Source organism: Mus musculus, chromosome 12, assembly GCF_000001635.26.
Source record: "Mus musculus strain C57BL/6J chromosome 12, GRCm38.p6 C57BL/6J".
Taxonomy (NCBI): Eukaryota; Metazoa; Chordata; class Mammalia; order Rodentia; family Muridae; genus Mus; species Mus musculus.
In genome coordinates, this window is record NC_000078.6 from 69,437,071 (window position 1) to 69,509,159 (window position 72,089).

The window sequence follows — 72,089 nt, forward strand, 5'->3', positions numbered from 1 at the left end:
GGCAATCTTTGTTTCCTAGGGATACATTGTTTCTGTCCATAGGACTGAAAACCTCCTTTCTGTCTTCCATCTTAAAGCAGGATTGAACCTTTTTTTTTTTTTTTTTTTTTTTTTTTTTAATCACATTAACAGCAGGGGAGTGTTTTCCTTGCCTGACTGGTTCATACTACTCTATTCAGGTTTCTGTCAAAAGTTTCTACACCCTGCTGGGCGTGGGAGGCTGTGACTCACAGGGAGCCATGGCTCCCGGTTTTGCAGGATGGCTGGGGACTTCTCAGTTCAGCTCGGCTAGGCTGATTTTGTTCTTCCTTTGTTCTCGCTTGGATACTGGCATGGCTGCTTGCTCCTAAGGAGAACCAGTCCGATGAGTATTCAAATATTAAATGAACTCCTCTCTAAGTGGACCAGCAAGTTTTTACTAGAAACTTAAACAGGAGAAAGAGAGAAGCAGGGACAAGAGAGGCTGAGCTGAAAGGGCAAAGGAAATTGAAAACTTTTCTGTATTTTCAATGTTTCCTTTGTCCCCGGATCTTGGTGCCTTTGCGCAAAAGTAGATCAAGAAAATATCTGGAGCCGGGTGTGGTGGCACACGCCTTTAATCTCAGCACTCGGGAGGCAGAGGCAGGCGGATTTCTGAGTTCGAGGCCAGCCTGGTCTACAAAGTGAGTTCCAGGACAGCCAGGGCTATACAGAGAAACCCTGTCTTGAAAAAAACAAAACAAAACAACAATAAAAAATATCTGAATGAAAAATAACCACAAATTAAACTATTTGTGCCATTAAGTCTTGTCTTCCCTGACTCTGTGACCTGTTCGGCTTATCACTGCTCAGAGTGGTCATCTAACTCAGAGAATTACCTACCGTAAGTTCCTGTTACCACCTGTCCCCTCTCTCCTCCAGACCAAGGACTTACTCAGAAGCCTACTGGCTGCAGACTGGGCATTAAATTGGAGGTAGGGTGCCAGTGTGGGTAGGAGTCGGGGTGTGTGTGTGTGTGTGTGTGTGTGTGTGTGTGTGTGTGTCTGTCTGTCTGTCTGTCTGTCTGTCTGTCTGTTTAATGGAACAGTGAGAGGTAGAAGCCCCACACTGGTGAATTCCTGCTGTCTGAGGCTTCTTTTGGTTTCCAGGCTCAGTAACTGAGTTCTATTACCCTGGGCAGGAATCCACTTAGGAATAGGAATTCACTGTGTGGCACATGCTGGTCTCCTGGTCTTCCTTCTGCCTCAGCCTCCCACTTGTTTGGATTACAAAGTGCTAGAATTACAGGTGTGAGCCAGCACACCCAGCTCTCCCACGGTTCTAGATGGTAGCGGGTTATAGTTCTTACTTAAAGTCTTCTTCCTTCCTCTCTGCTCGTTCCCTATTTCTTCTTATCTGCTATGAGTCTAATCAGGAGTTACTCCTGAAAGTGTTTAAATCAGGCTTTTTTTTTTTTTTTTTTTTTTTTTTTTTTGTTCTTGGCTCCAAGCAGAACTCGACCTACAGGCCTAGCCAGGGAATTATCTAAAAAAAAAAAAAAAAAAAAACTTTTCAGAACCAGATGGCTTCACAGGTACATCCTAACCAACATTACAAAAGATTTAACACCAATACGCCTTCAGGTTTTTCAAAAAATTGAAAAGAAAAAAAAAAGATATTTCCTAATTCATTCTATGAGCCTGGCTTTAACTTGGGTCAGAAGCCAGAAAAAGATGCAAGAAAATCAAGCTACCAACCAGTCTCTGTTGGGAATAAAGATTGTAGAAGTCCTCAGCACAATTTTAATGACTGAAATTAAGCCACATGTTAGAAGGGTTTATACCATAACCAAGTGGGTGGGACTTATTCCCAAAAGTCAAAGTTGGCTCTACGTATGCAAACCAATCACTGTGAACTACCAGTAATAAAATGGAAGAAATGATCAGATGACCATCTTAATAGATTCAGGAAATGCACTTTGACCTAATTCATACCCTTTCATGTTATAAAGCATTCAGTGAACTAGGAACGGGAGGATGATGAAGACAGGATGGAAAACTCTAGCAACATTACTTATCGGTGAAAGCTGAAAGTGTTCCTTCTTCCATCAGGAATAAGAGATGCAGCCTCGCCAGGCAGTGGTGGCACACGACTTTAATCCTAGCACTTGGGAGGCAGAGGCAGGTGGATTTCTGAGTTTGAGGCCAGCCTGGTCTACAGAGTGAGTTCCAGGACAGCCAGGGCTACACAGAGAAACCCTGTCTCAAAAACAAACAAACAAACAAACAAACAAAGAGAGAGAGAGAGAGAGATGCAGCCTCATGGTGAATCCTGAAATTTTCACACGGTAACAATTCAACATAAGATCTGGAGTAGCTTAAGCCGGCAATTACAGGACATAAAAGATGTACATATTGGGAAAATAAGGAATAAAGTTATCTCTTTGCAGATGGCATGTTCTAACTTGCAGAAAACTTTAACAAGGCAGTGGTGGTGCACACCTTTAATCCCAGCACTTGGGAGGCAGGGTTCCCGACCAGAGTGGCCTACATAGTGAGTGCTGGGACAGCCAGGTGTAGACAGGGAAACCCTGTCTCTAAGAGCAAAAACAAAAACAATCCCCCAAAACAACCAAAAACCAAAAAAAAAAAAAAACAAAACAAAACAAAACAAAAAAACCCCAAAACATTCCACATACTAAAAAATAAAATCAAAGCAAGAGTCTGGGGATGTTACTTGCCTAGTATGCATGAAACCCTGGTTTTATTTTCAGTACCACAGAAAACTTGGTGATGGTGTACATCTATAACTAGCACATGGGAGGTGGAGGCAGGAGGATCAGAAGTTCAAAGCCATTCTTGATTACATAGTTAGTAAGCCTCTCTCTCTCTCTCTCTCTCTCTCTCTCTCTCTCTCTCTCTCTCTCACACACACACACACACACACACACACATGCACATGTACACAAACGCACCATGTACAAGAATGCACCACTCCACCACTCCCACCAACACCATTACCACCAACAAAAGACAGCAACTGGAACAGGAATAAAACATACTTGCGAGAAAATTAAGAAAGCAATTCCACTTACAATCGTATCATAAGTGGAATATACCCTAGTCATTTTAATCAATGTGATCTAAAACTCCTACACAATAGAACATTGCTGGAAGATATTAAAGCCAAGAGAAGCACAGAGAAAGATACTCTCTGCTTGTGGATTGGAAAATTCAATATCGTTAAGATGAAAATGGTACCCAAATTCATATGCGTACTTTATACAATCCCTATTAAAGTCTCAGTGGCATTATTTCACACAGAGACAGAAAAACCTACTTTAGAATTCATACAGAATCTCAAAAAAATCCCAAATAGCTAAAATAATCTTGAAAAACAACAAAATCCAAGAACTTACTATGTATCCATGAGAACAGCATCAGGACCAAAGCCAGAAAGCAAGTACTACTGGTGTGGACAGAGGGGAGTGTTTGCAGCTTGTCAATAGCAATGCAGAAAGGTGCAGCTGTTTTAGAAATCAGCCGTCGTCTTACATGTAGAGAGCAGTTCGGCGGTTTCTCCAAAAGGTAAAACAAAACACCATATAATCCAACAGGTTTTCTCCTAGGTGTGTGTGTGTGTGTGTGTGTGTGTGTGTGTGTGTGTGTGTGCGCGCGCGCTAAAAATGCAAGTAGGAACTCAAATGATGCAGGGCAACGTTGCCCACAGCAGCATCATGGAGAATAGCCAGAAGCCAAAGCAGCCTGCCCAGCAGTGGGTATGTTGACTTAAAAGAATAGCACATGTGTACACAACAATACGTACGTGCTATGGTAAAGTTGACAGCACTGTACTGAGTGAAACCAAGATACCAAAGGATGTATGTGGTAAGATGCCGTGTCTATAGGCTCCTGTCCTGGCTAGTCTTTTGTTACTTGATAAAAGCTGGGATTCTAAGAGGACAGATCTCAGATGATTGGCCCCTAGGCAAGTTTGTGGGGCATTTTCTTTTTTTTTTCTTTTTTTGGTTTTTCAAGACAGGGTTTCTCTGTATCCCTGGCTGTCCTGGAACTCACTTTGTAGACCAGGCTGGCCTTGAACTCAGAAATCCACCTGCCTCTGCCTCCCCAGTGCTGAGATTAAAGGTGTGCGCCACCATGCCCAGCGTGGGGCATTTTCTTGACTAATGATTGATTTAGGAGGGCAAAGCCGACTGTGGGCAGTGCCACCCTGGGCACATAGTCCTGGGCTGTATCAATATATCTACATGTAGATACAGATACAGATACATACAGATAGATACAGATACAGATAGATACAGATACAGTTACAGATACAGATAGATAGAGATAGAGATAGAGATAGAGATAGAGATAGAGATAGAGATAGAGATACAGATACAGATACAGATACAGATACAGATACAGATACAGATACAGATACAGATACAGATACAGATAGATGATACAGATACAGATACAGATACAGATACAGATACAGATACAGATACAGATACAGATACAGATACAGATACAGATAGATGATACAGATACAGATACAGATACAGATAGATGATACAGATACAGATACAGATACAGATACAGATACAGATACAGATACAGATAGATGATACAGATACAGATACAGATACAGATAGATGATACAGATACAGATACAGATACAGATACAGATACAGATACAGATACAGATACAGATAGATGATACAGATACAGATACAGATACAGATAGATGATACAGATACAGATACAGATACAGATACAGATACAGAAAAGCAAGCCAAGTAAATTATGGAGAGTCCTTCAGTAAACAGCTTCCATTTCTGCCTCCAGGTCCCTGCCCTGATTTCCCTCCACGATGGACTCTGAACTATGAGTAAACCAAACACACCCATTCTCCTCAAGGTGCTTTTGGTCCTGGTGTTTTATTTCAGGAATAGAAAGTAAGCTAGAACAAGTACCCAGGACCAGATAGAAAGTCCAAGAGAGGTCCCAAGGGCTGGGGGATGGGAACTCGGGCGTTCCTAGTTTGTGGTCCGATGTTTCTGTTTGAGGTGATCAAAAAGTTCTGAACATGGATAGCTGTAATCACCATACAGCATTATGAATATGCTCAATGCTGTTGAAATGTATTCTTAAAATTATTATAGTCAAGAAAAATCACAGCAGAAAATTTCATCCTGTATCTTTTACCACAGTAAATATGTTTTTAAAATGCACAGTCCAGAGCCCTATCCTAGGAATAGGTGAGAGGCTGATGCGGCTGTGAGGTGGGAGCCTGAGGGAGGAAGATGAGGAAGGAAACAGGCAAAAGTAGGTTAAGTGCAGAAACTAGTCTAAGTTCCTGCAGAGCATCCAGTGAGAGGACCTCGTCCTCTCTCTCTCTCCAGGGAGTTTGGCCCAAGGGAGGATAACTCTGTGTGGGGAAGTCTTTACATTCCAAACGTGGGCATCTGGAGGGAGTGCTACATCTGTGGGAGCGCTGGCCTGCCCCGCCCTTGGGCAGATTAGTTAATGATTGGAAAGTGCTTTAGAAACACACCCAGGAGCTTATTCACAGACTTCGTAGGAGCTGGCATTTCACAGGAGTGGGAGAGTGGGGGTGGGGTAGGTTAGGGTGGGGGAGGACACAGAACTCCTCGCAGAAGCTGCAGGACAAATTGTCTTCCATTGGGTCAGGCTTGTTGCACTGGATCCAGACTCTTGCAGTATTTCTGTATTGTGCATCGTGAGAGAGAAGTTAAATATATTTTGTGGTCCAGTCTGAGAGGTCTTTTTATTTATTTAATAAGTTAAAAAGTTAAAAAGAGAAAAAGTCCCATGTAGCCCAGGTTGGCCACAAAGTACTTGTGTAGTAAAGGATGGCATTGAACTCCTGATCCTCCTTCTTCTGTGTCTCAAACTGCTAGGATCACAGGCAAACACTACAGTCCATTGCATGCTAGGATCACAGGCAAACACTACAGTCCATTGCATGCTAGGATTGCAGGCACACACTACAGTCCATTGCATGCTAGGATCACAGGCACACACTACAGTCCATTGCATGCTAGGATTGCAGGCACACACTACAGTCCATTGCATGCTAGGATCGCATCACACACTACAGTCCATTGCGTTCTAGGATCACAGGCACACACTACAGTCCATTGCGTGCTAGGATTGCAGGCACACACTACAGTGCATTGCGTGCTAGGATTACAGGCACACATTACAGTCCATTGCATGCTAGGATTACAGGCACACACTACAGTCCATTGCATGCTAGGATTACAGGCACACACTACAGTCCTTGCATGCTAGGATTGCAGGCACACACTACAGTCCATTGCATGCTAGGATTACAGGCACACAGTATAGTCCATTGCATGCTAGGATCACAGGCACACACTACAGTCCATTGCATGCTAGGATCGCATCACACACTACAGTCCATTGCGTTCTAGGATCACAGGCACACACTACAGTCCATTGCATGCTAGGATTGCAGGCAACACTACAGTCCATTGCGTGCTAGGATTGCAGGCACACACTACAGTGCATTGCGTGCTAGGATTACAGGCACACATTACAGTCCATTGCATGCTAGGATTACAGGCACACACTACAGTCCATTGCATGCTAGGATTACAGGCACACACTACAGTCCTTGCATGCTAGGATTGCAGGCACACACTACAGTCCATTGCATGCTAGGATTACAGGCACACAGTATAGTCCATTGCATGCTAGGATTACAGGCACACACTACAGTCCTTGCATGCTAGGATTACAGGCACACACTACAGTCCATTGCATGCTAGGATTACAGGCACACACTACAGTCCATTGCATGCTAGGATTACAGGCACACAGTATAGTCCATTGCATGCTAGGATTACAGGCACACACTACAGTCCATTGCGTGCTAGGATTACAGGCACACACTACAGTCCATTGCATGCTAGGATTGCAGGCACACACTACAGTCCATTGCATTGATTTGTGCGTATGTGCTTAGGTGCTACAGTGCTCTTGTGAAGGCCAGAGAACAACTTGTTGGAACTGTTTCTCATCTCCACCATGTAGGTCCTGGGAATTAAACACTGCTGTTTGGACTTGGAGGAAAGCTTGTTTAACTGCTGAGCCATCTTGTTGACCCACTGTGTGCCAATATCTGTGGTGTTAGGGATCGAACCTAGCGCTTCATCTTAGGCAAGCACATGACAACTTGTATGCTTATAACTCAAGCATGGGAAGTCTTAGATAAATGAACTGTAAGGTCTTTGATAAATAAGCCACAGCAAATTTCACTTTTAATTTTCTTGTGTTAATTTAAAAATCATTTTTAATATTTACAGTCATATAATTTATACATAAACAAGATCATAGAATATGTTCTGTTCTTGGATGGATTTTTTTTTTAACTTAATGTTCCCTGGAGTTCTTTCTGCATTACTAGATAGGGTTTCCCCTTACTTCCTACAATAGACACATTCCTTCTAGGTAGAATGGCTGTAGTACAGTTTTATTATTCCCTATTCTGCACATGTGGTTTTCCATTTCTCACCATTACAAATAGTGATGCAATGAACACTCTTGTCACAAATTTATGTGCACAAGGGTTAGTATTTCTGAGGGCTGTATTCTTAGAGGTGGACTTTTGGCTTAGGGCATGTACATTTAAGAAGGGTTGCAGCTTTTTGTTTGTTTGGTTTGCTATGGTTTTTGAGACAGAGTTTCTCTGTGTAATCCTGGTTGTCCTGGAACTCACTCTGTAGACCAGGGAAGCCTCGAACTCACAGAGAGTTCTGCCTTCTGAGTGCTGGGATTAAATTTGGGAGCTTGCCACTGCTACCCAGTCATTTCTTAGGAGTGTACTTTTTGGCTCATAGGGCATACATTTACATTTTTCATCAATAACACCAATTTTCTTCCTGAAAACACTGTTCAGCCCTAAATACTATCATTCTGTGTAGAGATTATTTACTTTTATTGCATGTACAGTGTTTGTCTGCATGTGTGTATGTGTATCCTGTGTGTGCCTGGTGCCCAAGCCAGAAGAGGGCACCAGGTTTCCTAGAACTGAGCTTATAAATGACAGTGAGCCGCCATGTGAGAGCTAGGAGCCAAGCCCAGGTTCTCGGGAAGAGCAGCCGCTACTGTTAACTGCTGAGCTGATGCTCTGGTTTTAAAGATTGTATAATGCCGACATCATGCGCAGAAATAAGCAGTGTGTTTTAGATGTCATTGCTCTATGTGCCAGTTGGGCTTTTCATCCTAGTGTATTAGTATTGACGATTTGTACTTTTTGGGTCATATTTTTCTTTGAGTTTTAAAAATGTATAGAAAATGCAGTGCATTGCTCAAGTCATGAAGCAGGTTAAGGAACAGAGTATTATCAGAAGTTCCACTGTGTAGAAAATGACCAGTGTCCTGACATCTAACCCCGATAGATGGGTCATGTCCGCCTCCCCCTTTATATAATTGGAAGCATTTTCTTCATTCAACAGCACATTTGAGATATTCACATACTTGTGTATAGCAGCCAATCCATCCGTGAACTCCCTATGATTATATGTTCATTTGCTGTGGGGTGACTTGTGCCTCAGTATCGATTTACGTGCACTCCGTTTGTTCCGCTATTACATCCCATGCTATTTCTGTGGAAATTTCTCCTAGTCTTTGTTTATAGTGTGCCTTTTATTTCACCCAGTTTAACACCTTCATATAATCACATCTGTGATTGTTTTTCTTTATGTTTTCTGCATTTTATAGCTTGCTTAGAAAGCTCTTTTTTGTCTCAAATTCTAATACTTCTCTTTTGTTTCCTTCAAAGACTCCCTGTGTTTTGATTTTCACATTAGGCTTTCTAATCAGTCCAGATTTTATTTTTGAGGGTGAGAAGCAGAGACTAATTAATTATCTAGCACTCAGGGGATGAATAAAATTAAACCATTTACTGCTTAGACCTCTTAATATCTATTTTTAACATCTCAAAACAGAGGAGAACATCAAAGAGATAAGAACTATAAAAACATTTAAAGCTCATTTTTTCCACCCCGGAGTCTCTCTCAAGTGACGCTTGCTACGGTCTCATTGAGGCTAATGTTAGCTGGCGTGGCTGTGCCTGCTGTGTTCGGAAGCGCTCAGCCTCTGCCCACTCGCTCGCGCTTAGAGAACAGAATGTGGCCCCACGAATTTGTGTGTCTAGCAGAAGAAAGGCTCCATCCTGGAAGCTCCAAGTAGCCTGAGGTCACAGGGGTTAGAAAGCCCACTCCTTCCCCAGTCTCCAGTCCCCCTTAATCTAAGCATAAATCTCAGATTACATATGTACTCTGGTTCTCTGTTTCCATCCTCAGGAGAGAAAGCCAGCTTGAATTTACAACCCCAAGCCTGGCTTCCTGTAATGACCTCCTCAGGCAAAGCTGACCAGAGGAAACCATTTTTTTTGTCTGGCTGAGGGATTGGTGCTAGTATCATAAGAGTTCAAAGTATGTTTGAAGCTGCTCCGTTCTTCCCCTAATCTGAAATGGGTCACGCATGGCAGGGCAGGCTTGTGCTCAGTACATAGTCGCATGGCTGTGTGCAGATTCTCCGGACCTCTGCTGCTCAGGGCGTGGTGCTCGCACCCGGCTCGCCCCTCCTTCCCCGCCCTGCGCTCACACCCTCCTCTCCCCTATATGCTTGTGGTGAATGAAGACTGATGTCTTGTAACCTTGGTTAACAGGTTGTGGGACTAGAGTCTGGGTAGGGTGGGGCGTGGCAAGGTTCCCCCTTCTCTTGACAAAGAGCTTGGTTGAGGCTGCAGATCTGACTATTGCAACCGGCTGGGCTGCTTTTCTGGAAGATTGTTTTGTTGGCTGAGCTCCAGCAGTGTAATCCAAGGGGCCTGAAATGGCAAGTCTTGCTGCTTGCCTTTGTAGTTTCACATTTTAAGGATTTGCTGGCGCTTGTTCTGGAAGCAATGGGATCCTCTGCTTTTGCTCCTCATGGCAGCTGTGTGTGTGTGTGTGTGTGTGTGTGTGTGTGTGTGTGTGTGTGTGTGTGATTACAAGGTTTTCTTCATGGGCATGGTTTATGGGTGAATTGTTTACAGCAGCAGAAAGGCTGAGATTAGAGATTTTCCTTTGATTTTAAGGGTTGCAATCCCAGATTTGTGCTTTTGTGCAGAAAGATGATGCAGAATGTTGTAGTGAAATGCGACCTCTCCCTAAGGGCCGATCATCGGGGCTTTCTTCAGGACCCTGCTTCAGCAGTATCAGAGGGAAAGTGATGCGGGAGCAGCCAGTGCTCCAAGTTTCAAAGGACCGGGTGTATTTTCCCATACATTTTGGGAGGGAAGTGAAGTCTTGGGGTTTTGAGGAAGTCGAGGGTGAGGTCAGCAGAGACAGTTATTTATATCTGGATGATGTATAGCGAAAGCACACACTTTCATTCTGTCATCACGGAACCAGTTCATACAAGAGGAAGGGCGTATCTTGCCTTGTTGAAGATCTACTGCTCTAAGATTTCTAGTGTGGTTTAAATTTGGGGTGATGTGTATGGGGCTCTGTGGTATTAGAAGGGTGACTGACCACATATGTTCGTCCTTCAGCCCGTTTTGTGGATAACATGGCTCACTTTCATTGCTTCCAGATCGATTGAGACTGAGGGGTTTTGTTTTTTTTTTTTTTTTTTTTTTTGCTAACTTTCCCAAGATGATCTACAGTGTGAGCAGGTGCGTGTGTGTGTGTGTGTGTGTGTGTGTGTGTGTGTTTTGGGGGGTTTAACATAGGATTAAGAGTCCCTGGGTCTCTGTCATATTTAAGGACGTCTTCTAGCTTTGCCATCTTTACAGCGCTTGAGTTCTGATGTTTTTTCCTCCCCCGGGCTCTTTTCATTATGGGAAATGAAAATGTTTGAGGACAAACATGTCAGAATTGTGAGGGAGAAACTTGGCAGTGGGACGAACTGTGTGATATGCTTGACAAGAATTGAGAAACAACACACCTCAGAAGCTCAGACAGTTCTCATCTTCTGGTTCAGAAAAATGACTCAGAAACCACACAAGGGGAAGCACCCCTGCAGCTCCGGGAAGGCTCTCTCTCAGCCAGTCTTCTCTAAGGAGTCAGCAGCGGCCATTTCCGCACAGCAAGATGTGGCATCTGAGGGAAAGGCAGTGGAGCTCTGCTCCACCAGGGAGGCAGGAAGTGAAAGAGAGAATGGTTGTCCTGCAGAAGGAGAAGAGTTGGGCAAACACTCTGAAAGGCAAATATCTGTAATGATGGGGCAAGGAGAAACTCCGAGTGGCGGGAAACAGACGTGCCTTGGCATAAACACTGAGATTTTTTTTTCTGGGGTTTGCTTAACCCCTGTCTTTGAATGTTTGCCTTTTACGAGAATAAACATGGTTTAATAGTGAGCAAATATTAGTTCACATAATTAGAACCTGTTGAGTTGAACAGGAAACACTGAAGGGAAGCCTGCAGGTGCTTGCAAGCAAGGCTGAAAAGAGGTTCTCGGTATGTAGATTCCCTCTCTGTCCCCCAACAACGGGAGTGCCCTTGAATGGAGCCAGGGTGGGTGGAAGAGGAAATAGACAACTTGTAAAAAGCATGAACAACGCAGGAAGGCTCTGGACATGTTAGTGAGGCTCGTCCAGCACAGGGGAGGTGTCAAAGGTATCTCGGATTTTCAGTTTTGTTCATCGAAGGGGTGTGGGCATCTCACATCCTACCCCTGTCCCTTTCAGAATATGAAATTTGTAAGCTTTCTCCACCTTAGGGTTTGAGTCTATTATCAACTTCATTTCAGGTTTCACAAACTAAAGAAAGGGTTCACTCAGACTGAAGGGGGAGGAAGAGAAAGAGGAGGGAGAGATGGAAGAGAAAGAAGAGTCATTTGCTTTCTCAAATCCAAGTTTCTCTCTGCAAGTGGTTTTCTTTTTTTTTTTTAATTAAATTTATTTATTTATTCCCTATACAACCCAATACCAGCCCTTCCTCTCCTCCCAGTCCTCACACAAGTCTTCCCCCAATTCTCCCTCCCCCTTCTCTTCAGTTTGTGAAACCAGACACACTTAATCTAATAGAACAGAAAGTGAGGAATAACCTTGAACTCACCAGTACAGGACACAACTTCCTGAGGAGAGAACATCAATGGCTCAGGTGCTAAGGTCGAAAAGTAATAAATGGGACCGCATAAAACTGAAAAGCTTCTGTAAGTCAAAAGATACCATCATCAGGACAAAATGACAGCCTATAGATTGGGAAAAGATCTTCACTAACCCTACATCCCACAGAGAGCTAACATCCAAAATATATAAAGAACTCAAGAAGCTAGACACCAACAATCCAAATAACCCAATTTAAAAAACGGGGTGCAGAGCTAAACAAAATTCTCAACAGAAGAATCCTGAATGACCGAGACGCACCTAAAGAAATGTACAACATCCTTAGTCATCAGGGAAATGCAAATCAAAACGACCCTGAGGTTCCACCTCACACCAGTCAGAATGGCTAAGATCAAAACCTCAAAGGACTGCACATGCTGGTGAGGTTGTGTAGCAAGGGGATCACTCCTCCATTGCTGTGGGATCGCCAACTGGTACAACCACTCTGGAAGTCAATTTGGTGGTTTCTCAGAAGGTTAGGAATCGTTCTACTTCAAGACTCAACTATACCATTCTGAGGCATATCCCCAAAAGATGCTTCTGGGGGAAGTTGTGTGAGTTCTTCCCTTCTGTCTTGCAATTCTTACATTCCCAGGTCTGGTTACATTAGGGCAGAGCCAGCAGCCAGCAGCCCTCATCCTCAGGCTGCTGGTGTTGAATGTGAGGTTGCCCAGCTCTGACTGCGGGGAGTCCTTTCCAAAGCTGAGTGAGGACAAATCAATAACTGGCTGCACGGCTCTCCATAACACACAGGAAGATGTGACATACATCGTGGGAGAAAAACAAAAAAATCATTGATGGAAAAATTGATCTTACTAGGGAGATTCATCTGTGCTGACATTTGAAATGGACCTGAAACATGGGCTGAATATTGACATTGAAAAAAGGGTGTCAGGCTGGAGAGATGGCTCAGTAGTTAAGAGCACTGGTTGCTCTTCCAGAAGTCCTGAGTTCATTTCCCAGCAACCACATGGCGGCTCATTAATGTCTGCAACTCCAGTTCCAGGGAATGTGACGCCCTCAAACACTAATGCACCTAAAATAAAAATAAATAATTTAAAAAAGGGTGTCACTGGTATTTTTATGGTATGGTGTGTGTGTACACATGTGCACATACATGCGGAGAAGTCAGGCTCCTCTTCAGTCACTCTAGACCTTATTTTCGAAACAGTTTCTCTCACCGAGCCTGGCTCACACTGATTTGGCTAGACTGGCTGGCTTTCTGTCTCCCAAGAAGTGCCATCTCTGCCCTTTCCGAGCTGGCGTGACATTGAAATGAATGTTGGAGATCGGAATGCAGGTCCTTCTGTTTGTACAACAAATCTTTAACAATTGAACCATCTCCCCAGCCTCTGTGTTACGGTGGTATTTCTAGTTCCGGTTGCGTCTATATCTAACCAGTCCTGGCACTTTTGCAGGGCTGGTCTTAGCTGGCTCTCCCGCTCACTGGAACGTCCTGACTATATTTCAGCAGGCGAGCTTTCACCTACTTACAGCTTATGTAGCCTACCTGGGCTATAAGGTAGGCAGTGGCCCTGTCTGGCCAATAAGAAAAACATAATTGCACAGTGATTGGTAATTGATTCTTGGGTAAGCTTGTGCTTCAGTTTGGACTAGTTTGGGAGGCCTTTTTTTTTTTTTCTTTTTTATTCTTTTTTAATTAATGAATTTACTTTAAAAAGAAGAAGAAGAAGAAGTATATGGGGCAGGGCCTCTTCTTTCTGCTGGGCTCTCATCCTGAGGCTTCCTGGGACCTGTCCACAGAGCAACATGTCTAGGAGTACAGCTATCCTTCTATCCTTCATTTGAGCAATCGGAGCCATCAGAAGTGAAACTCTACTTTGAACACTTTAGGAGTGTGAGCCAGTGAGCTCACTTTTAAAGTCATCTTGCACTCTTCCCTAGCAAGGAAAAAAAATCGTACAGAAGTCTTCACTCATTTCCTTTAAGAAGCAGCTGTGGTAGGGGAAGCTGCAGCTATAAAGGGCGTTCCTAAGCTTTTCCACTAGCTGCCTTCCAGGCGAGCTTTTTAGCCCATGGCAACAAAGACCTTCGGACTTGACTCTTAAACTCTCCGGTCTGAGATTTTTTAAAACCATGGCTGACGTCTATGTACTGTGTACTTTTCCATGAATCAGAGAAGAAATATGCAGCCCTGGAGCCACAGAGCATCCAAACTGCCAATCTGTCCTTTGTGCCTCTCCAAGTCTTGTTTTCCATGTGTCACATGACAGCTGGATTTATTAACGGTTGGGTCAATAGATTATCAAGAAAAGATCTATTAACCAAGAAGTAAATTCATTTGTGAAAGAATTACACAGAGGCAGAAGTGTGTCTCTACAGTGTGTCTTCTGCTCCTCTAGGAAAACTCCTGGCTAAAGGCTGCTTCCGAAACTGTAAGAACATCATATCTTTCCCTGTGTGCTGCTATGTATGCCTCTGTTACTAAGAAGGTTTGCCCACGGTCTCTCTGAAGTTCAAACAGCTAGTCAAGGGAGTTTCTGACCCTATTTTAGAGGTGGACAATGAGGTAGACACTGATAGTCAGTATTCATCTATTTTCTCCTTGGTCCCCACAGTCAGACAGACAGATGCAGGTACGGAGTGTTTCCAGGTCAAACTTGAGGCTCTCCTAGGTGTTTGCTCTGGACTCTGCTTAGCTGTGGATGTCCTTGTAATATGGTTCTGGCTATTGTAAAGTGTGGAAATCTTCTGAGGAGTCCTGGAAAGCGGTGCTTTCTAGATATGAAACCTGGCATTTGTGGCTTCTTCCTATCTGGGACATGCGTGTGAGGCTAGCGACAAAGACACCATGTTGTAGCCTTGAGGTAACCACAAAGAAGAAAGACACATGTGAAGGATAGTGGGGCAGGAAAAAACAAAACAAAACCCAAAACAGAAACGATTGAGCAGCTAGCTAATTAATCCAGTAGGGGCAGGGTTCTGTTAGACAACCAAATGTGACCCCCAACTGATTCTGAGAACCTGGGCTGGAAGTTGAGGGTCTTGCTCACACTTCCACCAGAAGTGAGTCTTGGTGTTGCAGAAGATGCAGAATACACCCAGAGAGCACATCCCAGTTTGGTGTTGGGGAGACAGCTGCATGAAGAAACGTTCACAGCATCCTTGAGGTTGTCGTGGGAAGCTGTGGGAGCGACAAGAGGCAAAGCAGAAGTGGAGATGAAGTTGGGTGGACAGAAAGGAAAGCTGAGAAAGGAGATTCTAGCTGGACAAGAGGAGTGGAGAGAGGTAGCATGGAGGAGCCGGGGCCTACAAGCCGGCATGGTGGGGACATGGAGCAGAAGGCAGGCAGGCATGTGAAGGCGGCTGCAGAGACGGCTCATTCAGCCATCGCTACAGAATTAGCCGCCGTCAAAACCAAGTGGCTTAACTCCAGTTAATATCACTTCCCAGAATTCTACAGTTTGAGTTGGATGCAGCTGGATGGTTCTGCTTATAGAGTGTCAGTTGGGGTCTCAACACTCACAAACAAAACAACAAAACAAAACAAAATAAAAAAGACTTCTTTACTTGGCTATCTGGTGCCTCCATTCGACTGCCTAGGCCTCCCTCTCTCCCTTTAGCTTGGGTTTCTGCGTAGCATGGTGACCTCCATATGGTTGGACTTCTTTCCACGTGCAGGCTTCCAGGTGAGAGTCGAAGGTATTGCCAGTGCACTAAATGTGTGGACCCAGAAGTACCAGAGCATTGTTTCATTGTAAGCTCCATCTTAAAAGCATTTTGTTGCTCAAAGCACATCTCAAGGCCTGCCTGGTTAATGCAGAAAGTATCTTCTACTTCTGGTGGGAGAGAGGTGGGTTAGCAGTGGACTTCTTAGACTACCTGTGCAGCGGCCAGGAAGGGCAAAGATGAAGGATGACCAGTCTGTTTCTCTGGGAGGTTGATCTATCTGTGCGTCATACCCTGAGTTTCTGCTTCATGGCTGAAATTGGAGAGGAGAGTTCCTTTCAGACCCCTGACTCATCATAAGGAGCTCAGAGCAGAGTGGCTGGGTAAGGACCGGGCTTTGGACCGCCTTTCATCTCCATGTGAGATGGATTAAGCACAAAGCTGTACACGTGTCATGGAGATGCCTGAACTGAGCCTCAGAGTCTTCTCCGGGAGTCCACAGAGATGAGGGGAACTGAGCCGGGTGCTAGTTGGAGACAGGGTCAGAGCTAAGGCTGCGGCGACCTCGGTGAATCACTGAATCCTGACTAAACCGAGAGACCAGCCAAAGAATCCTCTAACACCTGCAGAAAGGATGAGCAAGAGAGAAGGGGGATGCAGCATCAACTCCAGATTCTCATCTCCTAACTCTCCCAACTCTCACCACAGAGTGCACCCCTCCCACCCAAGAAATAATCAGCTGTCGTCTTCTAGAGGTGGGCAGTACACAGCAGATAGCCTAAGGAGCTGAAACTGTCTCAAGGGCTGAGAATACCTCCACCTCCCCCCAGGGGCTGAAAACACGCCCGGGGCAGGGGTGGGATGGGGGAGTCGGTTGAGAAAACTACTAAGGAAGCTGAGAACATCCTTGAAAGGCTGAGAACATTCCTGGGAGGGATGAGGATATTTGTGAGGAGCTGAGAACACTCTCAAGAGGCTAAGAACACTCCAGAAGGGCTGAGGATACTCCTGGCGGGGAAAGAACACATCTGAAGGGGTTGAGGATACTGGTGGAAGATTGGTAACACTCTCAAAGAGGCCGGGAACACTTTTGAGGGTCTGAGGGGAATGATCTCAGGGGTCTCCTCATGGTATTGCCTACCCTGTACTAAGATTTACCCAGCAAGAGAGACCAAAGGAAGGTCAGATACGTTATAATGGTTAGTGGTCTGGGAGATAAGCTGAGAGGGCTTAGTGAATTACAAGCTGGGCAGTGTGGACAAGGTTTCTAGGTGATGGGATGGGTGTGAGATCCCCCTAGCCCCACAGCTCAGTAGATAAGAGCATCATGGGTGTGTTTAGGAAGAAAGTAGAATTTAGTCAGCAGGCAGCTTGGGGTTTGAAAAAGCAATGAGATGTCTGGAAGGATATGGCTGTGGTGTCTTAGTTAGAGTTTCTATTGCTGTGAAGAGTCACCATGACCATAGCAACTCTTGTGAAGGATAACATTTATCTGGGGTTGGCTTACAGTTCATGGATTTACTCCATTATTATCATCATGGTGAGAAGCATGGTTGTATGCAGACAAACATGATGCTGGAGAGAGGGTAGCTGACAGTTCTACATCCTGATCAGCAGACAACAGGAAGAGAGAGACACTGGGCTTGGCTTGAGCATTTGAAACCTCAAAGCCCACCCACAGTGACATGCTTCCTCCAAGAAGACTTCAAAGACATACTTCCTGATACTGACACTCCCTATGAGACTATGGGGGAACATTTTCATTCAAACCACCACACATGGGAAGGGTGCAAGAGTCTGGACTCCAGGAAAGAAGTGTTGAAGGCTGTAGTGTTGGTGTCAGCAGAAGCAGCTGAGGACCACTAAGAGAGGAAGTATGAAAGGAGGAAAGTGAGTCAAGGCCTGGTGGGGCTGAGGAGGGAAATATCAGTTGTTCTCGGTCTTGCAGAGACTGTCACTGAGGCCTGTGGGGATACTCTCTTCTATGTGGAAGCATTACTTGCCGATAAAATCTGATGGACAATAAGGTGAGGCAGGATTATAAGGTGTGACATCTGGCAGAGAGAGAGAGAGAGAGAGAGAAAGAGAGAGAGAGAGAGAGAGCGCCAGACTCAGAGTATCAGATGTGTGAAACTGAGGAGAGGTAACCAGCCACGTGGCAGACATAGAAGAGTATAAATGGGATAATTGAATTACAAGTTGGTTGGCTTCAGTGGAAAAGACCATGGTTACAGAAGCCCTGAACTAAGAGAATGCCCCACTCCTACCCCACCCCACCCCATCCCCACCTTCTGAAATCCCCTTCTGCCTCCTCTGGTGGAAGGCAGCACAGATTGGCTCTCCAGGCCCTCGAATTCCATCCTGGCTAGGTTCACCTGCCTGTGGGCTGGCTCTCCCTTCTCTTCAGAAGCATTGAAGGGAGCCTCCTCAGCTCTAACAGAGCCAACCAAGGTTCTTCCTCAGAGCCCAAGCAGCCCTGTAACCCCTAGGCCCTTTCCCTCAGAGACAGACTTGATGAAGGTGCAGAGCCTTTTCTGAGACACGGCTTGGCCTCCCAGATCAGAGGCCATTAAAAGTCTTCTGGGAGAAATGTGAAGAGAGTTGCATCCTGAAGTCTCTTTGGGCACTGTGGCTTCCGTGTCCTCAGTGTGAGTGTCTACGCCCTGGTTGGTACCAGGCATTTCGGAGCCCACTGCCTTTTCTGTATTTATCCTGATAGCCCTGTTCTAGGGCTTCAGAGCTGAACATCCTAACACTGGGCTCTTTGGAAATTTCACATCTTCAAGTAGCTGGCATCACACTGGCGTTTCTCTCTCCCGGGCCTCTTCTTTTGAAGAAGGAATATAGCATTATTAATAAATGACATGATTTCCTTTGGGTGGGTTTGTTGGCAGTAACAGCAACACACACAAGCTGTTCCGAGAGGTTTTGGTTGTCTGTGACTTTGAGGGAAGTAGATCTGAGTAGGACTCCAGGCCGCCTGGCTCTGATCTCAGTTCCCCATTCCCATTTCTTTGTAGTTAAAATAAACGCAAGACATTGTCAGGCTCTGTTTATCCTTGGTGATACCCTAGGCATTCTTCCTTTGCCTTTATCTCTTTGAACCAGACAAAGAAAAGTTCTTTTGAATGGTGTGTGTGTGTGTGTGTGTGTGTGTGTGTGTGTGTGTTTGTATGTAATAGAGAGAGGCAGGCAGACAGAGAGAGACAGACAGACACACACACACACACACACACACACACACACACAGAGAGAGAGAGAGAGAGAGAGAGAGAGAGCATTACCAGCCAGTTAGGTGTGTGGAAGGTGGAGGTTGACATGGGACGTCTTCTTTAACTGTTTATCAGCGTTACGTTTTGAGTCAGTCTCCTGCCATACCAGGATCCTACTGTTTCTGCTAGATTGGCAAGCCAGGGCGCCCCCGAGGTTCACCTGCCATCACCTCCTTGCCCTGGAGTTACAGGCAAGCAGCATGACACCTACGTTGTACACCGACGAACCCCGGGATGTGAACTCACGGTCTCACACTTGTACAGCTAGGACTTGACCCCAAACTCTCCCCCGCAGGCCTCTTTAGTTTCCAATTGGATTTCAAGGTGATGATCACAGTCTAAAGTGGACAGAGACTCATGGGAGGCAGGCGAGGGTGAGATGGAGTGGGTGGCAGGGGTGAGGGAGAGTGGGTGTGGTGGAGAGGTGAGGTGGGGGTGAGGGTGAGTGGGAGAGGGGAGGTGTCTGCTGTACGTTGGAATGGAGGCAATGTAGGAAAAGCTAATGCTTTTCAGACACATCTCAAAGTATTTCTCACCGACAGTCAATTTCTATCACAGTAGGAAAACGGATGGTGGGGATGTTAGAGGGTCTCAGCTTGCTGAAAAACAGCCCTGTTTTCAAGAGTGTTACAGTCATCTCATACACTAGGCAAGGAAAGAAGGTTTTCATATAGAAACCGCTTCAATGATTCACTCCAAACTGAGATCTCAGAGCGGATTCCAGGCTCGTTCACTCACCAGCTTGGAACTCACCAGCATAAAAGGCAGCCTTCTGGTGTGAGACACATGCCAAGGTAAGCAGGCACAGCAGAGAGGCAATCTGCACCCTCCATTCCTTTCTTCCAGGGCTTTCATGCAACTGTGAGGCAGATCCCATAGACTCCACAGCCAGTCCCTCTGCCATGGCCTTCCCAGTGAGCCAGCTTGGCTGGAAGGCTCAGCTGGTGACCACTGTGGCCACTGAGACACTGCCTTGGGGTTCTCTTCTGTCCTCTTGAGTTTCTGAGCTCTTCTGCCATGTTTTCTAGCTATCATGACCCCTCCAGCTACCCCTTCAATGCTGGCTCATGATTCTCTGATGGTCGCTCCACTCCACCCCTGCTAATTTGCTTGAGTCTAGGCCAGGAGTTACTAGATGAATATACTGGAGGAGGAGTGAGTGTAAGGCCCAGGAGCAACATTTTCAAGAAACTGCATTATAATCCCATTCCCTGAGAAGATGTCATTTTTGAAGGAATTTCCAGGCTTGCATGAACAAGTGTGTTCCTGCATACGTGTGTGTGTGTGTGTGTGTGTGTGTGTGTGTGTGAGTGAAGGGGGGGAGATAATAAGATAGAGGAAGTTGGAGAAGAGAAGGATGAGAGAGAGAAGAGTAGCTATCATTTATTAGTTTGTTCATCCCATCCATGCAGTGATGCTCAGACACCCTGGATCAAATGTACAAGGTACCCGTATTGCCCACGGTCAAAGTCAGCCACTTTAAAGGAAAACCATACTATTCACTCTCCACAAGGACCATTCAGTAATTCTTGCAAGATTCCCTGTCCCAGAAATCCCAGGTTTCTACATGTTAACTCAGCCCTAGAGCAGATAATATCGTCATGACGGGAAGACTGGTGGGTCAAGCAAGGCCTTGTCCAAGACCTCTGTTACTAGGTAGATCACTGTATATCTTTGCCTCACAGAGGCAAGTGTCGTCTGCATTTCAAGGCTGTTGGTGGGAGGAGCAGGACCCAAAGTCTTACCCTCACATTCTGTGAGGAATGGCCCCACCACCCACAGAACCTGTTGTGCTTCCCCACTGGTCCAGGGCACTTTCCCTTCATCTCTCAGACCACCCCAGTCTCCTTTTCCTAGGGTCCCTCAATGCTTTGTGGTTTCTGAAGTAGACCATGAGGTATCCTACTCCTTTCCCCCGGTCTCAGTGATGCTCAAAAACGGAGCCTGAGGTTACAATTCAGAATTATCTGGGGGGAGCTTCTACAGTGCTGGTCATCCAGGAACTGGGATCCCTGCTCCAGACCCAGGCTGTACACTCCCAGGGGAGAGAAAGCTCAGTGGTGAGTCTCCCAGTAGCAAGGATGAGCACCTGGTGACAGATGGGGGATCTCCTAGGAGGGAAATGATAGTAAGAGCAGAAGAGCACGTGAAGAGACAGCTGTGGGTAACAGGAGAGGGTAAAGCGTGGGAGCTTTTGCAGGCGAGACAGGAAGCCTCGGGCTGATCTGGAACACCCCATCTGGGGTCTTTTGAGGGTTGCTGCAAGCCCTCCAACACTGCGTTTTCTATTCTCTTTCTCCCTCAGAAACATATTTCAGTTATTTAGAAAAGGATTTTTTTTGAAACTTGAACTCCAAATGCCAGAATGAGCAACTGGGTATAAAGTAGGTCACGAGGAAGTGGCAAGCATCGCACAGACGATTGTACGTGCTGAGTCAGACTCCTCTGCACCATGTTATGAAATACACAGGAAGGGAAAGTAAACAGACGATAGGGATGGAAGGAATCCTGCAATAATATTTCCATCCCACAAATTCTGGCTTAACACACACGTAGGGAGCTGGAGGATGCTCGGGTGTTACTCCCAAGAGCTGAAGAACTGGAATAAAGCAGATGATAAATGTCCCAGAAGAGGCAGGCAGCAGTGAGGATCACTGGGAGCCCTTCCCCTAGAGCATCCTCTGACTGAGTCTTAGCTGCTCTGCTCCACCAAGCAGGCAGGAACGGAAGGCGGCAAAGCAAGGAGAGCCTAAAATAAACTCACAAAGAGTTTAAAGGTCTGCCTCATCAGTTCCTCTCATGCAAACAAAGCCTACCTCTTCAGGTTTTATTAACTCTGTGTGTGTGTGTGTGTGTGTGTGTGTGTGTGTGTGTGTGTGTGTACGTACATGTGTGTGCGTGTGTGCGCGTGCATGAGCGTGCAGGCGCATGTGCATATTTCTGTGGGTTGTGTGTTTGAGAATGCCAGAGGTCAATCTTTGTTCTGAGGAACAATATCACTGAACCATTATTTTGTTGCTGTTCTTACACAGGATCTGAGGCTCTGGCTGGCCTAGAACTTGGTATGTAGGCCAAACTGGCTTCAAACCCACACAGATATCTGCTTGCCTCCTGAGAGCTGGGAATAAAGTTGTGTACCACCATGCCTGGCAATTTTAATCATTCTTAAGTGTGCAAATCATTGGCATTAAACACATCTTTGGTGTTGTGTGACTATTAAGATTTCTTGAACATAAAAAAAAATCTACGCAGAAACTGTACCAACAAGCAATAATTTATTTTTTCTCACCCCTAATCCCTTGGGAACATTGTTTTATACCCCTCTGAACTTGATCACTCTGGGCGTGTGTGTGTGTATGTGTGTGTCTGTGTGTGTACGCACATACCACACACACTGGAGTGACAGCTCAGGGCTTACAAGTGCTTGCTGCGTAGGCCTGAGGACAGAGTACAGGTCCCAGCACTTACATGAGAGCTGGGTTGTGCAGTCACGACTCCGGTATAAGGAGGACTGAGGCAAAAGGATCACTGGAACTTGTGGGTTACCAGGTAGAAAAAAATGGGAGCCCAAGTTCAATGACAATAACCTGCCTCACGGGAATGGGGTAGAGAGTGATAAAGCAGGACACCTAATGCTCATACATGTGTGCCATACACACATACACCACACACACATATATGATATACACATATACAACACACACAATACACACAAACACACACATACACCACACACACATATATGATATACACATATACAACATACACAGTACACACAAACACACACATATACCACACACATATATGATATACACATATACAACACACACAATACACACAAACACACACATATATGATATACACATATACAACATACACAATACACACAAACACACACATACACCACACACATATCATATACACATATACAACATACACAATACACACAAACACACACATATACAACATACACAACACACAGAAACACACACATACATCACACACAAACACCACATACATATACAACATACACAACACACAGAAACAAACACATACACCGCACACAAACACATACATACACCACAATACATGCATCACACACATGTACAACATTCACAACACATACAAAAAGGCACATACACCCCCACTCACAACTATACACCACACACATACACATATACCACACTTAAACATATGTCACACAAATATACACACACATATATATATACTATACAAACATGTTACATACTTCATATACACACATCTACAACACACATTAAACACACACTCATATATGTATATATATGTGTGTATATACATACATAAAGCACATATTTATATGCCCCCATACACATATGCACCCACACATTCATCACACACATATATAACACATATAACAGATTCACACATACACATATATGCATATTTATACACATATACACCACACAGAGAGAGACAGACACACAGAGATACACACACACACACACACACACACACACACACACACACACCAGCATGTTGGTAGCAGTCCATCTAGCCATGACCACCCCAGGAGTGCAGCAGACGGGCCTTTAAGAGTACTTGCCTAAGCAGTGGCTACTTCAAAGGCAATGAACCCTGAGCTAATGGACCCCACATCTTACCCAGACTGCAGACAGGTCTGCCCTTTGCTCTGGAGGAAAATGTTATCTGTTTTCCAAGGTTCCAAGCAAGACCTCCTCTTGCTTTGGAGACGTGGTAAGTTTATCTTCCAAGGCTGTGTACCACCCACACATCCTTGGAAAGACAGTCACATGACAGGTCAGTGTCTTTGGTTACCAGTAATACAGAATTGTGAGAGTGTACAGAATTGTCTCCAGGATCCCTCTTTTCGGGGACTTCTGTGTATTTTTGGTCAGAACTATCTCATGGTCTGTCTTAAACTGAAAGAGAGGCCCTGAAACTGATTGCATCTGGGCCAGTGGCTGCTGCATACAGTTGTAGTTCTGTTTTCCAGGAGGCAAATGAAAATGGAGCATCCTTGGAGCAAGGCCAGTTCTGTGCCCAAGGGTTTTCCATCTGCGTGATCAAAATAAAATAAAATGATAAAATAAAATGATAAAATAAAATGATAAGATAAAATAAAATTATGGTTTATTGATTTGTCTAGAAGTCTAGAAGTAATGCACAACTCAGACATAAAATGTGTGCTTTGGGTCCCAAACAAGTAGCGTTTTATTGGTTTTGAATAAGTTACTTGAATCCATTTAAGTGTGGTGTACAATTTCAAAGCTATAGCTGACTAAAATCTAACTGTACAGCTCACAATGGGAGAATATTGGCTAGTGTAGGCAAGACCACAGGTTCAAACCTTAGGAAGTGGCAGAGGCAATTTATGCGGGCTGTGTGTGTGTGTGTGTGTGTGTTCGATTATCTATTTTTGATGTTTTTGGGATGAGGTCTCCCTGTCTCCCCATGTAGCCAGGGCAGGTAGTGACATACTGCCGTGCTGCCTCAGCCACCTGAGCTGGGATTATAGGTCTGTACTTACTATCTTACTTGGCTTGGCCTTTGTAATCAAGACAAATTCTGTCATGAACGTCAGCCCCTCCCCCTTTTAATATCTATAGCTTTAAAAACACACTCCCCCTGTGAAAAGATAGGTGTTTGGGAAGAGATTTATAAATATGCCTTTTCTGGTATTTATTTTAAGAGTATTTTTTCACCTCATGACAGTCACTTGAGGCTCACAACGTTCCCACGGTAACCACTTTTGCCCCCTCCCTCCCCCTCAAAAAACCTGCTGGTTGCTGGCAAATATTAAATCTTTTACCATCCGCAACACCTTTGACTAGAGTTGGCTCCCCATGTAAAGGGCTTCCTGTTCAGGCACAGGCCACGCCCAGCACCGTGAGACCCTACTCAGTGGACTGCTGGTTCTAGGGAGGAGATGGAGAAGTGAGGACGCTATGGGGGAACCTGACTCCGCCTACATAGTATGGTTCATTTCTCCAGCAAACGCCTTTGTTTTCTTTTCAACAGCGCGGAGAGCTCGGGAAGCGATCCCGTGCCAACGTGGAAGGGGAGGGGTGGGGTCGAGACTGAGCATGCCTTTCCCAGAGGCACGGAAGTTGGCAAATAACTTTCAGACACTCGGCTCCACGATTTTGAAATACAAATGCTCCTCTCCTGGAAGGGAGGGAAAGTTTTGAATCGGGAACTTGGTTGATTCAAATCTGAATCCCAAAGCATCATGGGAGTAATGGGTAGGAGAGCCGGCTAGGAGCAAGGAGTGTTTGCTTCTCTTCTGCGTTAATGAGGAGTTGTGTTGTCAGCAAGGTTTTTGTGTGTGAGACGGAGGGGTGGTGGTGGTGGTGGTGGTGGTGGTGAAGGCTTGTTAGAGAGAGCAACTTTGAAAATTTAATTTTCCTTGCCAGTGACTAATGGGCCGTTTGCAATGTGCATGAAATTACATTCTGAACAGCCGAGAGCAGCCAACGTGAGGCCTCTGCAGAGAGAATTTGGCATCCATCTATCACTTCCATGTGAGACAATCTGGAGGCTCTTGCATTATTCTCTGCTGTAACCAAGAAAACAAACAAAAGCCTTGCGCCGCCTCACTGAGCAACAGTCGGTCACTGGAAAGGAACTAGAACCAAGAGACCATACCTTACATTTTGTTCACGTGTTTCTGAAGCCCGGGTGCTCATCGGGAGTCCACCATTCGATTAAAACTTAACCAAGTCAGCTCAGAGGTTGTGTAATTAAAAGACTCTGCACACAGGCAGTCCCATCTCCTGATGTCTTAAGGGTTTTGAACAGAATAAAGGGATTCCAGGACATTTTCTCATCTTTGTCCTGTGTTTGCAGAGGCGTGTGTTTTCCTGAGATGGAAATCTAGGAGACAGCACAGTAGGAGAAATCCTTCATTTGTCCCCATAGACAATCTTCAAGGAGTGCTGGCCACCCACATGCTAGGTGCTGTTCATTCGCTAGGATTTTTCCAAATAAGATTTGACAGGGCCCTCGCGCCCCTTCTCGGGAGGTAAATGCAACAATTGAAACAGAGAGGTTGAGTGACTTGTACAATATCACACAGCTGGTTACCGAGGACCACACTATGTAAAAATGACACCTAGAGTTCCTCTAGTTTTGTGGCTCAGGAGTCCCTGAGCAAAATCCTACAGCATAAAGGAGAGAGATACTCAGGCTGAGGCAAAGGGAAAGGGGCCTCTTAAGGCACGGGCAGTGTTTCTAAGGGCGGTGAACAGTCTCCTTAGAGATGTGTTGACAGGCTCCTAGCCTTAGCTGTCTATCCTATCCAGGCTTTCTTTGCTGTTAGGGTCACCTATTCCCCATCTCCACTGGGATGACTACAGCCACAGGGAGAAGCCCCAGCTGCAGAGAAAGCCAGAGAAAGCCAGAGAAACCTGGCTGATCTTCTCTCCTGGTACCAAGGCAGAAGAGGGAACCGTTCTCCTTCAAATGACCTTTGTGAGGTTAAGTCCTTTTTTTTTTTTTTTTTTTTTTTTTTTTTTGATTTTAGAGACAGGGTTTCTCTGTGTAGCCCTGGCTGTCCTGGAACTCACTTTATAGACCAGGCTGGCCTCGAACTCAGAGATCCGCCTGCCTCTGCCTCCCGAGTGCTGGGATTAAAGGCGTGCGCCAAGTCCTGTATGTTTGGGCATCTGTGCTTCCTAATTCGCTCAGGCTCCAAAAGGACTCAGTTCCCCCAATGCCCCTGCATTCTGGTCCTGGGGCCAGTGTTCCTTTTCTGCAAGGCTCTAATTGTACCAACAGTGATGATGTCTGAATACATAGCGCATTATCAGCAAGAAGCGCCCCTAGCTTATACAGCCTGCTTTCCCCCTGGAATGGAGTTCTGTTTAATCCAGACAATGTGTTTGGAACTGAAATATGATTGTTCATTGTTGAAAATTAGAAAGCCCAGGCTGTCCCCTTCCTCTGGAGTTTCTTTACCTGCCCCTCATACTGTAACAATGTCAACCTTCTCATTATTTATTCTTTGGTTATTAAAACCAAGACAAGGATCTGTGATCCCTACCACCACCAAGGGAACTGTATTGGCTCAGGACCCCCAAGACCAAGTTCTCAGCCCAAAGGAGATTTATTTGCCTCAGAGGGACAAAGGGCAGAGAATAAGAGACAAAGACAGGAGATAGAGGATGATAGAGAAGGGGAAGGGAACAGGGGTGGGGGGGGAGATATTTGTCTCGTAGTGGGACAAAGGACTGTGTCTGGATAGAGAGGAGACCGATGTGGTCAGTAGGTGAATGGCAGTTTATACAGGTACAAGGGAAAAACCCATGTAAGGTGAGATGTTTAATTTTAATTGGGCATGTTAATTAGGTGAGCCAAGGGGGGGCTTTGGTTGCTGGACTTGAATACTTTGATAGTTGGACATTTGTAGTTAGCTCAGGAGGAGGAAGTGGCCGGATAAGGGGATAGACCTTGGTGGCCAGTTTAAGAATATAATCTAACGGTTTAGCAATGCTGAAGGACAAAGCCCACTAGAGCCGTGTTTGCCATGCTGGGCTGGCTCGAGTCCCTTTACCCCCTCCCCCAAGCACAGTATGATAATGTTTTGCTTTAAAAAAATATATGGGCACCTCTAATAAAGTAGATAACTGGTTCAATTAGCACGACTTAAAAAACCCAATATCAAATCCCACTGGATGAACCCACAATATGAAATCGCAAAGGTTTGGATTAACCAATGTTTGAACACCCAGGTTAGGTATTCCTTTAGAAATTTAATGGAAAAAAAATCACAATTGAAGATAATTGTTCACATCTGCTTGGCGATGCTTCTATTTGAAAGGACAATGTGAAATTATGAGCTACAATAGCTTTCAGTTATAATGACAACTGAGATGGGAAAATCTGAGCCAATGAAAGGCGCCTACTTGGAGAAGGTATTCTCTACACAAAGACTCAAGGTAAAGTGCGTTGTTGGCAGATCCTGTTTCCTTCTTTTGATTATTTGGCCTTCGCCCAGGTGCGGTGGGAGGAACAGATGTTCTGACTCTCGTGAGACAATGATTCCCTTCATTGTGTTTGACTGTCCCGTTACCACTCATCCTGATTGTGAGGCTGTCTGTGGCGCCCACAAACACACAGGGAGGGACCAGGAGACCTTGAGAGAAGTACAAAGGAACCCATCCCCCAAGCTCCCACTATCCCCAACAAGATCACATTTTCACATCCTTGATGCTTGGAGACGAGTCTCCACTCAGCTGCTGATGCTAACCAAAGGCTGGCCTGTTGTCCTAGGTCCAACCCAGGGACTGAGAAGGTTGACAGCACAATCAGAAGCAAGGCACTGTAGAACAACCTGGAAAAAAAGTAAAAGAGAGAGGGGAATATATATATACACATGACAAGCTGAGAATGTTATGAGTTCATTTTCGGTCTTACTGTGTAGCCCAGGCTAGCCCCAAACTTGCAATCCTCCTGCCTCAGCCGCCTTTGTGCCAGGATTACCAGTGGATGCTACCACATCTGGATTAGATTCTAATGAAAGGCTAATGAGGTCTAATTAAAGAGGACAGATGCTCAGTCTGTCATAAGTGTTAGAAGATAGTAGTCAGAGATCCTTGCTGAGGGGGAATCTCAGCTTTTGATGTTAAAGGTCTATGGTGAGAATATTTGTTACTAGAATTTTGGGTCTCTCTGGAGGAGACACTAAGCTGGAGGTCTGAATGTAGAAACCAGGCTTGCTTGTTACGCAGGGTGGGACAGAACCTGCTGGTTGCTTATCAAGTTCCATTCTCTCCTCGTCCCTTGGTGACATGACCCAGATTGTTAGCATGGCAATATGCTCAGCTGGAAGATTTGGCAGTCATGTTGGTTGCTTGAGGCACCCAACCAGGATGGTGTGAAAAAGATATTCTGGGGCAAATCTTCTGAGAGGACTCTGTAAGAAGGGATTGACTGTGTCCACACCTGTTGCCTTTTCAGAAAGATGAATGGAGTAGCTATAACTCTAGCTGTCATATTGTGCCAGGAAATTACTTGGAAGGAGGAAGTCCTTAGGATGGAGGAAGAAAAGACTCTGAGGGAGCCAGAGCTTCCATTGTTGGACCACCGTCTCTTCCTCACTTGGGAAGACTTTAAGGAATGCAAAGCTGTGTCTGTTTTGTTTATTTGTTTAAGAGAAGAAAACTGAGAGGTAAAGGTTAGTTTCAGTGACCAAACATAGTTTATGAGCTAAAGCCTAAAAAGGCACCAAAGCCTTGTGTACTATGGTGTCATGTAAGCACTGGGCATAAACAAAAAGCGAAAAGAAGCTCTCTGACCTCTGATTTGTATTTATTTGTTCGTGTACAGTGAGAAGAAATTTCTTTTGAGAAATCCAAAGGCTTGGTAGACCTCAGGTAGGGGTGGAGATAGTGCCTGGACAGATCAACAAAGATCCAATGTGTGTGTGTGTGTGTGTGTCTATGTCTGTCTCTGTGTGTGTCTGTGTGTCTCTGTGTGTGTGTCTCTATGTGTATGTGTGTGTGTGTGTGTGTGTGTCTGTGTCTGTCTGTGTGTGTGTCTGTGTGTCTCTCTGTGTGTGTGTGTGTCTCTATGTGTATGTGTGTGTGTCCCACCAACTGAGCTGCCTCTCTTCCCCTCATTCCCAGTCTCTTTTTGAGATAGGATTTAACAGTGTAGCCTACCTCAACTTCACTACCATCATCCTCCTGCCTTAACCCCAGAGGCCTGGGATCACCACGTCTGGTTTCTTTTTCATCTTAGTCTACCGAGCTCCCAGGGTTTGTCCCTAGGTTGTTGATCTCAAGATGACTGCAGAGGACACAGTGATTTGTATTTATTTGTTCGGGTACAGTGAGAAGAAACTTCCCCAGAAGTCCCTGGCAGAGCGTCTTAGCCAGGGTAGGTAGATTGTCTTTGACATGTGACAAAACTTCATCTGGGAAGACACTCCCCACACATCTCACCTCAGAGAGGGAACGGAGAACAGAACAGAGGATGGGTACTATCAGAATCCAACATGGCCTTACTGGAGTCACGTACAGAAATCTGGATGAGGGTTACTGATAGCAGCAGAACTCAAAGTCAGTACATCACTACGGCCCGCCCTAGCATGTGTGACAGCTCACAAAGCTGGGAACCTGGAGTTCCCAGTGTACTGCACAGCCTGCAGGCAGCCCAACGGGACGGGGCAGGGGGTGTCCTTTCCAGGTGTCCCAGTCAGCTAGGACCCTGAGGGCTTTTGTGAACCTGAAAGAAAGGAGAACGAGGGCCGGGAGCATGTGGAGGATCAAGACTGCACCGCTTCTACTGGACTGGATTTACAGTCCTGGTTCTGGACCCCGCTGAACAGGAATTCTCTTTGTATGTGTGCATTTCGGTGCGGGGGTAGTGTTAAGATGTCAGGAAGTGGAGCTAGGGGATGGCTCAATGGGCTAAGAGCTTGTGCAAGCATGCAGACCTGTGTTTGGATCTCCAGGGCCCTTGCATGGGTGTGGTGGCAGTGTGTATTTATAACCCCAGCTGGGGAGGGACAGAGATTTGTGTGTCCTGGGGGACTCAGTGGTCAGCCAGTCTAGCTGGAATGGCAAGCCCCAGGACTATTGAGAGACTTTGTCTCAAAAAATGTGAGGGGCTGGAGGGATGGCTCAGTGGTTACAAGCCCTGGTTGCTCGTTCAGAGGACCTGGATTAGATTCCTAAAACCCACACAGCAGCTCACAACTGTCTGTGACTCCAGTCCCAGGGGACCTGGTGCTCTCTTCTGATTGCTGCAGGCACTGGCACACATGTGGTGCATGTGCATACAGGCAGACAAGACACTCATTCATAGAAAATAAAAATAAATAAAATTAAAAAAAAAAGTCGAGGAACAAAGGAAGACACCCGTTGTTCACCAGTAGCCTCCACCTGTGAGTGGACAGGCTTGGAGGCACACAGGCAGACACACAGACACACAGACACACACACACACACAGGCACGACTCAGCTAACAATATACATGTCAAATTATGTCACACTTGGTGCTTGCTCTGCTGTGGCCAGGCCTGGCCGGGCAGTCCAAGCTGTGAGCTTCCGAACAGTGTAGTCGCGGCCACCATGCCCGTTCAGCTATTTCCCTCACTTACCTCAGATGACACAGTGAAAGATGAAGGGTGTGGTGACAGTGGCCCACCATCAGCCCTCTTACACTTGCTTTGATCCTGGAAATCCCACAGCCCAGGTGAATCAGAGCCTGTCGTTTAGCTGATGTAATGACCAGGAGTGGCTTCTTTAACATTTTCGGAGCCTTGTTTCCACATCTGTGAAATGGGAAGGCTCATAACATGTTGTTTAAACTGGCATTTAAGGTTTTTATTTATAATTATCTCCCTATGGCTGGGATGAGGAGTCAGTGTGATGATACAGGTAAAATGTTGGCTACAATCCTGCTGCCGTGGCAACTCAATGTTAACTAAGGAGGAGAGGGAAGACCTTTTTACTTTTTACCTCATTCAGTCCTGCAAAACTGGGTTTCCTTCTGAAATCACCCTCAGGGACGATCCACCAGCTCCCCCAGAGTCCCAGAAGAAGACATGGAGCTTTTGGTGTAAGACAAGGACAGGTTCCACAAAGGTATTTCAACACCAGGATTACGCAAGTGCAGAAAATGACAACAAGACTCTAAGGATGTCTGTGTGGGTACAAAAAGGTTCCCCCGTCTTGGGGTTTCACAGGTTTTCTTTCTGTGGACATCTCCTCCACCTGTAGAGCCACAGAGAAGACATTACCTCCATCCTAAAACGAGGTAAACAGAGGCACAAAACGTTTCCATATTTGTGTGCATCTTCTTCCCTCCTCTCCAAAGGGAAACAAGTAATTATAGAGCTAGAGACAGAACCCCTGGCCCAAGAGCCGAGAAACTGGGGCGCTTGCTACAAACTTCAGTGGAAGGCCCATGCAAGACATCGCAGGGAGTTGTGACTGTCCTTTGTATGCACTGTGCACTCTCTAGTCAGTGCCTCCAGGAATTCGGACTTTGTAGATAAAGCCCTGGATTAGAAAAAACAAAAACAAAAAACTCTCTACTCTAACCTCTGTCCGGCTAAGTCTGCTGTGCACCCTTGAGTCACTTACCCTAAGACAGTACTTGAGAAACCCGGGAAGAGTTGAGCAATACCTATGGTTGTCATTCTTGACTGTGAATTCCCCCCACCTCTCTCTGTGATGATGTATGTATGCGGCACATGTACGTGCTAGTATGTACTAATGCATGTGTGTATGTGTTTGCAACAAGCCTGTGGAAACCAGAGGTAGATATTAAATGTCTTTTCTTGATCATTCTCTCTCTCTCACTTCTCTCTCTCTAAGACTTTGAGTCTCTCACTGAATCTGAAGGTCATCAATTTAGCAAGTCTGGCTAACCAGGGACTTACCTGTGCCCTCTTTGCACCTTAGCCCTGATGTTTAAGCAGCCTTTACTCACAGGTTTTCTGTGGGTTCTTATATCGAGACTCAGGGCCTCAAGCTCACATTGCAGTGCTTACAAGGTCCCAGCCTTTGGACCGACTGACCCACTGTCCAGAGACCTCAGTGGCAGGGAGGATGGGACCTGTGATGGGAGCTGTGCTCTGGCCCTTCACTGCTTGCTGCATATGCCTGGTGAGAGGCAGGGCAGAGGCCGTGGAACATGTGTTGCTATGGTTGGGGAGCAGGAAACCAAATCGACGGGCAAGTGGGGACTGATACTCTTTATTCAGCTCAGTGACAGCCTGGCTGGCACAGGGCAGAGAAGGGTGCTTTTCTCTTTTTCTTGCTTCATGATTTGACTGGAATATCTCTTCTTCAGTCCCTGACCTAGAGCTACATCAGCAGAGATTCTGGGTCTCGGAAGGAACTTGGATACCGAAGGAACTGAAGTAAGGGGATGGTTTTCCTGGGTCTTAAACTTACAGCTGGCAGATTGATAAATATCTCTTTCATCTATCTATCTATCTATCTATCTATCTATCTATCTATCTATCTATCTATCTATCTATCTTCAATCAATCATCTATATCTATTATCTATCTTTCATCTATTTATCTGTTTATCTTCTATCACCTATCTTTATATCTATCTATAATCTATATATCTATCTTTCTTCTATCTATCATTTATCATTTGTCATCTAACTTCTATCATTTATCTATCAATCATCTATCTATCTATCATCTATCTTTCTAACTTCTATCATCTATCTTTCTAACTTCTATTTATCTATCTTTCTATCATCTATCTATCATCTATCTTTCTATTATCTATCTATCTATCTATCTATCTATCTATCTATCTATCTATCCATCCATTCACTTACCCACCACTGGTTCTGTTCTCTTGAGAATCTTAATACAGAAAGAAAACCCCCAGGAGTTAACCTTTGCCCTTGACATCCTGAGTAGTCAAGACACACGATTTGATGTGTAGAGACTCCATTCATTCTAGAAAGAAGAGAGGCGATAAGTTAGGATCCCAGAACAAGCCAAGTACAATGTAAGCCCCACTACTCAAGAAAAAAATTCAAAGGCATGAGGAGATGGCACAGTGGGAGACATGCTTTTTATACAAGCATGAGGATCTGACTTCAGCTCCCAAACCCCCATAAAAACCAGGATGTTTCTGAGGCAAAGGGTAGGAGGGATACGTGTGGGAGTGGAAAAGAGAAGGAGGGAGGGGGAGGAGAGGAAGGAGGGAAGCTGAGATCAGGATGTAAACAACTAACTAAACAAACAAATAAACAAACAAACAACAACAGCAAGCTGGATGTTATGGTTTGAACTTGTAATGCCAGCACTGGAGGGGTGGGGTACTGGGGACTTGGTACCCAGCCAGTCTAACCAAAGCAGCAAGCTCCAGGTTCAATAAGAGTCCTTATTGGATGGTGGATTGCAATAGAGGATATTGATCTCTGGCCTCCGTATGTGCACATATGGGTGTATCCCCCCCCAACACAGGCAGGCAGGCACACGTGCATGCCAGCGCACACACACACACACACACACACACACACCCCAACTACAGTGAAGGAAAGAATTTCAGTTTCGAGACTGATGAGTTTGTACCTGATTCCAGTGTGCTCTGGACCAATGAGATGCATCCTTTCCACCAGGCTAGACCATGTGGAGTAAAACCACATATAATATGGCTGTTGGCAATGGTCAGTGGTCATGTCAGAAATGTCCCAGACATGGCCCTTACAGCCTCCTTTAGAGACAAGTAATTCACTACCATAAGAACCAGATCTCTAGGCCTGGGGCCCTGGCTGGTTGGTGACAGCCTGGGTGAACATAGCTTAGTCCTATTGCTTAGAAGGTATCTATGGTGGTTTGAATGAGAGTGCCCCCTCCCCCAATAGGCTCATATATTTGAACACTTGGTCTTCAGTTGGTGGAACTATTTGGGAAGGATTAGGAGGCGTGGCCTTGTTGAAGGAGCTGTGTCACTAGGGGTGGGCTTTGAGGTTTAAAAACTTCTGCCATTCCCGTTCCCAGTTAGCTCTGCCTGTCTGCTTCCTCGTTGTGGATCAGATGTAAGCTCTCAGCTTTTGCTCCAGTGCCATGCCTGCAGGCTTGTTGCCCTGCTTCACTCCATAATGGTCATGGATGCCCCCTCTAAAATTGTAAGCAAGCTCCCAAATAAATGCTTTCTTTTACAAGTTGTCTTGGACATGGTGTCTCCTCGCAGCAGTAGAACAGTAACTAAGGTAATATCCTGGAGGATATTACTCTTAGAAGTAGCAAGTTTGAGAGGTGCCAAGGAAGAGTTCCTCAGAGCTGGGCCTCCCAAACTTAGAGCTTCCTTCTCAGTGACATCCAAACTTGAGAAAACTAGAATACAATGAAAACCATAAATGAAATGCTCATTACCATAAACCATAAATGAAATACTTGCCAGGAAGTGGTAGGATTCTTTCTGTTACCACAATGCTACCATTTGCTGCTACTTCAAGTAAGTGATGAGTGGGTTTCAGTTTTAAAATAAATAAGCCAGCCGGCCACTGACCCTTCACTAAATTGCCTGTTGTCACCGTCCTTAATCACTGCCTGGTAGGCATATCATTCCATTCTGAAAACCTGTTGTCAGCAGCCGGCAGCAGCTTGTGCTGTTCTTGCTTAAATTTGTCTCCTAATGGATGGTTTGACTGCGGCTTTTTGCGATTTTTTCTTTGACTAGTAAGTCACAGCAACTCAGGACTGAAAAAGCATGTGAACTTTACAGCTTATGTATCTTCCTGGGAACAGAGGACTCTGACAGGGGACACATACAATGTAGACCTACCTTCAGAATTATTTTAATTTCAATTTAAATAATTTTTAATTAAACATTTTTTAACAAGATTAACTTTAATGGTAGTTTTGTTTTGTTTTAGATTGGAAGTATGTGTTTGGGTGAAGGAGGACAAGAAAATTACCTGTGTGGCCGGCCTGCTGGAGGTCACTGCCCTGCAGTCTCCCAAGTCGAAAACATGCTCGCAGCAGTCCCTGCTCATGGGGGCATGCTGCCTTTTTCACATCTAGCCAAGAAGACACAGCTGTGGCAAAGAGGCTCTGAGCGGGCAGTTTCAGTGGTCCCCTAGGCAGCAGGGACATCTGACATAACTCTGTAGCTTGAAGACACTTCTCAGGCTGGCCACACTTTATACCTTTCACTTTGGTTTAGAATTCCTTAAGGTTTGTCTCAAATGTCTTTAACAGCCTGCAGGACTCCCAAGGCTTCATCAGACTCGTCATGCCCTAGACTACTCCACACAGAGGATCAGAAGAAGCTTGTGTGTGTGTGTGTGTGTGTGTGTGTGTGTGTGTATGTGTGTGTGTGTAAGTGCGTGTGCGGCATAGGCACCTTTCTACCCACTAAGCCATCTTCCTGACCATTTTTTTTTTTAAATCTAAAACTCACAAACCTATTCTAGTTTGTGAATATCTATCTAGATAGTATATGGAATCATATAGTCCACTAGTCCTGCTCCCTTTTGTGCTGCAATAACACAATATCACAGACTGGGCTATTTATAAAGAACCAAAATCACTTGGCAGGATTCCCAGAACCTACTTAAGGATGGAAAGGGAGAGAGAACTGATTCCGCAAAGTTGTCCCCAAACTTCCTCATATGCACCCACATATAGATGACATGCACACACACACACACACACACACACACACACACACACACACACACACACGCACGCGCGCGCACACGCGCACTTGCACACACACACACATGCACATGCACGCACACACGCGCGCGCACGTTCACGCATACACACACGCACACACACACACACACACACACATTTTAAGAATCCATTTGTCTCCTGGACTGTACTGAGATGTACAGGTTGCGTAGGCTGCAGCCCTTTAGGGCCTTCTGCTGCATCATCACACATCTCAAGTCCTCATGGAACAAGAGAGCAGACCTAACGCAGCAGTGATCACGGGAATTGTCTGTTAAAGGTTCTCGTGAAGTCCCTTGTTAACGTCCTTTTTAACACCTCCTTCTTTTGTCTGTTTTTTTTTTTTTTTTTTTTTTTTTTTTTTGAGAGAGAGAGTCTTACTCTGTAGCCAAGACTGGCCTCAGACTTATTATGTCACTCTGCCTGGCCTTGAACTCAGAATCTTTCCGCTTCAGCCTCAGGTTTCAGCTCTAATGGCTGCCTGGACGCTGTTGCACTAGGCATTAAGTTCCCAGGACATGAATGTTGTGGGCATATTGCAACCACAGTGCCATCCCCGTCCCAAGTATAGCCCCTTCTCCACCCTCAATGGACCGGATAATCTGGACAGAAAGGAGAAAGCCAGAACGTGAGGCATGGCAGGGGAGAGACATCACAGAGCATGCCCAAGGCAGGTGGGGACTCCCACTGCACATTCATTCCCATGGAGGCCCGGAGCCTAAATTAAAGGTAGGAACGTAGAAGTCATTGTAAACTTCACTGCTTATGTGCTTTCAGAGGCGAGGGAGAAACACCCCCCCCCCACACACACACACACACTCCCCCAGAAGATTCAGGCTGGAAAAGACAGTCTTTGAAGCAACTCAGGGGTTTCTCAGCTGGGGCTTGTCACTTTGAAGTTCCCAACTCACTCTCATGAGGAACTGGGAGGCTCTGGGCGCTTGAAGCCAAAGTTCCATGGAACAGAAAGAGCTAAGCGCCTCCTGGCAGGAAGGGCTTAGTAACTTTAGTCAAGCAGGAGGGAGTATGGGCTGGGCTTCAGCTAAAGGGTTCGATTTCCTCCATCCTTACAGAACGGGGAGGGAGATGGGATGAAGCTTCGGACAAACAAGAGGAACAGCCTTGAGAGGAGGTGGGGTCGCCATGGAGGGTTTCAAATCCACAAAGGCCGTTCTGCTGAGGGGAAGATGAGGGGCACTGGCCTAGAGAACAGGCCCCCAGAGAGCCTAGGCTCGTGGTTTTAATTACCCAGTTAGTCATCGGTTTACTGTCATCCAAGTTTAATAAGCCTGTGACCTGTGAGAGAGAGGAAAAAAAAATTACCCAAGTGTAGCAGCCTCGAGATAGGATTCTCCAAGGCTACCAGATCTGAATAACTCGGGGTTAGGGACCCCCATCTTTTCTGTCTTTGGAACTGTGGTCTCAAGGGCAGGACCTCAGGCACTAGCTCGTCCAGCTAAGCTAGAAAATGTTTTAAGAGCCAACAGTTTATAAACGGCTCAGGGAGGGGCTTCAGAGCACAGAGCCTCTGAAGGCAGAGCCCAGAGGTTTAAGCTCCGAAAGGGGGTAGAATGGGGTGGGATGGGGGGAGGGGGGGCTGGGACCCTGATGGCCACTGGATTGTCACCCAGTTTTACTCAGGAAGCAACAGGGTCCTCATGGCCCCTGCAGTCCCTGCCAGTGCCCTGAGAGGAATGAGGGTGTTGGCTTGGCACCCTCCAGGGTAGAACTAGGCAGGGTTTTGTGCCCCCTCCCTCCGCCGACCTTGGAGCAAAGCCTGAGTTCGTGTGCCCAGCCCCAGCTTCCACGTTGAGAAACCTGATATTTCTGACTGGAACACTCCACTCTTTGTGCTTCTCGCCACAGGGGTGTCCTGCTCCTGGCTAGCTCTGCTAGCTCAGCTCAGCCTCCTGGCTTCAGTGTCCCTCCTGAGCACCTGATGGCTCCTGGTTTGCTGTGACTCACTGCTATTATAGCTGTCTGGGGCTTTTATTTCCAGTACTTCACTGTAGCTGCCCGTGACCCAGCTCCCGAGGCGGGACTTTCCACGTCGAGGGTGCCAGGCCAGCAGAGAGGAGACCACCAGTCCATCTGTCAGTATCTGAATAATTTCACACACACACACACACACACACACACACACACACACACACACACACACATCTCTCAGCCACCTAGGCTGTTTTTGGTTCCGTGAGCAGTGCAAGCCAAAGGCCCCGGCCAGGCTGTTGGGTTTTTACCTTACCCTGCGGAACCTCTTGTCACCTGCGCATGCCAGGAGTTCACCACACCGGTTCCTCTCTGAGGCCACCTTAGCAGCGGCTTCCTGTATCTACAGCCAACTTCCTGTTGCGTTCACATAATGTTTGCCTGAGTTCTTAAGGTTTCAGTTCAGTAAAATGTAAGAGCAAACTGGGACTGGATGCACCTTGGAGACCGAACTAGGGACAGCTTGGGCTCAATAGGGAGAGCCTGTTCTGAAACAAAACAAAACCCCAACAAACCCCTAATCAACCAATTAAACAACCAAGAGTGCTCCAGAGGACACAGTATACTTAAGTCGCCCAAGGTGAGGTCCATCTAACAGGAACCCCACCCACTCCCCCCAAAAAACCCATCAACGACAAAGAAACCCAAGGTCAATTAAACTCAGGAAACTACATACTCTAACCCATTTTTTGGTGACTTAAAACATACTTATATATTAAGGGTCTAAGAAGTCCTATTGCAAATCCTGTTCTCCTATAGAACCCACCTTTTCCTAAACCCAGCACGATTCTGACCACGACTCTTTTCATTTAATACCTATTTATAACCTCAAAGGCCTAGTTAATGTCTTTTGGACTGTATTTTAGGAAATTATCTAGCAGTCGTTTTTAAGTGCCAGTTCATTCTCTGGTCCATTGGTGAGTGGGATTGGATATGTACTTGGTACAGCGTTTTGAAGCTCTTTGTGGGTCAGATACCCCTTGCTGTCCGCCTTTCTTGCTTTTTGTTAGATGCAGGCGTGGACTGTTGAGTCCCTCCCTGTTTTTCCTCCACCTCCATCCCCCACCCCCAGTTCCTGGAGAGAGTCCACTTTTGGTTTTTGTGGGTCTGGGCACATTTGGAGTTGGCAGAAGCAACCAGAGGGCTTCGGTTTGTGGCTTCATCTATTTTAGAGGAGAAAAAGGGGGGTGTGGTTCAACTGGTCCCTTGGGAGTGCTGGGGAAGCTACTGGGTTTGTTTGTTTGTTTTGTTTTTGTTTGTTTGTTTGTTTGTTGTTGTGGTTGTTGTTGTTTTAAACAGCTTTAGCTTCTCAGAATGGAAAGGAAGAACACAGGCTCTAGCCTTAGAGAAACGTTTACATGGTACCTCGCCAAGGCACCTCTCCAGAATAAGGCTACAGCAGCGGGGAGGCCCCCAATGAACCGAATTTGCAGCTCAGAGTCACTTAATTCTGCATCCCTTGTTGGCTCAAAACAGAAAACGCCCATGGGAACTGGCAAATGTGACCAAAGAGGCAGCGTGTGTTTTATGAAAACAAGGGGTGGCTCCCGGGGCAGCGGCCTGGGGCAGTGGCTGGGGCTGGGGTGGACCTCAGGCCAGGAGCCCGTGAAGCTCCGCTGCCGGCCAGGAGCCCTGATGCAGCGGGGCAGTCAGGATCGCCCAGCAGCTGCCGGTCCCCGTGGGGCGCAGGTGCAGTCTGGCTTTGCATCCTGGAGCAGGACGCTGGGGAGGCGCACACTCTGAAGGCCTGCAAATTGGTTCCTGCATTCAACAGGGGAAGTCGCCACGGAGCTCAGTGGGGAGGGCAGCCCAGGGATGTTGGCTCATGGATTGTTTGGATGCCTGCTCTCTTTGCTTGCTTCCTTAGCAGGATGTGTGGGGCAAGGGGAGCGAAGCCCTTTTTAATTTTTTTGAAAATGGCTGGGCAGTGGTGGCACACGCTTTTAATGCCAGCATTAGGGAGGCAGAGGTGGGTAGATCTCTGTGAGTTGAAGACTTCCTTGGTCTACAGATCGAGTTTCAGGACAGCCAGGGCTACACAAAGAAATCCTGTCTTAAAATACAAGCCAGCCAGCCAGCAAGCAAACAAACAAATTGAAAATGACCTTAAGGGCAATGTCCTTCCAATTGTAGTGCTCAGTAGTCCTCGATTTTACAGTCCTAGATCTTCAACAATGAGAGAACAGATTATAGTCCTAAATCCTAAATCCTGGTCAGTTGTCAGGCCAGATAGAGAGACCCGCTACTCCTGCTACTCCTGCTACTCCTGTTGTTTGGACAAGTGGCTTCCCATCATCACCATGGTTTTCCCTTTAAATGTACCCACTGAAACAAGTTTGTGGGTTTTCCCCAGTATTAAAGTTATAGCTGGTTCCGGTGGCACATACCTATAATTCCAGCATGTAGGAAGCCAAAGAAGGTAGGTCTTGAGTTCAAGGCTACATTGAACTATACACAGAATCACTGTCTCAAAAACAAACCAACAACCAAAACAAAAAGGCCCAGGAATTATAAAAACTTTAGGGGAACTGCAAAAAAACCTTTTCAGTATTAAACATTACTGTCCATCAGGGCCATTTGAGAATTGTCCAGCTCTTCTGTAGAAGGTAGCTTTAAATTGCCATGTCTCATGAATTAGAGGCTAAACATTTATAACTACAAAATTAGATGACTCTGCAGGGAAATGAAAGACTAAGAATTAGACACACTCCCTTGGGCACACAGATAAGGAGAGGGTCATGGCTAGGCAAGAAAGGTGGTAAATGTCTAAGATAGACAGCTTCTGCCACCACCTAAAGCCTGGCTGTCTCCCACCAGTCAGCCCAGCCCTGCAGATAGATGAATAGGCTCAGCTGCATCAGGATATAACACGAGGCAATTTCAGACAAATCCACCACAGAGACAATCATGTCTTCTTAAAAGCACAGCCCTCAAGAAGAGCCAGTTTCCATCTTCCTGAGCCCTCTCTGGTCTGCAGAGGGCCTTTTTCTGTGTGTGTCTGCTGACTGTGTGTGTGTTTCCTCACCTCCAATAAATGGCTTTTCTTCTCCTGATTCAGTCTGCAATGTTTGAGATTTCTCTGCTGCTACCTGTTTTAAATTCCTTCACTGGCAGAGAAAACAAACTTAATCAAGACCCTTAGACTGTATCAGAAACTTAAATGTGACTTCTCTGCTGAATAGAAATGCAAATCACATTTGTCCAAGGAGGGGAAAAAAGACCTCCCCAAATAAATAACTCCAAAGGTTTGGGGCCTCACATGACTTTAATCATATTTAAATTATCTACAGCCTTCCTTTTTATTCTCTGACTGCATATTTGCTCCTACCTTGTATTTTGTCCCATGTTTGTACCCATCATTCCCTAATTAATGAATGATGTAAATCATTGACACACTCATCTCTTGTCAAGACCTATATCTGCACCCCACTCCCCCATAGACCCTCTACTAAGCATGACACACACAAACACCCATTGTTGACTCTGGTTCCTCTGATGCATCCTCATGGCGGCATGGGTCTTAAGGACATTTATGCTCCACCTTTGTAACATAAAAGAAATCTCTAGTTCAGAAATAAGCTAGATACCCAGGCAGTGGTGGTGCATGCCTTTAATCCCAGCACTTGGGAGGCAGAGGCAGGTGGATTTCTGAGTTCGAGGCCAGCCTGGTCTACAGAGTGAGTTCCAGGACAGCCAGGGCTGCACAGAGAATCCCTGTCTCAAAAAACAACAACAACAATAGTAACAATAACAACAATAACAAAACAAAAACAAAAGAAAGAAGAAAAACAAAAGAAAGAGAGAAAGAAAGAAAGAAAGGAAGGAAGGAAGGAAGGAAGGAAGGAAGGAAGGAAGGAAGGAAGGAAGAAAGAAGAGAAAGGAAATAAACTAGAACTGTCAGGTATAAAAACTCAGCATTTCTCCCCAAATAATCTCTGTCATTCTTCTGCATATCTTATTAATGTCATATCTATGTTCTGAGGCTGGGGTCTTGGCCCTCAGAATGCCTGCTATGTCTTTAGCTCTACTGGGATTCTCTCTACCCAACCCCACGCACATAACTCCTAGGCTGATTGAACTGGGACTGTGTAGCTGCTCCTAACTGGATAGCAGCCCACAAAGAAAGGTTCAATACAAGCAGCCCACTGAGAGCACTGGCTTGGCAAATTTGACAAGGAGAATTACAGTGAATATTTGGCGGTGCAAGAGGGAGATGGAACACTGGCGCTCAAAGGTCAGCAGGTAGACAAATAGAATTGCCAAGGAACTCCATGAAGGAGCATGAAGGAGCTGTGGGGCTGGCAAGAAGGTGGGTGTACTTATTTATTTATTAAGACAGGGTCTTGCTATGTGGCCTGGGCAATTCTCCTGCATTAACTTTCTGAGTACTGGAATCACAGACACGTGCCAGTACAACTGATTTTGCTATTTATTTTATGGTGCTGGGAATTGAATCCAGAGCCTTGGATATCAGACAAGCTCTCTGCTGCTTAACTAACCCCCCCCCCCATAACACCCCAGCACTTGCGTTTTAGACCTCTGTTTGATCTTAGAAGACTCCAGGTTCTGGACTTTCCTTCTGGACTGTCAATGCAACAAGCTTGCATTGCGTCCACCTGGCCACCCCATGTGACTTTTCTTGAGATGCCATGGCACTCATCTTTGGGATATGGCTTTTCCTTTATTACCCAAATGTGGCCTCAAAGGGACCCTGCAACTCCCCAGTTGGGCTTCAAAGGGACCCCCCAATTCCTGAGAGCTATTTGCATGTGTCCACTTCTTCCAATCAAAAGCTCTTCACTCACTCTCTCATCCTTTCTAACAAGTTAATAGTTAAGTAATAAGAGGATAACCGTTCTATAAATAATGAAAAGTGTATCCTATTGCCAGTAGGAATGTAAATTCGCCCTAGTCATTATGGGAAACAATATGGGGGTTCCTCAAAAATCTACAACTCTAAAGCCACGGTGATCCGATAAGCCCCATTCATGGATATCTATTCTGGGGAAGTGAAATGAGCACATCTGCACTCTCATGCACATTGAAGCACTCTGGAACCAACACAGGTAACCGTTAACAGGTGAACACATAAGGAAAAGGTGAAGTTGGGGGTGTGGCTCAATGGTAGAGCACTTGCTTAGCATGCTCAAGGCCCTGAGTTCAATCCCCAGTACCACAGGAGAAGTAAATACAGTCTGTCTGTCCATCTATTTACTCTTCAACCGTAAAAGAGAAGTCCTGTGTTATGCTGAAACATGGATGGAAGCAGGGGAACGTAACGGTAAGGGAAGTGAGGTATGGAAAGACCAATGTATGGTCTCATTACAGATGGATGCTTTAAAAATTGTCTTAGAAGTAGAGAGTAGACAGGGGCTACAAGAGTCTGGGAAGGGTGTACAGGGAGAGAAGGATGGGGAGACACTTTAAATGGGAGCTCCTGGATACAGAATTATTTCTAATATTCTACAACAGAGTAGGATAACTATAATAAATTGCAATTAATCAAATACTTCAAATACACAGTTAAGAGGATTTTTTGGTTTTGTTTTTGTTTTTAGATGGTGTCTCATTATGTAGTCCTGGTTGTCCTGGAACTCACTATGCAGACTAGGTTGGCCTTGAACTCAGAGATCAGCCTGCCTCTGCCTGACAAGTACTGGGACTGAAGGTGTGCTGCACTACGCCTGGCAGAAGATGATTACTTTAAGATAGGATCTCATGCCGGGCGTGGTGGCGCACGCCTTTAATCCCAGCACTCGGGAGGCAGAGGCAGGCAGATTTCTGAGTTCGAGGCCAGCCTGGTCTACAAAGTGAATTCCAGGACAGCCAGGGCTATACAGAGAAACCCTGTCTTGAGAAAAAAAAAAAAAAAAAAAAAAAAAAAAGATAGGATCTCATGTAGTCCAGGGTGGCCTGAAAGTAGCAGAGGCTGGTTTCAAATTTCTGATCCTCTTAGGTGCTGGGATTACAGACCAGATTCATCTTTTCCATCTTCTGTGGTGCTGAGAATCAAGGCCAGGGCTTCCTGCACTCCAGGTAAGCACTCTACCCACAGAGACAGGGTTCCAGCCCGTCCTCAAGGATTTTTTCTAGGAAAAAAATATGTTTCCTTGGTTATCCCAGACCTTCCTCGGCTTCTCTCGGTCATTCATTCGTTTTTCTCATGTGCACATCACAGATCCCAAGATCAATAAGGCAATGTTTAAGCTTTGAGGAAGCTCTCAATCCTTCAAGTGCAGCGAGAGACAGTGGGGTGAAGGGGTGAAGTGTAAGGGTGGGGCCAGTGTGCATGGGTGGGGACTGGATACAGGGGTGAAGTGTGAGGGTGGGTCCAGTGTGTATGGGTTGGAACCGGATCCCTGGCTGTCTTGGGTGAGGGTGAGAAGGGTCTGTGTGGCCTTGGCTGGCAGCTTTTCTTTACTGGTTTTTATAGTTCTGGCCAGGAGCCACACGTAACCAGAGACACATGTCCAACTTGGATTAATTAAATGGCAGCTTCAGCCAAAGTTTGGTGCTCCTTCTAATGTTTTTGGTGTTGTAATGTCTTAAAAAAATTTTTTTTGCCTTTAAATATTTGTTAATGTAAGTTGCTATATTTAATCCTATAGCCTATAAAATTTAAACATTGAGAGACGTCTGGTCTTGATTTTTAAAACTGGGGATTTATTTTTGGCTTTTTCCATGAGAACACAACTTCACTCCTCAAAGAGCATCTAGTTTTGATTTTTAATGAGAGATGACTGTAAATTTTGTGTTTTTAAATTTTTTGGTAGGTTTTATGTAGCCCAGATTGGCCTCAGGCTCACTATACAGCCAAGGATGATCTTAAACTACTGGTCCCCTGTCTTTCAAATACTCTTACACCACCACCCCACCACCCCAAGTGCTCCTGTCATCTTCCCTGGTTATAGTATACGTAAGGAAAGTGTGTGGTAATGAAAAGTAGCAGTCCTTATTCGTTGCCCACTAACCTTCAGTTAAAGTAAAGTCCTTGCCTAGTTTCTAGTTCCGAGTGTCCCGACACCCAGGGTAACGAGGTTCTGGGGAAGGAAGTTCCCTTATCTAGAGATGGAGATTCTAGGGGCCACACATAGTCAGGCTGTGTGCACACAAACCCAGCTGTGCACTCTAGGCTGTGTGCTCTGCACAAGCAATGGTACCATAGGTAGGCCCATGTGCCTCTTCCACAGGGTCACTGCCATGTTGGAGGCAGACTGACAGGTTTGGTCATATTTATTTAGGGTGGGGGCTGTAGTGAGAAAGAGTTCCTGGGACATTTTGTAAGGCCTGTTACAGCTTCTGCTTTTGTTTTGTTGCTATTGTTTTGTTTTGCTGTTTATTTATTTTGGACACAAGGTCTCATTGTGAGGCCTAGGCAATCCTCCTGCCTCAGCCTCCTGAGAGCTGGGATTACAGGTCTGTGCTATCACTCCTGGGTTCTTCTTCTTTTAGGGCACACACAGGACAAGTCTTAGCCCCAGAGGCTGAGGGTGCAAGGGCCAGCTGCATTTCTACTGGTTGCTTTGGTCATGATTTCCTACAGGTAGCAGAGATTGTCCTTCTGCTCCTCACCCTGTACACTGAGGCCAGGCATCCTCCAGACACAAGCAGGGCTCTCCTGGCTGTGGTTCGTTGGAGTGGGGCACCCAGGCATTTCTCTGAAGCAAGGTGGGGTAGGGTCCTGCTGACTCAAGAGCTCCTCTACCACCTTGTTTTAGTTGTGTTTCTTTGTTGCTATGACAGAACACAGGACAAAGCCTCCTTAGGAAAGGACAGTTTATTTTGGCTCATGGTTTGAAGGTACAGTTAGTTTATCAGCGGTCAGATTATACCCACAGTCAGGAATCAGAGAGAGAGATGGATGTTTGGGGTTCTGTTTACTCTCTTCTTTTTATGCAACTTGGCGTCCCAGTTCACAAAATTGGTACCACCCACATTTAGGGTTGGTGTTTCCACCATATTAACTCAAACTAGACAGTCTCTCACAGACCTGCCCAGAGGTTTACTGCTTAAATGATCCAAATCCTGTCAAATCAATAGTCACTATGAACCACCACACAACTCTTAAGGCTGAGCATATGAGGGTCCACTTCACCTGGGCTGTGGGGACCAGACTTTCCCCTTGAATTCACCAGGTCCCAGCTCACATCCCTGGCCTACCATTTTTTATACCCAGCCCTATGATCTGGGAGCTTTTAACAAGTTTTCAAGAAAGAAACCAGGACTCAGGTGACACTCCCCTATTTCTACTAAATGTGTTGGAATAATCATATTATAGAATAATATAGCCAATCAAGCAAGTATTTTTCTGAGGCCCACTGTCTAGTGGAGGGGAGGGGGCATATCTTTAGGATCTCTCTGGCCTAACCCAGATTCTATTTGCATTCAGCTGGGGGCACAATGGATCTTTACCCCTAAAGATTGCATCTTCCTCCAGTCATCCTTTCCTGTGTCTCAGGTTTATTTATGGATCCAATACAGATACTGAAGTCAATGAGCCAGAGTTACCTTCTGGACAAGGTTTAAGAAAGCCAGGCATCTCTAGTTGGATCTCTAGTGAGAGGGGGTGGCGGTGCTTTCTGATGAGAGAGCTCTGATGAGCAGCTCTTGAAGAGGACCCGGATTCCATCCCCAGTACCCACCTCTGGTGTCTTCCAGCTGCACATAACTGCAGTTCCAGGGATCTGATACTTTCTTCTGGTCTTCCTGAGTACCTGCATTCATGTGGTGTGTACATGCAAACACACACACACACACACAAATAAAAATAATTTTAAAACATTAAAGAAAACCCCCAACCCTTTGTTTTGACAGCTCAGCACTCTTCTGTTCACATCATCCTTCTACCTTCATTGCACTTTGTCTGTGCTTCTGGTTCTGATGGAGCTGACAGACAGACAGAGCCACAGGACACACATGAGCCGGCCCAAGTCTAGCCAGTGTGTTCAAGGCTAGATATGGGCCCAAGTCAGATGAACAATGGCCAGTCCCTGGATATTTGCATAACTGAGAGAAAAGATGGTCTAACCTGTTCCAATGTGACCCTAAGGCTGCCGGGGGGGGGGCATCTGTGTGGGGTTAGAAAAGTCATCAGAGGAAAGCAATTCTGAGAGAGAAACAGCCAAGACTGCAGAAGTTAGAGGTGCCTTGCACTTCCAGGTCAGATGTCTGTGAATAAATGTTTCCACTATGTCCATTTGAGTTAGGACCACCCCTACCCTTGTTAGAGTTATGTGTTCCATCTCTATCACACATACACAGAAAAAAGAAGCTCTGTGGGGGCCCTAGTCATCATTAAAGGAAGTCAGGGCAGGAACCTGGAGGGAGGAGCCATTCCAGAGGCCACTGAGGAGTGCTGCTTGCTGGCTTGCTCCCCATGGCCTGCTCAGTGTGCTTTGTTAGAGAACCAGGACCATCAGTCCAGGGGTGGACAGCTCTGCCCACAATGGACTGGGCCCCCCTGCATCAATCACTGATTAAGGAGCCATTCTACAGGCTGTATTTGCCTAACAGAGGTTTTCTCCACTCAGATGACTTTAGCTTGTGTCAGCTTGACTAAAGCTAGCCAGCACAGTAGGGTTCAGTCCATAGGGGTATCCACCTAAGAATTCTCTCTTTGACTGAGTTCTCCTCCGCTCAGCCTGCCACTGCAGTTGACCCTGGGATTGGCCAGCCAGACTCCAGCCCACAACTTAGATAACAACTCAGGGACTCAGCGTTCTGTTTTCACAGGTCTTCCCATCTTCAGGTTACAGTGGCTTCTCTGGGACAAGCAACGTCATGCCCTACCTAGGTGGGAATTAGATTCAGTTCTTAATGACTCCACTCCCTCACCAGCAAATGATTAAAGGAGATAGAATCTACTGTGTTCTTATGTAAATAATGCTGGACGCAGGCTTTCTGTAGCTGTCAACAGTGCAGTATCTTTCTATCTTCCTTTCTCACCATCCTTAGCACTGGGCATATCCATCCCTCTTCTCCGTGGGACAGGACGCCCTTCTCCACCCACATACTTTCCTTGACATCACTGCACAAGAAACCGTGAGCAAGGGAGGCTGGAAAAGGTATCTCATTTCTATGTGCCAGGTAGAAATCAGGAGCCCCTTTCTGAAGAAGAAGAAGAAGAAGAAGAAGAAGAAGAAGAAGAAGAAGAAGAAGAAGAGGAGGAGGAGGAGGAGGAGGAGGAGGAGGAGGAGGAGGAGGAGGAGGAAGAGGAGGAGGAGGAGGAGGAGGAAGAGGAGGAGGAGGAGGAGGAAGAGGAGAGGAAGAAGAAGGAAGAGGGGGAAGAGGAGAAGAAGGAGAAATGGGAAGAGGAGAGGGAGGAAGAGGAGAGGGAGGAAGAAGAGGAAGAGAAAGAGGATGAGTAGTAAATATTACCAGGAAGTCTCTAGCAAGTTAATGTAATGTGCTACAGCAAGATCCTCACAGGGTTAACTCTATAGCTGGTGGGACCTATGAAGCCCCCTGGGCGAAAGGCTGATTGATTCTGACAACTCAGTAGACACTCCCCCTCCCTGCTTTGAATGCTAGGAAACCGTTCAGGACCTCAGGGGAAACCTTCACTATTATTATCTGTCCTGACTGTTCACAGGTCACCACCCAGATCAACTCTACAAGGACAGCTGGGCTTCCAATAGTGTGAGGCCTCAGAACCAGTTCAGGAAGCTTCCAGGGAGCCTTGTCCTTACTTGACCCCCGTCTGGCTGAGAACAGACAATAGCAGCTTTCTTCATGTCAAAGTGGGGAGGGGCTTCCTGGCGTGTGTCACTACCATAGAGAGGGGTTTTATGAATTGCTGAACGGTGGCTTCCCAGGCTTCTTCTATAGCTCAGGAGACCTGTAACTGTATTTCAGGTCCATCTTCACCAGTTGGTAGCAGCCATGTGACAGTCACCCTCCCCTTTCTCTGGTTACCACAGACAGGAGCTTGCTCAGTGCTCAGCGTGGTTCTTGTTCCGGTGCTCCGCCTCCCAGATACGAAGCATCACCAGCCTCTGTGTTACTAAATATCTATTCCACCTCTACTGTCATACGGGGCTGATGTAAGCGCTGAGGAGGTCTTGGAGGCGAGAAAAGACACTGTTCCTCCTCTCATGGAGTTTAAATCTACCAGAGAAAAGAAGAGTTATTTCGAAATGCTTCTGTGTCATGTGAATTTCCAAAAAAACAAAGGAAAGGCTTGGGAGAAGGGGGAGAAGTAGGGTACTCTACTTCCCTGCACTTAAAACTGAAGTGTCTTCAAGAGGCTGATTTCCCAATCCCTGGATGTGTCCTTCAGAAGAGATGGAGACAATGTGTCATAACTTGTGGAAGGTGGGAGTGGGGGGTGGGGATGGGGGTGGGGGGGGAGGGGGAGGGGTGGGGACTGGGGGACTGTGGCTCACAGGTGAAATCTGTTCTTGTCAACCACGGCTCTGGTACCTCCTACTAACTCCTATCCCTTCCTGCTTTCTCGAAGAGCCCTACCTCAGTTTACCCTTCCCCAAAGTGAAGCAATTACATTTGTGTCATCTTTGTGCCCCCCCCCACCCCCGTGACTCCTACAGTCTGTGCTGAAGCAGCTTCCTGAGAACTGGGGCTTACTCAAATCTTTCTTGGCGAGGTCAGTGGGTAGGTCCGGCTTTTCAAAACGGCTGACTTGGCAGTGAATTTATCCTTCTTTAAATTTTATTTTATTTTATTTTATTTTATTTTATTTTCAGAAGTGATGAATGAAGCATAGCCAGTCAGAAAATAATCCCCAGGGAGAATGATCAGGACATCAGAACCCCGGGGGAGAGCCTGGATCTTCGAAGTCTGATGCTCTGTTTGTACATCTAAGGCAGCTCCGCTATGCCTGGGAGCCCTTGTCTTCCTGGCTGCACTTCCGGCAGCCATCTCTCCTTCTTCACGAGTGTGGTCCTCCACACTGCCCAGCAATGTGAGGCCCTCGAATCTGTCCACATGTAGCTTGCATTTATTTGTTTGACCGGTTTTTTTTTCTTCCTGTGTTCCCTCAATGTTTACTGAGCGCCAGTCCTTGGCATGTGAAATCCTTGTCTCTATTTGCTATCTTGAGGGTTTGCACTTATCTTCTTTCCTATATAATTAGCTGCATTTTCCAAGAGTGATTGGCACTTGCAAACAGATGTTACTCAGACCTTTTCTTATAGCAGCGTCTTGATTGCGCAGAGAGGCACCGCCTTCTCCATCAAAGTTTCATGTGTCCGTTGGCCCAGATTAGTGACCATATTCCTGGGCATCCTACAGCTACACTCATGAGGACCAGAGTGCCTTTTTTAGTCACAAGAGAAATTGAGCCACCTGGATCTAGCTAACAAAGACTCAAGTCGGTAGGGCTTTAGTCACCTGACAGGTCTGAATGTAACTTTCTCCTCTGGGACCAAGGGAAAGGAAGCTGGAAGATCAGCATTGTGGGTCAGAATGAAGGTGAGGCTTAGAAGGAATACAAGCAGAGTTTTATACTAAACGATTAGAAGAAGAAAACAATCACAAGAACAGAAGAATTGCAGTTGGCATGCATGCAGCTGACTTCGAGATTGTGACTGGCTTCGAGCTCAGAGTGAATCTTGTGCTACGTCAATAGTCGTGTATTTAGGGAGTCACGTATCTGTCTTGTTACCTGGCAGGTAATACCTGGATCCATATTTTAAGAGACACTTTAACACCGAAGATTCCTAGAGGACAGTGATGTTAAAATATGTGGGGACCTTAACCTTAACCTTAGTTATACCATATAACATAATTTAGGGATACAATTATCACCTTCAAATATTTGAAGCTTTCGATAGAGGCCATTGAGATCCTCCACTGGGCGAAATGCAGAGATCGTGAAGTAAGTGATCATGAATTTCCCAGCTCCAAGGACCACATCTGCAACACAACCTCTATACCCAAGGCTTAGGGAACACCATGGAAAGGGGGACAGAAAGATCGTAAGACCCAGAGGACCAGGACACCTACTGTCATGTAGTATCTTCTGGACATGACAGAGAGATTGAACCTCTGAAATCTCAACATACGGTTGCTCAAATGAGACTTTTATCAAGCAACTATCAGTCAACATGACAGTATGGACAGAGAAAACTTCACAAGGCCTGATCCATAGATGAAGAGGTGCGGGCAGTCGGGGGCTGCTGAGAGTCGGAGAATCTGTTTTCTCCAGGGATGGACCCCTGATATGCTATCCAGATATGAATGGTCAGTCCTAACCATGTGTACAAGCAATTAGTATGCGTGGACTTGGCAGGATATGTGTATGCATGTACATACATGTCTCATTAATGTTTAAAGTGAGGTCAGGAATTTGAGAGGGGTTGCAGGAGTTGGGGGGAAGAAGGGGTGGAAATGATATAAATACAGTACTCATGTATGAAATTCTAAACTTTTTAAAACTAAGAAGAGGAAGAAGGAGGAGGAGAAGGAGAAGAAGAGGAAGGAGAAGGGAAGGGGAAGAAGAAGAAGAAGAAGAAGAAGAAGAAGAAGAAGAAGAAGAAGAAGGAGAAGGAGAAGGAGAAGGAGAAGGAGAAGGAGAAGGAGAAGGAGAAGGAGAAGGAGAAGGAGAAGAAGAAGAAGAAGAAGAAGAAGAAGAAGAAGAAGAAGAAGAAGAAGAAGAAGAAGAAGAAGAAGAAGAAGAACAAGAACAAGAACAAGAAGAACAAGAGGAGGAGGAGGAGGAGGAGGAGAAAGAGAAAGAAGAAGAACAGGAACAAGAACAAGAAGAACAAGAAGAATAAGAAGAACAAGAAGAACAAGAAGAAAAGAAGAAGCCACCACCAGGTATGGTGGTCCATGCCTTTCATCCCAGCACTTGGAAGAGGCGAATGGATCTCTGTGAATTTAAGGCTAGCCTGGTCTACTGGTTTACATAGTAAGTCCTAGGACAGTCAGGGCTACACAGCCAGTCCCTATCTCAAAAAATAGAAGAAACAGAAGTGGGGCACAGGAGGAGGAGGAATAGGAGGAGGAGGAGGAGGCTCTCATAACAAGAGCCAGTACCTCTGGGATCAGCACCCTCATGGCTCTACAGATTGTTACCTGGGTCATTCACTTAGACTCTTAAATTCTTTTAAAATTGTGACAGGTAGAAAGTTTCACTTCTCTGATGTTTGCCTGTGTCCCATGTGAATCACAGTTGTTGTCACTGTCATTGTCACCGTCACCATCATCATCATTACCACCACCATCATTTTCATCATCACCATCACCATCAATCATTATCACTGGTGGTGGAAGCAGCAGCAGCAGAAAAATTTTGCACCCCTTGGGCCTACATTCTCTTTCCCGGCTTTCTCAGAGCTTGGCATTCCTATTCCAGGTAACCCAGGCCATTGATCCAGTGCACCGAATGGCCCTTCCCACAGATGCCCAGAACGTGCCTGGGCAACCCAGATTAGCACTGGCTGTAAGAGCAGGTGTATCCACGTCCTGGGCATCTTATTCGAGTTTAGTTCTCAGCATCTGTAAGCACCCGCTGAGGCCAGCTCTGAGGGATGGTGCGGTTACATCAGGCCAACCCGAGGAAAGGGGACAGAGGAACAGTCTGTTGCCCAAGTGCTCGATGTACTTGAAGATTATGAGGACCTAGCCTCAGTATGCTGGCTGGGGCCTAAAGTGCTCCCCCACGCTCTCGCCTTCCCTCCCTCTCTCTCTTGGACAGTCTCCTTTGTAATCCCAGACACACTTTAACTTCATGAACAAGTGGGTGGCGGGCTTGATGGTCACTCAGAAGTACTTGGCTCCTCTCAGGTACTGATTCCTCCCACCCAATGTCACCAGGAAAACGAAGCGGGAACACTCAAACGCTGGCAGAGCTGCTGCTGGGTCCTCCAGGGCAGACCATCTGCTTCTCTCTCCGTGCTCCCGCTGAAGGACAGGGGACTTACTGCTCTTCAGCGCTTCCCACTTTCTTTCTTCTGGGCAGAGTCTAAAAGTCTCCTTTCTGCCTGGAACTGAGCCTTGCCTCCTAAACTCTGGGAGTGTCTCTGAGAATCACCTCTTGGTTTTACCTCTGTCCACAAAAGCTGGCGTGGCACAGGGCTCTGCCTCACCAAGGCATTGGTGAGGAGGGGCTGGTCTGCCCTTTAGGCAGAGGCTGGCTTCAGAAGGGGGTCATCGCAGGGAAATCTGGGGACCCAGATCTGGGACGAATTCAGAAGCTGAATCTAAGACCTGGAGCCCAGGTCTGTGGCACTGATGAAGCTTGGCTGTCCCTTAGGTCACAAGTGTCTCTCAAATGCACATGTCACAGGTGGTGAACATTTAAAAGTCGTGGCTGAGGACGTGGCTCAGTTGGTAAAGTGCTCACCATGTAAGCAGGAAGGCTCGAGTTTGGACCTCCAGCATCCACATCAGAAAGCTAGAGGCAGAGAATCTACGGGACTCGATGGCTAGCCAGTGTAGCCAAGTGGGTAACCTCCACGTTTAGTGAAAGGCCCTGTCTCAAACAAACAAACAACAAGCAAGAGATAAGACATCCAACACCAACCTCTGGCTTACACATGCATACGTGCATATGTGCATGCACGCATGATCTATAGACATGCACACATCATCTATAGACACACAAAGTGCTGGGGTCTAGTGGAAGGACCCCACTTAGGTCCCTAGAGTGTGCCTTTGAAGAGATGCCAGGACTACTCCAGCCCCTTCCTCTTTCTGTTTGCTTTCTTCTCCCTGGACTTCCACCACCAAGTACTTACTGTGCAGGCACCGGCCCAAAGCCATAGGCCGAGAGACCATGGAAGAATCCCTCAGAAACCGGGAGCCTTTCCGGGATAAAGGAAAGGGAGAAACCTTTCCTCCAGATAGTTTGTTTACGTCAAATGTTTGTCATGACCACGGAAAGTTGACTAACGGAACACAAGCTTAGTTCCTGCCCCCAAGGGGAAAGACTACTACTAGATCTAGTTTGCAGAAGAGTTGTACAATATTACAGGAAAAAAAAAATGGATTCAACGTGTATGTTGAGAGAATTAAATTTATGGCTATTTTAGGGGAAACAAAATCAGGAGAGCTCATGATGGCACCTCCTGGATGAATGGGCAGTGTTGTTCAGACTGAATGTGTACCTGGAAGGCCCCCACACTCTGCTACTCCCTCGAGTGGAGACCAGGCACCACCCTTGCACTAACATTGCTGACCTTAGGAGGATTCTACATGCTAACGCTATCAGAGCGATTGTCCATACTTGCTCCTCCTGACTCTCAGCACCTCTGCTGCAACGCTTCTGGATTAGCCAGGGCTTTGTCAGTCACCGGACAGAGTAAACTCACCTACTTTAAACAATTAAAAGTAAGAGCAGCTGATGGGCAGGCCTGTGACACTGGGAAGGATGCCCGAGATGGTGTGGGGTGGAAGGAAGGACTGCAGGAAGCACAGAAGTGGCCATACAGCCCTGCCAGGACACTCCGGCTTTCTTCTGTTCGTCTCCACAGTCTGTCACTGCACGGTGGCTTCATCTCTTTACCAGAGATGCTGGTGTCACGTGGTATGGATCATGGCCACTCAAACCGCAGTTTGGAAATTTCAACAGACAAAAGCACTTTCTTTCTCCACTTCTGAAAAATCAGTTTCAGGAGAGGTATCTGTCTTTATGGGGGTCACCGACCTTAGGCTGCTTTCTTTCAAGTGATTGGTAGAGTTGGTCACTGATTAAGCAGGTAACATTATTAATTTGATCTCTTTTTTTAAAAAATACGAGAAGAGGCCATTGCCACTTTACTGCAAGGGAAGAAATAAACACGGAGAAATTAATGGGCTCTCCAAAAGCCACACAGCTACTAATTGATGGACTTTAACCCAGACCATTTGACTCCAGAAGCCATGTTTCTACCCTGATTATCTGGTATTCCAAGTTATACTGCACAGCTTCGGGAAATAGCAGAATGTAGAATACACAGCCTGCCTGTGTCCACTCCTTGGCCAATCCCTGAGATGCTGAGGATGGCTTGTTTGGGGAGGGACTAGAGGGACCAGTAACTAACAGTTCTTCCCGAACCACATCTATCAGAAGAATGGTTTCCCAGACAAAGAAACCAGGCAGGCAGCTGTCATGTCTGACCATATCAGGAGCTTCTAGGGTTGATCATGGGCTAAGGCCTCTGCTGGGCTTGCTGCCCCCTCAAAGTCGTCTGAGTCTGGAGGGCATACAGGGGTAATATTCTGTATCAGGGTCTCTTTTCCTGTTCTCATTGTTATCTATTAAGTGAGGGGAAGGCTGAGGCAGGAGGATGTCAAGAGTTGGCGGCCAGCAAGAGCGACATAGAAGAAAAGGTGGAAGATGGATAAGGCAGAGACCGTAACGAGAGGGGCTAAGGCCAGTTTCTTGTTTGTTAGGATTTGATGAGCTAAGTAATGAGCCAGTTATGCATCAGGATACACGCACGGAAAGCTCTAGAAAATGTCAGCCGTGTAAGCACGAACTCTCTTAGTGTGTGTGCCATTCAGGGCCCTTGGCCCTCACTTGTGACAGCATTAGGTCTATTCTTCTGATAGGTACTCAGACCTTGAGTCTCCCTAGGTTTGCTTTGGTTATTCGGGGTAAAACTGAAGAACTGCTCTCTACTGAGGGGAGCTGCAAAGGGAGGGGTGGGGGAGGGGATGGAAGAGGAGGTGTGCTAAGCAGGTGAGTGGCTGGTGGGAACAGGGACTGAAGGGATCTGGTTGCTTCTGACAAATTGATGACAGTAAATAAGATGAAATGCAAAGGAAAAGAAACAGAAAGAGACCCAAACTGGCAAAACTCTGGTGTTGAAACTTAGAGAGATGCAGTTCAAAGTTATTCAGTGCTATGCCCATTAATCTTTTTTTTTTTTAAGATTGTCTTAGTTTGAAGCCATGACTGGCTTAGAGAGAAGTCACTATGTAGACCAGGCTGTCCTCAGACCTATAGCAATCCTCCGGCCTCTGTCCCCTGAGTGCTAGCATTATAGGAGTATGCTACCATACCTAGCTCTCTTCAATGATTAAAAAGGAAAATTAAAATCTTAGCTGGATGTGTTCCCAGAGGCCCAGCATCCTCAAGGATGAGTTGAAGGCTGGACGAAGCAGCATAGCAATTTCCAGACTCACCTGAGCTGAGGAGTGAGACTCTATCTAAAACACCAGCCACAAAACAAAGAAACCCTCGCAAACCGGGCCCATAAGATGTGGGTAAAGCCACATGCAGACAAGATCTAGTGCTCCATCTCTGGGACCCACATAGAGAAAGGAGAGACTCAGTTCACAAAGGTTGTCCTCTTACCTACACAAGTGTGTCTTTGCATACATGCACACATGCAGTGTGCATGTGCACACACAAATGTACACAAATGAATGTAATAAAAAAAAACCTAAACAAATGAAACCAGCAAACTAAACATATAATAAAAGCTGAGTGTGCATACTTGGAATTCTACCTACCCCTCGGGAGCCTGAAGTAGGAGGATTATAAATTTTGAGCCCTGCCTCAAAAACTACAATAAGATCTGAGGCTGATGAAGATGGCTCAGAGGGAAAAGGTGCTTGCTGTACACCTAACAGCCTGAGTTCCATCCCCAAACCCACATAAAGGGGGAGAGAACTGACTCTTCAACGTTGTTGTTTGATCCCCAATGCATACTACACATACATATGTCTCCCATCATGCATTGCATGCATTATTAATAATTATAACAAATACATTCAGATAAAATTAGAATTGACAAGGCACACTGCTTATATGGAGCAAGGAACTTTGTTAGACCTCCCTATAGGGATTCTAGGAACAAGGCCTGCAAACCGGATCCATGCACAGTGGACATCTCACTGGAGCTCCTCCGAACTGCTTGTTTAATTATCTACCCCTAAACGTAGGCTCTTAGTACAATAGCCATTTCATTTCCTGGCTGCTGCAGTCAACAGAGGTAGGGATGACACTGGAGAACCAAACTTTGCCTCCCTTGGCATCTGTTGCTTGGTTCTGATTGCTGCTTGGCCTTCTCAGCCTCTCATCTTCAAGAAGGCTAACCAGGGGTCTACCAGATGGCTCAGCAAGTAACGGCGCTTGCTGCCATAGCTGATAGCCTGAGTTTAATACCTGGAACCTACATGGTAGAAGGAGAGAACCGACTTCTAAAAGTTATCCTCTGACCTCCACATGAACAAACATATGCATGAAACAAATAGATAAAAAGCAAAACCTGGAGTAATGTAAGTGTTTGTTGGTGGATGGAGAGGCTAATCCGGGATCCTTCATATATAGCACTAAATACTAAGAGGGAAAGACTGGGAGCTGAAGGGCCTCGTAGGGTATGAGTTAGGCACAGAGCAGCAGCTGCTGCGTTAGTGGCCAAAACAAGCCACTAACTTAGGGAAGGAAGATCCAAGAGGTAGAGAGATAGGTTCTTCACAGACTATCAGTCACATAGAAGAGGGTTTTTATACAACAAGGAGTGGAGCGTGTGTCTTTTTCTTCTCAGTCTATGACATCTCATTTTCTCTAACTCTTTCAATTAACGTGGCATGTGTCTGGGAGTATAACGATAACAATGTGTAGTATGTGTGGGAGGCTGTAGCAAACGCACTGGCTCCACTCATTATTCAGCTGCCATTTCCCTCTGATTAACAGAACTTCAGTTGCTTCCCACCCTCCCAAAGTGGCAGCATGCCCAGTTACAAATATTTACTCCCCAGATTCCCTAACGGCTGCTGTCTTCTCCATGCGACCTATTTCTGGCCAGTGAGTGTGATCCGACGTCTCCTGATCAGGTCCTTATGAAAGCCATTGTTTTCTGAGTGAAGGGAAACAGTCAGTAGTGTGTAGTGTGTGTCCCTGTAGTGTGTAGTGTGTGTCCCTTTCCTTTCCCGATGTTCCCTCCTGTGTGGGTCACGAATATAACACACCTGGTGGTGGAGCCACCACTGGAAGTCATGAAGCCGATATGAAGGGCAGCGTAATGGAAGGACAGAATGAGGCAGGAGACAAAGCCATCACAGATAATGGGAGCGGGAGAAGGAAAGAGGATCCCTCACCCCAGAGCCTGACTGAAGCCTCTCACCAGCTAAGAATCCCAACACAATGAACAACATTCGAGGTTCATGGAGAAGCAGTGTTCCTTTATGCAGAGATACTTCAAGCAAGAATAAACAAATAGCAACCGATTACACTGAAGGCCTGAGATTATGTGACCTTTGCCTTTCCCAGCTACTCAACTGGAAGTTTCTAGGAATCTCTTCAAAATCTCCATTTATAGTAAAGAACATGTCACCCCTGCCACCCCATGCAACTCTGGCTGCTCCTAGTCTTATTTTACCAGATTGTAATCCCCTCCCCCCAAGTCAGCTCTGAAGCCATCCTACACTCCTACTTATTAAAGGGAGGACGATTCTTAGCAACCCTTTGAGATTGAATTTGAGAGCCACTAAGATGGCAAACATGGCTACTTCAAAGTCACTCAAGTGCAATGGCCCCGTGAGAAGGCAGTATCTGTGCTCACACGGCTTGTTTTTTCTCTCAACCATCTTTCATTTTAGAAATAAATTCAAGCTCTGCTTCCTTCTAGCTTTTCCTGAAACTCTTTTCTGCAGTGCAGTCAAGGACCTGCCTTTACCTGAGTGGAGTTCCCTAAAGAACGAAGGGCACTGACTTCTCAAGCTGCTGGCAGCTCTGTGTCTGACAAGAAAAACTCCTACTTGGTTAAGACATGAGGACTGTGGTTTCTACTACAGATGGATTTCCTGGGAGATAAGGCTGGGAAGGAAGACAGGAGGGTGATCACAGGGCTGTGACGTGACTATTAGGCAGATGCCAGAGAGGCCGTGAAAACTGACATGGGTTTCTGCCTTCTGTCCTATGCACGTGCGTATGTGCATGTTTGGCTGTGCCTGACTCTGAATGAGAGAGGATGTGTGTGTGTGCATAGGAATAAATGGTCTCTTCTCTACTGTTGCAATAGAACACCACAGACTGGGTACTTTCCAGTGGACAGAGACTTATTTGATGATTTTAGAGGCCGAAAAGTCTAAGATTGTGGTGCTAGCTACTGGTGAAGGTCTTCTTAATGGGCCATAAGATGGCAGAAGCTATCACGTGGCAGGAAGGAATGGAAGGAGGGAATGTTTAAATCTGCTTTGATAAGAAACCCACTCTTGGGCTGGGGAGGTGGCTATGTGTATAAGAGCTCTTGCTACACGAACCTCACAACCTGAGCTGCAATCCCCAGAACCCATGTACAGGCGGGGCAGAGTGCAGCAAGCTGTAACCCCAGTGTGCCTCTAAAGGGACACGGGAAGCAGAGACTGGGGAATGTCCAGAGGGCTGTGGTCCAACTGGCCTGGTGTACACAGCAGCAAAGAGACCCTGTCTCATCTGGTGTGCAAGGCAGTGAGGAATACACAGAAGTTATCTTTCGACTTCTGCCTGCATACACATCTGCATCTCCCCCCCCCCCCCAAACATGGACAAGGGGCTGGAGAGATGGCTCGGGAGTTAAGATGGCCAGCTGTTCTTCCAGAGGGTGTGGCTTTAATTCCCAACACCCACACAGTGGCTCACAGCCCTCTGGAATTCCAGTTCCAGGGGATCCAAACCTACAACCGCACATGGTACATAAACATATATGCAAGCTAAATACCCATATACACTTAAAAAAAAACACAAACAAGCACACAGAGAGATACACACATGAAAGAAAACAAATCTTGTGATAGCAAGCCCACTCCCATTCTAATGACGCGAAGCCATTAAAAGAGGAAAAGCCCATGAGACCATCTCTGAAGAGCCCATCATCCCAAGTCGTTGCATTGGGAATTAAATTTCTAGCACATGGACTTGGGGAAACACCCAAGCCATTGCAGAAATGCTACAGCTGGAAAACTTTAAAACAAATTTGAATCCTGATTTTGAAAGACCGATTTAATAAGCCGAAAGTGGGGAGATAATGGTCATAGCTACAACACGCACACTTAGATTCCTGAAAATGATGCTAGAATGGGAGGGCTTAGTTTCACAGCCGGGGGGGAAGGGGGGGTGTTGAGCTGACTGAAGAGGCTTTGGATGAGATCACAGAAAGCTGTGAGTGCCAAGAGTCCGGCTTTCTCTCTGCCTGCAGTGTTCAGCCAGAATCCAGACTCCTGGGCTGCCAGCCACAGCCTCCACACAGGGCATGCCCCGGGGAACAGTACCGGCTCATCTCAGAACTGGCCACTGGAGCCCCTCCAGTGGAGGATCAGGATGCCAGCCAGAGACCAGGGAGTTTAACTTGGCCAAGAAGAAGCTTGGCGGGGTCTGATAATAACTGTAATAGTCAGCCATCATCGTGTAGAAACCACACCTAAACCTAGCGTCTTCCCACAATAACCGTTTGCTCATAACTCCTCCACAGTGGGGCCAGGAGGCTTTTCTCTGTCTGGTGTGGGTTTCTGCACATCGGAGGCATGTGGGACATCCAGGGACCGCTCTACCTCATTTTCCTTCCTTGTCCTTTACAGGCTTCTCATCCACAGGATGGCAGACTGAACATGGCTTCTCAGGGCATCAGATCAGTGGGGGAGACTGCTCTAGGGCCCTCTGTGCCTGTACTCAGAATTCCTGTGGTCTTCTATGTCACCAAGTAAGTCCCCAAACAAGCCAAAGGACAACAGAGAAAGTGAGTACCCCAAAATTCAGGAATAGAACTGCTTAGGGGCTGGTTTATAGCAGTCCATCAAAATAGCTAATATTTAGAGTTCACAAAGAACAGTTATGCATGCTTGATCTTGACAATGAAACCAAATTACAGTTAGCGGTACTAGAAAACCCAAACCAGAAGATCTTCCTAATTTGTAGCACTTACCAATATCCATAGTGCAAACACTGCTACAATGACAATTTTAAACAAATATTAATTTAAATTTTATTTTCTGTGTATGAATATATGTATGTGCACTATAAATGGAACCCACAGAGACCAGAGGACAGTGCCAAATTCCCTATAACTGGGGTTACAGACAGTTATAAACTGCCATATAGATTATGAGACTTGAACCCCAGTTCTCTGTAAGAGCAGCAAATGTTCTTAATCACTAAGCCATCTATCTCTAAGGGCCCCTAAGTTTCCAAATTAAAACAAAACAAAACAAAACAAAAACATATATTTTACTTTTAGCTTATGTTGGCCTGCACCTATGTCTGTGTACCACAAGTGTGCCTAGCGCCCACAGAGGCCAGAAGACCGTGTCAGAGCCTCTAGATCTGAAGTTAGAGATGGTTGTTAGCCATCACATCCATTCTGGGATTTGAACCTGGGTCTTCTGCAAGAGTAGCCAGTGCTCTAAACTGCTGAGCCATCTTTCTAGTCCTGTAGATTGCCAATTTTAAGGGACTGATAGGAGGTCACTGGGTGTGGGTATGGGAGGCAGTCCCACAATAGTTGGCCATTGTACTGTAGGGTGGGTCATATTATCTGCTTACAGGTGACACTTACTCAAAATCATGCATTACCAATGGTGGCAGTTCTGGGACTCAGGCAAATTGTGTCCATTGGTGGCAGCATCACCCTGCCTGGTAGCATTTTTCTTCAAATATCTGAAAGGCCACTACAGAGGAGAAGTTGTCATGTAGTTTGCCCAAGAAGACAAAATCAGTCGCCTTAAGTTTCAGAGAGGGTAATGTCTGAGTCAACGTGGAGATAAAGCCTAGGACAGCAGAGACTTCCAAAGGGCACTGGATGCTTCGGGCCAGTCTTCCAGTCATCCTAAAGTGTTGTCAGTAGGGGAATAAGCCTTTGGAGATTTCTGAATTTTGGGAGAAATTAAGCTAGACCACATTGAAGCTCTATTTATCTCTTGTACTCTTGGTTGTAAGAATGTAGTGAACTCCCCAAACTGGATTCACTTAAGGCCCCTTTGAGACCAAATCAGACAAGGTGAGCAAAGAGAACCAAAAGGAGGGAGGAGGGAAGGGGAGGATTAAATCTTGGTGGAGCATGGCCAGATGAGAAGTCCCGTTTGGGGGGCCTATACGTCCTAAACAGTCAGTGTTGGCAAATGGTCGCGACTGAGGCTGGTTGTCTAAGTAAGGTCTGGGCGGTGGAGCCTGAAGACTTCTAACACCAAAACCCAATTTAATGTTATTTCAGCTCAGTCCAGATGACAGCAGATGGCTGTAGAGCTAGTGTACCTGAAATTCTGTTTGCTCTCAGTGCAGCAGAGCACAACTCCGATAGTAGCGGGCTTTAGATAATCCGATGTCTTTCTCAGGATTTAGCTTCATGCCTCCGAGATTAGCACAGCATTCGGCATTTCGCTGGAAGTAGACTCAGACACTTCTGCTCCTGGCCTTGGAGGCTTCTGTTACTGTTTTAAAATGAGATTCATGAAACTGGAAGCTTCCCTGAAGGCGAGGTCCAAACCTTGAGGACAGAATCCCAGCATTTGTGACCAGACACCCAGGACGCTGCCCGGGATAGCTCAGGCATTGCTAACTGTGTCAAGAGATGACAGAGTCACAAGGACTCAGAGCTAACAGGGAATGCTTGAGACAGTAGAGGAAACTCTTTACAGCATAAAACAGTTCACCGCCCAAATAGAGTCTCTGGGCCCTGAGGAGCTGGTATTTCTTGGTGTTGAACACACAGAAAGGAAAGCAAGAGGATCACATGACACCTGGCTCTGCTCGCTCAACAGACAGCTCCCACAGCCAGGATCAGACTACGGGGGCGTCAATATAGCCTTCCCAAATTCTTAGGTTAGAAATCGAATCCTCAAATTCATATGTTGATGCTATTTGGAGGCGGGACCTTTGGGAGGTAATTAGGGTTGGATGAGTTCACGGGTGGAGGAGGCCCCATGGTGGCATCAGTGGCTTTACCAAGAGGAGAAATTGAGTTGGCACACTTGCCCTTCCACTCTGTCACAGTGCAGCACGGAGGCCCTGACCAAATGCTGGCAGCATCCCTTGAAGTGTCCGGCCCTCCAAACTGTGTGCACAACAATTTTTTTCTTTATAAATTACATAGATTATGGGGCTAGGAAGGTGGCTCCCGTGAGTAAGAGTGCTCCCAATGCATGCAGGACTTGAGTTCAAATCCTAAGAGTCCCTGTGAAAAGGCAAGATGGGGTCCCTAGACACTGGCATGGTAGATACATGCATGTATCTGGTGTTTCTGGAATGAATTGATATAGTCACAAGTATAATTATTTATCAGTTTGTGCTTCCCAGAATGTTGGCAGATGGCTTCTTTTCGAGTATAAATAAGACGCAGAATCTTTGTACTTCAGTCTTTATACTTGAAATGACTGTTGGCTTTCAAAACATGCAATTCAAGGTTGGACACACCCTGTAGGCTTCTGTTCTATATAATCTAGAACAGGGTGCTGAGAAGAGGGGAGGGGAGGGGAGGGGAGGGGAGGGGAGGGGAGGGGAGGGGAGGGGAGAGAGACCGAAGTGCAGCCGCTGTCTTGGTTTCCATGTTTCTCTTGGCTCACTCACTCTGGGAGAATGGAGCCACCAAGTCTTGAAGACAGGCAGGCAGAGAGTAAGAGGCTGGGCCGCGAGGAGCTGTGTGTCCCTGGGCAGTCGCCAGAAAGGAACTAAGCTTGTAGCGACCACATGACTGAGTTTGCAGGCAGGTCCTTCCCCAGCAGTCTTGGTCTAACTTCAGTCTCAGCGAATGAATGATTCAGCTGAGACCACAGGCCAGAGCCGCCAGAGAAGGCAAGCCAGGTTTCTAACCAGCAGAGCTGAGAGATGACACCCAATGTTTTAAATTGCCGAGTTTAAGAGTAGTTCACTATACAATAATCAAAACAAACAAACAAACAAACAAACAGGCATTTCCTTTCTTGGTTTTGCATTTTTCCTAGGGGAAAAAAGTGAATGAGTGCTTTCACCAGAGGCCTCCAGGAAGGCTCAGCTCCAGGAGACAAAACCCAGGCAAACAATCAGCTTAAAGGAAGCTTCCCTTGAGGCCTGGGGAGAGATGCGTGGGGCTGAGAAAACTTTTCCAGGCTGTGGGAAGAGCTGCTGTGGACTCTGAACTTATCCTTGCTCCTTCCTGAACACCATTTCGAGAACATCTCTGGTGCGGATGTTAACCAGACGAACCGTACAAGCCATGCACCTCCAAGTGGAGGTTCCTCTGGCTGTTCTGAAACTTCGGGGAACAGAATGACTTTTTCAGGACTCTGGCTTTTCAGGTGAGACAGTTCCTGATGATGCTTTTTGGAGTAAGGGCTGAACAGGCACCAGGTACTGGTTTCTCATGTGCTCCTTGTTAGTCACACCTCACCCTGTGTAGAGTACAAACACTCCCAAGTCATGAACAACAGCATCCCACAAGGATGCAGGAGAACACAATCCCGTTTGGTTTTTCAAACAAACTCATTCATTGGTGGGTACAGAATTGCAGACTCCCTGATACTCGTGTGCACACCCCAAGATGAGGTCCCCTGCTCCAGGAAACCTGTAACTAAAAGCACTAGTTTCCTGAAGCTGGCTGAACTGGGTAAGGGTTTTCTATTGCCTTTGAAGTGCAGATCTGGAACCTCTGGGGAGCTTCTATTTTAAAGATACAAGAAGAATAAGGCTGTTTCCTTCCTTTTAGAAGACCGACAGGTATAAACAAACCAGGAGGGGTGGGGGCGGGCTGCCTGGTCTCTGAGGTCAGGAGCCAGCAACAGGAGCGGAGAAGCATCCCTCTGCAATGCATGACTGCGAAGTATGCAAAATCATGCCAAGTTAATTTGGTGCAGCTGGGGAGGATGGGCGGCTCTGTCAGAGTCTGTTGTTTGTGAGCCAAGCACCTCATTTCTCCAGCTGTTCATGAGCGTGTGTGTGTGTGTGTGTGTGTGTGTGTGTGTGTGTGTGTCCTAAAGGAAACAAAGATGTAGAGGAAATGAAGACGTTAGAGCCAGAAGCCAGTTTCTGCCAACAGGAACAAAGGGGACGATTGTGCTTCTCATTCGGAGGCCACACTGTCAAGAGGCACGAGACACCAATACGCACTGAGACTGTATGAGGGCCCCCGCCAAGGGAACGTCCAGATACACTCTTTCACAACCCAGGGCTCTCAGAAAGACTGGTCAGGGCGTGGCTGCTTTCGTGGTGGCCTCTCCAAGTAAGAGAAAATGCAAATATTGTGCCTGCTCTGTAGCTTTCTTCAAACCAGTGCAAGTCTTTCTCAGCGCAAGGTCACACTTTTCTCTCAATATTAGTTAAAAACAGCCCTGGTCTTGTTTCAGGAAAGCTTCCCAGGACAGTAGCCAAACTCTTACCAAACACACACACACACACACACTCACCAGTGTGGGAGGGGTGGGAGGAGGGATGACCAATCCATGTGATTTCCTGCCGGCCTAGAATTGTGCTGGAGTCAGGAGCTTTCTCCGAGGAAGAGCCAGGCAGCATTGGAGAAGCAGTGTGGTGTGCCTGAGCTCACCGGCTCTTCCAGCACCCACCTCAGGCAAGCAGTTTAGCTGCCTCACGGTGGAGGAAATACCTACTTGGTGAGTCTGAAGCAGGACTCCAGGAAACGGCTGCCTGTGGATGAGTTCTGGACACAGAGAACAAGTCTCTGGCTTTCATTTAATCGAACTTGATCCACTCCGTTAAAAAATTCAGCAATTCAGGGACAGTTGATGAGTTCCACAGGCCATGTGGCCTCCTGAGACCCCAGCCTGGCCCTACCTGCCTTGCTAGATATGCAGACAGCTGAGGTGGACAGTCTGGCTTGCCCTGGGTGTTTCCATCCTGGTGGGGTGATGTGGACATTTTGTCCCCTCCTCCCTTTCCCTCCTCTCCTCAAGGGCGGTGTGTGCATCCATTCTCACGGAATGGTCTTGGTATTGGTTATGGTGTAGGGCGGTTCTTGGGGGTTTTTATTTTTTTTAATTTGTGTGTGCACACCTGTGTGTGGAGATCAGAGGACAACTTTTGGGGATTTGGTCTCAGTTTCTGCCCTGTCGAGAGGCAGGGTCTCTCTTGTTTCTGCCATGCTGCATACTCTGGGCTGGCTGTCCCTGAGGCTTCTCCTTCCCAGCTCTTCTCCTGCTCACTGTGGCTGGGGTAGATGACAGGGCTTCACCACTGCATCTGGCTCTTGACAGGGGTTCTGGTCTTTGGAGGCAAGCACTTTACCCACTGAGCAATCTCTCTCTCTCTCTCTCTCTCTCTCTCTCTCTCTCTCTCTCGTGTTTGTTTTTGTGAATTTGACAAAAGCTAGAACTATCTGGGAAGAAAAACCTGACTCCACCAAATTGACCTGCAGATAACTTCATGGGACTTTTTTTTTTTTCTTCTTCTTTGAACCATGATTGATTTGGGAGGGCCCAGGCCACTGTGGGCAGTACTGCCCTTAGACAGATGGTCCTGGGCTGAAAGGAAGGTAGCTGAAAGCCTGGCATGGTGGTACTTGCCTAATCCCAGCGCTCAGGAGGCAGAGGCAGGCAGATCTCCGTGAGTTTAGGGGGTCAGCATATTCTACATAGCAAGTTCCAGGACAGCCAGGACTATATAAACAGACTCTGTCTGAGAGAGAGAGAGAGAGAGAGAGAGAGAGAGAGAGAGAGAAGAAATTCAGGGAAAGGAAGCCAGTATACATACAGCACTCCTCTAGGGTTTCTGCATCAGTTCCTGCCTTGAGTTCCTGCTCTAACTTCCCTTCATGATGTAAGATAAAATAAACCTCTCTTTCTCAATGCTTTCAATCATTGTGTGTGTGTTTCTAAACAAAAGAATGTCCATAAACTTTCTAACCCAAACCTCAGTCCCATGCAGTGGGCTCTCAAATCTCCATTACCAACTGGATGTGTTAGCACAAATCTGTGATCCCAATACTTAGGAGGTGGAGGAAGCTAAATAATAAAAACCTGTTTTATTTTATTTGTTTCTTTTTGTTTCGTGTGTGTGTGTGTGTGTGTGTGTGTGTGTGTTAAAGGATAGGCATGTTAGTGTATTCCTCTAATCCCAGCACTTGAAAATGGAGAAAACTCAGGATGTCAAGGTCCTTGTCTCAAACCAAACCAAACCAAACCAAACCAAACCAAACCAAACCAAACCAAACCAAACTTACAGATGGGTCAGTAAGTTAAGGTGTCAGCCACCAGTCCTGATGACCTGAATTTGATCCCCAAGACCCACAAGATGGGGGCGAGAGCCAGCTCTGGGAAGTTGTCTTCTGACCTGCACAGGTGCACTGTTGCACGTATACAAATACACACACATACTTACTCACAATAAAAACATAAATGTGCTTCACTTTAAAACAGACCAAAAAAAAAAAAAACCCCACCTGCCTCTGCCTTCGGGAATCACCGACTACGGCACCTTCAGCTCAGCTCAGCTCTGTCTAGAAGCAAATATTTGTCTAAAATATTTCCCACTCCCAATGATGACAAGGAAGTGTGAAATTTTTTTTCACCCCAACCATTCATTTCTTATTCTAACTTGTTAAGAACCGAATTGTGTTTCTCCAGAGTTCTTATGCTGTAGCCTTGACTTTGGTTGGGACCGATGCTCTTGGAGACAGGGCCTTTAAGGGAGTAACTAGGCTATTGAGGACTTCAGAGTGGGGCTGGTATCCATGAGATTGCCATCCTCATAGGAGAAGGACTGAACTGGAGAGAAGGTTTGGTGATCAAAAGCACTTACTGCTCTTGCAGAAGACCTAGCTTTGGTTTCTATCACCCACACGGTGGCTCACAACTTCCTGTAACTCCAGTTCCAAGGGATCTGATGACCTGTGTTGGCCCTGCACACATGCAGTACACACACATACCCTCAGGCTCACACACATACCCTCAGGCTCACACACATACCCTCAGGCTCACACACATGCCCTCAGGCTCACACACATACCCTCAGGCTCACACACATACCCTCAGGCTCACACACATGCCCTCAGGCTCACACACATACCCTCAGGCTCACACACATACCCTCAGGCTCACACACATACTCTCAGGCTCACACACATACCCTCAGGCTTACACACATACCCTCAGGCTCACACACATATACATAAAGTAAAGTAGATACTTGAGAGAGAGAGAGAGAGAGAGAGAGAGAGAGAGAGAGGAGGGAGCTACAGCAGAGGCCTGTCTCTCTCTTTCTTTGTTATTGCTTTGGGTCAGGGTATGCAGGATACCCACTGAGACATTCAGGTTCTTGTATCATGGAATAAAGAATTGGACCAGGGATACATGGGCAGTGATGGAGTTAGAAACTGATAAGAAAGAGAAGGACACTCACTCCTGAGAATGGAAGTGTTCAGAGGACTGGGAAAGGCCCAGCCCCTCTTCTCTGGCATGCAGGGGTGGCAAGCAGGGGTGGCATGCAGACGTGGCATGCAGGCATGGCATGCAGGGGCTTTTCTGTGCGTTACATGTTGGTACATGTGGCCCTTGGAGGCGTTTTCAGTCTTCTGCCATTGGTTTATTTTTTTCTTAATTTTTTAAATTTATTTTTTTGGTTTTTGAGACACGGTTTCTCTGTGTCTCACCTTTACATCCAGCACTTGAAAGGCAAAGGCAAGAGGACCACCATGAGTTCAAGGCCAGCTTGGACTACATAGTGAGTTACAAGACAGTTAAGACTATGTTGAGAGACCCTGTCTCAAAAAACAAAATGAAAGTAATACAGACTCTTTTGTATATGTATATTTATTTATTATATATTGTATATAATATTTTTATGTATGATAAAATATAAATTATATATATATGTTATATACAAATATTTTAATTCCTGTCTTAATTAGGGCTTATTGGTATGAAGAGACACCAGGACCATGGCAACCCTTATAAAGGAGAACATGTAATTGAGGCTGGCTTACAGTTTTTAGAAGTTTAGTCCATGATCATCATGGTGGGAACACAGCAGCATGCAGGCAGACATGGGGCTGGAACTGGAGCTGGAGACAATGCTAAGAGTTCTACATTTTGCTCTGAAGGCAGTAAGGAGAGACCATGTATGTGTAACCATACTGGATGTAGCTTGTGCATATATGACCTCAAAGCCCACCCCAAAGTGACACACTTTCTCCAACAAGGCCACACCTCCTAACAGTGACACTTCCTATGGCCAAGCACTGAAATGAAAGTCTATGGGATGGTGGGGGCGGGGGGCGGGGGGAGGCATATCGATCCAAACTACAACTTGCTTACAAGATATCATGATTTTCTGAATAATGAGTGTTTTAAGAAATTCTCTTTACATCTTGTCTCCCCAGCTCCTGCTGTTCCTACTACTCCTTTTAAACAGCTCCCTACCTGCCCCATGCAGGTGCGTTTTCTCTTTCAGAAGAAAAGGACACATTAGTCACACACCAATCACGATGCCTCTGGAACGTCCCTCTCTTCTCTTCTTCATACCTCAACTCCACGGAGACGAAAGGCTCTAGAGCAAGTTAGTCTGCCCAGCTGTGCTGTCCTCTCTGGTAGAGTGGGCAGGCCAGGCTGAGCTCTCTCGTGGGTATGTGTAATTCAGAAAGAAGATAGGGAGACTATGCCGGGGCCTAGCAAATACAGAAGTGGATGCTCACAGTCAGCTAATGGATGGATCACAGGGCCCCCAATGGAGGAGCTAGAGAAAGTACCCAAGGAGCTAAAGGGATCTGCAACCCTATAGGTGGAACAACATTATGAACTAACCAGTACCCCGGAGCTCTTGACTCTAGCTGCATATGTATCAAAAGATGGCCTAGACGGCCATCACTGGAAAGAGAGGCCCATTGGACTTGCAAACTGTATATGCCCCAGTACAGGGGAACGCCAGGGCCAAAAAAAATGGGAATGAGTGGGTAGGGAAGTGGGGGGGGAGGGTATGGGGGAACTTTTGGGATAGCATTGGAAATGTAATTGAGGAAAATATGTAATAAAAAATATTTAAAAAAAAAGAAAGAAGATAGGATGCAAACTAAACAAGCTCTCTGGCACATTGATCTTAGACTTCTCTGTCCAAAACTGTCAGAAAAGAAATGTCTGTGGCTTAGGTTACTTGGTCTTTAGTGCTTTGTACAGCAACCCACACAAAGTCATGTGCAACCTGTCCCTGAAAACCAGGGCATAAAATGTCTCTTGAAAGCTAGCCCTTGCCAGAGCCTCTCTTGCCACTCTTCCGGGCTCTCTTTTCTGGCACGTAGATTCCTATCTCTGCTTCCCACGATCACAATCACCTCCATTTTCCTCTTCCATTCATCTGAGAGTCTAAAACCAGAACTTGATCCTCCTATCAGTTAGGACAGGCAAGGTTTTGCTGCAGTAACATATGAGCCCAAGCCTCAGTGGCTCAGCACAATGACGTTTACTTGTTTGTAATCTGTTTCCCTTATGAGCAGTCTGTGGCTCTGGCAGTGTTCCAGGGTGTTCTTATTCTGCCCCTCCCCCCCCAGGCTGATGGGACAGTTCCTGTTTGGGACAGTGTCATTCTGAAATTGAGATAAAAGAAAACAGGGTTACCATGGAATGAGTTAGCAAAGCATTTGCCTAAAACTGACATATGTCACACGTCATTTGTTAAAGCTTCATATGTCCCAATCTGATGTCATCAGGGCCTGGATGTTGCGGGAAATATTAAAAAATAAACCCGCCAACTCCCAGCAGTGCCAGACCATGATTCCGCACTCCTGCCGGCCTGCCAACTCTCCACAGCTAGCCCCCCCCCATAAAATTTACAAGATGCCAATAAATAATTTCAGAGCCAACTGATAATGATAAAGCTTTAACCCACTATTTCTAACCTTATGAAATCATAGTTACTTGTGGCTAGTAATTGCCACGCGGGTTCACGTCAACGGCCCTGGTTCTTCTTCCACTACTCTGAGATGCTCTCTCTCCCTCCAACTCTTAGCTCTGCCTCCCTTTTCCCTGTCCGATCACAGGCCTTCTCTGCACTAATGTAATTGGACAGGGAAAATCCTAAAACACCTGCATATAGTGCCCTTCCACGGTGAAGGGAGACAAAGACTTGTAAACACTGTGACAATCTGCCATGATGCCCATTCCTCCATCTCAGCATCCTCTTCTCTCCCATGACCCAGGTGGCATGTGTTAAATGAGCCATTGGCTGTCTCCCTACTCCTTGAAGCCTACTCTCTCCAGCTCAGAGGGGTTTCATCTTCTATGACCTTTAATCATATACAGTGACCCCCATACTAAAGTTGTTCTAGATTTCTACCCACTGACAACCTTTTAGGTGACCCATGATTTATCTATGACTGTTGACACTTGGTTGGACCACCAGGGTGGACAAGTGACCTCATGTCAACCAAATTATAGGTCCACAAAGGCTAGAGGTTTGGCCAAACTGAGCCTCTCCTGGGAATTACAATTACCAATTAAGCAAGAATATATATATATATATATATATATATATATATATATATATATATATATATACCTCTTGGGGAGGTGGTTAGAGCTGGGAGGATACTTTGAGGCAGTCAGAATCCTGGTGGGATGAAATCTCCAGCTAGATGGGGTTAGGAGAGAATGGAACCAGAGGAAGCAACTTTGAGAGTGCAGCTGAGCATAGATGCATAGGAGACAGGATAGAGATGGTGAGACCTTGCCAAGCCAGGGCTGACTTCATTTTAGGACCAGCCACGTGGATTACCACCATAAATCTCCCATCTGTGACATTTGTCCCGTCAACAAAACCCAAATGAAGCCCTTCTATGAGTTTAGAGAAGCATCAGTTTCTCCTGATGAGATTAGACTCCAGTTTAGAATCTCATCTCCTGGACAGCAAGGCTTATGAGTGTATTCTTCACATACCAGCAGTAATAGGGGCCTCATAGTGGCTCACCACTGATATCAATACCACTTGGCTCATTATCATCCTGTATGTAGCCAAGGCTAGAGAATCAACTGAAAGCATTATTATGGGGCAAATGAAAATGAAAACACAACTCCCTTTCCCAGGAACCAGTCTCTACCCCCACTTAGCCCTAGTTTCTGGGCTTCCCAATCACTGGGAGGATCACGGG

General features: G+C 46.2%; 3 long non-coding RNA genes across 4 annotated transcripts; 2 read left to right on the top strand and 1 right to left on the bottom strand.

Moving 5' to 3' along the window:
• The first annotated feature begins 24,725 nt into the window (after positions 1-24,725).
• Gm40434 lies at positions 24,726-25,776 on the top strand. Its single transcript, XR_872790.2, has 2 exons — positions 24,726-24,985; positions 25,427-25,776. It is a non-coding gene; the product is annotated as a predicted gene, 40434 (long non-coding RNA).
• A 1,940-nt stretch (positions 25,777-27,716) lies between these two features.
• 5830428M24Rik (RIKEN cDNA 5830428M24 gene) lies at positions 27,717-38,480 on the bottom strand. Its single transcript, NR_038060.1, has 5 exons — positions 38,418-38,480; positions 37,426-37,473; positions 33,324-33,447; positions 31,117-31,290; positions 27,717-28,344 (listed from the first exon to the last, which is right to left on the bottom strand). It is a non-coding gene; the product is annotated as an RIKEN cDNA 5830428M24 gene (long non-coding RNA).
• A 21,681-nt stretch (positions 38,481-60,161) lies between these two features.
• Gm31512 lies at positions 60,162-69,671 on the top strand. 2 transcript variants are annotated; one of them, XR_381638.4, is made up of 3 exons: positions 60,162-60,773; positions 63,970-64,302; positions 69,333-69,671. It is a non-coding gene; the product is annotated as a predicted gene, 31512 (long non-coding RNA). The 2 variants fall into 2 exon arrangements; XR_381639.4 differs by lacking the exon at positions 69,333-69,671 and having other exon boundaries at positions 60,162-60,410; positions 60,616-60,773; positions 63,970-66,993.
• Positions 69,672-72,089: the final 2,418 nt, after the last annotated feature.